General features: G+C 46.2%; 1 protein-coding gene across 1 annotated transcript in view; it reads right to left on the bottom strand.

The window, feature by feature from the left end:
* Positions 1 to 1767, bottom strand: part of LOC137760714 (thimet oligopeptidase-like) — a 3221-nt gene extending 1454 nt beyond the window's left edge. Inside the window, exons 1-2 of the mRNA XM_068537624.1 lie at positions 1572 to 1767; positions 1 to 70 (exon numbers count right to left, since the gene is read on the bottom strand). The exon at positions 1 to 70 is cut by the window's left edge and continues 48 nt beyond it. Of these exons, the coding sequence (XP_068393725.1) occupies positions 1 to 70; positions 1572 to 1767 (266 nt within the window). The remainder of the gene's footprint in view (positions 71 to 1571) is intronic.
* Positions 1768 to 72089: the final 70322 nt, after the last annotated feature.

Below are 72089 nucleotides of genomic sequence, written 5' to 3'. Positions count from 1 at the left end.
AGCAGTGCCAGGGCTTCACAGGGCGCGACGCTCCCGGCCCCAGAGCCTTCCCTCAGGTTCTCATCACCAGCTGTCACCAGAGACACAAGAAACGTGCCTTTCTTTTCGTTTGTCATTTTTCCGGCCCTCAGCCATGCAAAGGTGTGAAGCCCTGACACTCGCTGCCACGTGGATGCAACCTGAGAACACGATGCTCAGCGGGAGAAGTCAGACATAGAAGGACACACAGGATGTGACCCCACTGAAGGGAAACGTCCAGAACAGGTAGATCCACAGAGTCAGAATGGGTTCCTGGTTAACAGGGGAAGGGGGGGGAAGGAATGATAACTAACGGTGTGAGGGACATTATATGGGTGAGGGAAATGTTCCAAAACAGGGCAGTAGTGACAGCTGCACAGCTCAGTAAAGTGTCCCCACAGGCTCTGGTGCAGCCTGTGAGAGCATCGGTCTCAGGACAAAGGGCTGACCGCAGGAAGACTGAACGAGCACTGGGCCCCGGGCCCAGACGCTCAGCTGGGGCCTCCCCCGTGGGGAAGTCACTGGGATTTGCTGAGCCTACACTGAGACAGGCAGCAGCCCCAGGGCCTCACAGGTCGCAGCTCTCCCGTCCCTAGGGCCTAGCCTCTGTTTCTCATCACCGGCTGTAACCACAGTCGCAAGCAACATGCATTTCTTTTCATTTGTCTTTTATCCAGTCCTCAGCCACGCAAAGGTGTGAAGCCCTGACACTCGCAGCCACGTGAATGCACCCTGAGTACACGATGCTTAGCGGGAGAAGTCAAACACAGAAGGACACACAAGATATGAACCCACTGAGAGGAAAAGCCCAGAACAGGTAGATCTACAGAGTCAGACGTGGTTCCGGGTTGTCAGGGGCAGGGGAGGGGAGGGAATGATAACTAAGGGCGTGATGGACATTTTTGGGGTGAGGGAAGTGTTCCAAAACAGGGCAGTAGTGACGGCTGCACACCTCAGTAAAGTGTCCCCACGCGCTCTGGTGCAGCATGTGAGAGCATCGCTCTCAGGACGAAGGTCTGACCGCAGGAAGACTGAATGAGCCCTGGGTCCTGGGCCCAGACGCTCATCTGGGGACACCCTCCCCCCGTGGAGAAGTCACTGGGAATTGCTGAGCCTCCACTGAGACTGGCAGCATCCCTAGGGACTCACAGGGTGCGGCTCTCCCGGCCCCAGAGCCTACCCTCTGGTTCTCATCACAGGCTGTCTACAGATTCGCAGGCAAAGTGCGTTTCTTTTCACTTGACTTTTTTCTGGCCCTCAGCCATGCAAAGGTGTGAAGCCCTGACACTGGCTGCCACGTGGATACACCCTGAGAACACAATGCTCAGTGGGAGAAGTCAGACATAGAAGGACACACAGGTTGTCACCCCACGGAGGGGAAACGTCCAAAACACGTAGATACCAGAGTCAGAGTGGGTTCCTGGTTGTCAGGGGCAGTGGAGGGGAGGGAGTTATAACTAAGGGCGTTAGGGATATTTTGGGGGTGAAGGAAATGTTCTAAAACTGGGCAGTAGTAAGGGCTGCACAGCTCAGTAAAGTGTTCCCTCGCGCACCGGTGCAGCCTGTGAGAGCATCACCCTCAGGACGAAGGGCTGACAGCAGGAAGACTGAACGAGCACTGCGTAACGGGTCCAGACGCTCAGCTGGGGACCCCTCCGTGGGTAAGTCACTGGGACTTGCTGAGCCTCCACTTAGACTGGCAGCAGCCCCAGGACCTCGCAGGGTGCAGCGCTCCCGGCCCCAGAGCATAGCCTCCGGTTCTCATCACCGGCTGTCACCAGAGTCGCAGGCAACGTGCATTTCTTTTCGTTTGTATTTTTTACGGCACTCAGCCACACAAAGGTATGAAGCCCTCACATTCGATGCCACGTGGATGCACCCTGAGAACACGATGCTCAGCGGGAGAAGTCAGACACAGAACTACACAAAGGGTGTGAACCCACTGAGGGGAAACGTCCAGAACAGGTACATCCACAGAGTCAGAGGTGGTTCCTGGTTGTCAGGGTCAGGGGAGGGGAGGGAATGATAACTCAGGGTGTGAGGGACATTTTTGGCGTGAGGGAAATGTTCCAAAACAGGTTAGAAGTGACGGCTGCACAGCTCAGTAAACTGTCCCCACGAGCTCCGGGGTAGCCTGTGAGAGGATCGCTCTCAGAACCAAGGGCTGACCGCAGGAAGACTGTACGAGCACTGGGTCCTGGGCCCAGACTCTCATCTGGGGGCCCCTCCGTGGGTAAGTCACTAGGACGTGTTGAGCCTCCACTGAGACTGGCAGCAGCCCCAGGGCCTCGCAGGGCGCAGCTCTCCCGACCCTAGAGACTAGCCTGTGCTTTTCATCACTGGCTGTCACCAGAGTCGCAGGCAACGTGCCTTTCTTTTCGTTTGTGTTTTTTCCGGTGCTCAGCCACACAAAGGTATGAAGACTTCACATTCGCTGCCACGTGGATGCACCCTGAGAACACGATGATCAGCGGGAGAAGTCAGACACAGAAGCACACACAGGGTGTGAACCCACTGAGCGGAAACGTCCAGAACAGGTAGATCCACAGAGTCAGAGTTGGTTCCTGGTTTTCAGGGCATGGAGGGGAGGGAATGATAACTACGGGCATGAGGGACATTTTTGGGGTGAGGGAAATGTTCCAAAACAGGTTTGTAGTCACGGCTGCACCGCACAGTAAAGTGTCCCCTCGTGCACCGGTGCAGCCTGTGAGACCATCGCTCTCAGGACGAAGGGCTGACTGTAGGAAGACTGAACGAGCACTGGATCCTGGGCCCATTCGCTCAGGTGGGGACCCCTCCGTGGGTAAGTCACTGGGACTTGTTGAGCCTCCACCGAGACTGGCAGCAGCCCCAGGGCCTCACAGGGCACGGCGCTGCCATCCCCAGAGCCTAGCCTCCGCTTCTCATCACCGGCTGTCACCACAGTCGCAGGCAACGTGCCTTTCTTTTCATTTGTCTTTTATCCAGCCCTCAGCCATGCAAAGGTGTGAAGCCCTGACACTCGCTGCCACGTGGATGCACCCTGAGAACATGATATTCAGTGAGAGAATTCAGACACAGAAGGACACAGGGTGTTACCCCACTGAGGGGAAACGTCCAGAACAGGTAGAACCACAGAATCAGAGTGGGTTCTTGGTTTTCAGGGGCAGGGGAAGGGAGGGAATGATAACTAAGGGCGTCAGGGACATTTTTGGGGAGAGGTAAATGTTCCAAAACAGGGCAGTAGTGACGGCTGCACAGCTCAGTAAAGTGTCCAGAAGCCTTCCGGTGCAGCCTGTGAGAGCATCACTCTCAGGACGAAGAGCTGACAGCAGGATGATGGGCAGACCGCAGTAAGACTGAACTAGCACTGGGTACTGGACGCAGACGGTCAGCTGCGGACCCCTGCGTGGGTAAGTCACTTGGACTTCCTGAGCCTCCACTGAGACTGGCAGCAACCCCAAGAACTCACAGGGCACGTCGCTCCCGTCCCCAGAGCCTAGCCTCTGTTTCTCACCACCGGTTGTCACCACAGTCGCAGGCAACGTACCTTTCTTTTCATTTGCCTTTTATCCAGCCCTCAGCCACGCAAAGGTGTGAAGCCCTGACACTCGCTGCCACGTGGATGCAACCTGAGAGCACGATGCTCAGCGAGAGAAATCAGACACAGAAGGACACAAGGTGTTACCCCACTGAGGGGAAACGTCCAGAACAGGTAGATCCACAGAGTAAGAGTGGGTTCCTGGTTGTCAGGGGCAGGGGAGGGGAGGGAATGATAAATAAGGGCATCAGGGACATTTCTGGGGAGAGGGAAATGTTCCAAAACAGAGCAGAAGTGACGGCTGCACAGCTCAGGATAGTGTCCCCACGCTCTCCGGTGCAGCCTGTGAGAGCATCTCGCTCAGGACGAAGGGATGAACGCAGGAAGACTGAAGGAGTACTGCGTCCCCTGCACCAACGCTCAGCTGGGGACCCCCCTGTCGTTAAGTCACTCGGATTGCTGAGCCTCCACCGAGACTGGCAGCAGCCCCAAGGCCTCACAGGGCGCGGATCTCCCGTCCCCAGGACCTAGCCTCTGTTTCTCATCACCAGCTGTCACCAGAGTCGCAGGCAACGTTGCTTTCTTTTCATTGGACTTTTTTCCGGCCTTCAGCCACGCTAAGGTGTGAAGCCCTGACACTCGATGCCACGTGGATGCACCCTGAGAACACGATGCTCAGTGAGAGAAGTCAGACACAGAAGGACACACAGGATGTGACCCCATTGAGGGGAAACGTCGAGAACAGGTAGATCCACAGAGTCAGAGTGGGTTCCTGGTTGTCAGGGACAGGGGAGGGGAGGGAATGATAACTTAGGGCATGAGGGGCTTTTTTGGGTGAGGGAACTGTTCCAAAACAGGTTAGTAGTGACCGCTGCACAGCTCAGTAAATTGTCCCCACGTGTTCCGGGAGTGCCTGTGAGAGGATCGTTCTAGGGACAAAGGGCTGACCACAGGAAGAGTGAACGAGCACTGGGTCCTGGGCCCAGATGCGCAGCTGGGGACCCCCCCCCCGTTGGTAAGTCATGCGGATTGCTGAGCCTCCACCGAGACTGGCAGCAGCCCCAGGGACTCACAGGGTGCGGCGCTCCCGTCCCCATGGCCTAGCCTCTGTTTCTTATCACAGGCTGTCACCAGAGTCGCAGGCAACGTGCCTTTCTTTTCGTTTGTGTTTTTTTTCCGGCGCTCAGCCACACAAAGGTATGAAGCCCTCACATTCGCTGCCACGTGGATGCACCCTGAGAACACGATGCTCAGCGGGTGAAGTCAGAGAGAGAATTACACACATGGTGTGAACCCACTGAGGGGAAACGTCCAGAACAGGTAGATCCACAGAGTCAGAGTTGGTTCCTGGTTTTCAGGGGCAGGGGAGGGGAGGGAATGATAACTAAGGGCGTGAGGGACATTTTTGGGGTGAGGGAAATGTTCCAAAACGGGTTAGTAGTGACGGCTGCACAGCTCAGTAAAGTGTCCCCACGCGCTCTTGGGCAGCCTGTGATAGCATCTTTCTCACGACGAAGGGCTGACCACAGGAATACTGAACGAGTACTGGGACCCGGGACCAGATGTTCAACTGGGGACCCCCCCGTGGGTAAGTCACTCTGAATGCTGAGCCTCCACCGAGATTGGCAGCAGCCCCAGGGCCTCACAGGTCGCGCCTCTCCCGGCCCTAGAGCCTACTCTCTCGTTCTCATCACAGGCTGTCACCAGAGTCGCCAGCAACGTTCCTTTCTTTTCATTTGACTTTTTTCCGGCCCTCAGCCACGCTAAGGTGTGAAGCCCTCACACTCGCTGCCACGTGGATGCACCCTGAGAACACGATGCTCAGCAACAAAAGTCACACACAGAGGGACACACAAGGTGTGACCCCACTGAGGGGAAACGTCCAGAACAGGTACATCCGCAGAGTCAGAGTGGGTTCCTGGTTTCAGGGGCAGTGGAGCGGAGGGAGTGATAACTAAGGGCCTGAGGGACTTTTTTGGGTGACGGAAATGTTCCAAAACAGGTTAGTAGTGACAGCTGCTCTGCTCAGTAAAGTGTCACCACACGCTCCGCTGCAGTCTGTGAGAGCATCGCTCTCAGGACGAATGGCTGACCACAGGAAGACTGAACTAGCACTGGGTCCTGGGCCCAGACACTCAGCAGGGGACCCCTCCGTGGGTAAGTCACTTGGATTGTTGAGCCTCCTCCAAGACTGGCAGCAGCCCCAGGGCTTCATAGGGCGTAGCGCTCCCGTTCCAAGAGCCTAACCTCTGTTTCTCTTCACCGGCTATCACCAGAGTCGCAGGCAATGTTCCTTTCTTTTCATTTGTCTTTTTTCTGGCCCTCAGCCCCGTAAAGGTGTGAAGTCCTGACACTCGCTGCCACGTGGATGCACCCTGAGAACACGATGCTCAGTGAGAGAAGTCAGACACAGAAGGACACACAGGGTGTGAACCCACTGAGCAGAAACGTCCAGAACAGGTAGATCTACAGAGTCAGACGTGGTTCCTGGTTGTCACGGGCAGGGGAGGGGAGGGAATGATAACTTAGGGCATGAGGGACATTTTTGGCGTGAGGGAAATGTTCCATAACAGGTTAGAAGTGACGGCTGCACAGCTCAGTAAAGTGTCCCCACGAGCTCCGGGGTAGCCTGTGAGAGCATCGCTCTCAGAACCAAGGGCTGACCGCAGGAAGAAGGGCTGATCGCAGAAAGACTGAACGAACACTGGGTCCTGGGCCCAGACGCTCAGCTGGGGGCCCCTCCGTGGGTAAGTCACTGGGACTTGCTGAGCCACCACTGAGACTGGCAGCAGCCCCAGGACCTCGCAGGGCGCAGCTCTCCCGACCCCAGAGCCTAGCCTCTGGTTCTCATCACCGGCTGTCACCAGAGTCGCAGGCAACGTGACTTTCTTTTCGTTTGTGCTTTTTCCGGCGCTCAGCCACGTAAAGGTATGAAACCCTCACATTTGCTGCCATGTGGATGCACCCTGAGAACACGATGCTAAGCGGGAGAATTCACACAGAAGGACACACAGGGTGAGAAAGCAATGAGGGGAAACGTCCAGAACAGGTAGAGCCACAGATTCAGAGTTGGTTCCTGGTTGGCCCGGGCAGGGGAGGGGAGGGAATGATAACTAAAGGCGTGAGGGACATTTTTGGGATGAGGGAAATGTTCCAAAACAGGTTAGTAGTGACGGCTGCGCAGCTCAGTAAAGTGTCCACATGCGCTCCGGGGCAGCCTGTGATAGCATCTTTCTCAGGACGAAGGGCTGACCACAGGAAGACTGAACGAGTACCGTGTCCCCTTCACCGACGCTCAGCTGGGGACACCCTGTTGGTAAGTCACTCGGATTGCTGAGCCTCCACCGAGACTGGCAGCAACCCCAGGGCCTCAGAGGCCGTGACGCTCCCGTCCCCAGTGCCTAGCCTCTGTTTCTCATCACCGGCTGTAACCAGAGTCGCAGGCATCGTTCCTTTCTTTTCATTTTTCTTTTATCCAGCCCTCAGCCACGCCAAGGTGTGAAGTCCTGACACTCGCTGCCACGTGGATGCACCCTGTGAAAACGATGCTCAGCAACAGAAGTCAGACACAGACGGACACACAGGGTGTGAGCCCACTGACGGGAAACGTCCAGAAAAGGTACATCCACAGAGTCAGAGTGGGTTCCTGGTTGTCAGGGGCAGTGGAGCGGAGGGAGTGATAAGTAAAGGCCTGAGGGACATTTTTGGGTGAGGGAAATGTTCCAAAACAGGGCAGTAGTAACGGCTGCACTGCTCAGTAAAGTGTCCCCTCGTGCACCGGTGCAGCCTGTGAGAGCATCGCTCTCAGGATGAAGGGCTGACCGCAGGAAGACTGAACGAGCACTGGGTCCCGGGACCAGATGCTCAACTGGGGACCCCCCCGTGGGTAAGTCACTCTGAATGCTGAGCCTCCACCGAGATTGGCAGCAGCCCCAGGGCCTCACAGGGTGCGGCTCTCCTCGGCCAAGAGCCTACCCTCTGGTTCTCATCACAGGCTGTCACCAGAGTCGACAGCAACGTTCGTTTCTTTTCATTTGTCTTTTATCCAGCCCTCAGCCACGCCAAGTTTTGAAGCCCTGACACTCGCTGCCACGTGGATGCAACCTGAGAGCACGATGCTCAGCGAGAGAAATCAGACACAGAAGGACACAGGGTGTTACCCCACTGAGGGGAAACGTCCAGAACAGGTAGATCCACAGAGTAAGAGTGGGTTCCTGGTTGTCAGGGGCAGGGGAGGGGAGGGAATGATAAATAAGGGCATCAGGGACATTTTTGGGGAGAGGGAAATGTTCCAAAACAGGGCAGAAGTGACGGCTGCACAGCTCAAGATAGTGTCCCCATGCTCTCCGGTGCAGCCTGTGAGAGCATCTCGCTCAGGACGAAGGGATGAACGCAGGAAGACTGAACGAGTACTGTGTCCCCTGCACCGACGCTCAGCTGGGGACCCCCCTGTCGTTAAGTCACTCGGATTGCTGAGCCTCCACCGAGACTGGCAGCAGCCCCAAGGCCTCACAGGGCGCGGATCTCCCGTCCCCAGGGCCTAGCCTCTGTTTCTCATCACCAGCTGTCACCAGAGTCGCAGGCAACGTTGCTTTCTTTTCATTGGACTTTTTTCCGGCCTTCAGCCATGCTAAGGTGTGAAGCCCTGACACTCGCTGCCACGTGGATGCACCCTGAGAACACGATGCTCAGTGAGAGAAGTCAGACACAGAAGGACACACAGGATGTGACCCCATTGAGGGGAAACATCGAGGACAGGTAGATCCACAGTATCAGAGTGGGTTCCTGGTTGTCAGAGGCAGCGGAGGGGAGGGAATGATAACTAAGTGCGTGAGGGACATTTTTGGGGTGAGGGAACTGTTCCAAAACAGTTTAGCAGTGTCGGCTGCACAGCTCAGTAACGTGTCCCCACTCGCTCCGGTGCAGCCTTTGAGAGGATCGTTCTAGGGACGAAGGGCTGACCACAGGAAGACTGAATGAGCACTGGGTCCTCGGCACAAATGCTCAGCTGTGGACCCCCCCCCCCCGTTGGTAAGTCACGCAGATTGCTGAGCCTCCACCGAGACTGGCAGCAGCCCCAGGGACTCACAGGGTGCAGCGCTCCCGTCCCCATGGCCTAGCCTCTGTTTCTCATCACAGGCTGTCACCACAGTTGCAGGCAACATTCCTTTCTTTTCATTTGTCTTTTATCCAGCCCTCAGCCATGCAAAGGTGAGAAGTCCTGACACTCGCTGCCACGTGGATGCACCCTGAGAACAGGATGCTCAGTGAGAGAAGTCAGACACAGAAGGACACACAGGGTGTGAACCCACTGAGCAGAAACGTCCAGAACAGGTAGATCTACAGAGTCAGACGTGGTTCCTGGTTGTCAGAGGCAGGGGAGGGGAGGGAATGATAACTTAGGGCATGAGGGACATTTTTGGGTGACAGAAATGTTCCCAAACATGGCAGTAGTGACGGCTGCACAGCTCAGTAAAGTGTCCCCACGTGCTCCGGGAGTGCCTGTGAGAGGATCGCTCTAAGAACGAAGGGCTGACCGCAGGAAGAAGGGCTGACCACAGGAAGAATGAACTAGCACTGGGTCCTGGGTCCAGACGCTCAGCTGGGGACCACTCCATGGGTAAGTCACTGGGACTTGCTGAGCCTCTACTGAGACTGGCAGCAGCCCCAGGGCCTCGCAGGGCGCAGCTCTCCCGACCTCAGAGCCTAGCCTCTGTTTCTCATCACAGGCTGTCACCAGAGTCGCAGGCAACGTGCCTTTCTTTTCGTTTGTGTTTTTTTTCCGGCGCTCAGCCACACAAAGGTATGAAGCCCTCACATTCGCTGCCACGTGGATGCACCCTGAGAACACGATGCTCAGCAGGAGGAGTCAGACAGAGAACTACACACATGGTGTGAACCCACTGAGGGGTAACGTCCAGAACAGGTAGATCCACAGATTCAGATTTGGTTCCTGGTTTTCAGGGGCAGGGGATGGGAGGGAATGATAACTAAGGGTGTGAGCGACATATTTGGGGTGAGTGAAATGTTCCAAAACGGGTTAGTAATGACGGCTGCACAGCTCAGTAAAGTATCCCCACGCGCTCCGGGGCAGCCTGTGATAGCATCTTTCTCAGGACGAAGGGCTGACCACAGGAATACTGAACGAGTACTGGGTCCCGGGACCAGATGTTCAACTGGGGACCCCCCCCGCCGTGGGTAAGTCACTCGGATTGTTGAGCCTCCTCCAAGACTGGCAGCAGCCCCAGGGCTTCATAGGGCGTAGCGCTCCCGTTCCAAGAGCCTAACCTCTGTTTCTCTTCACCGGCTATCACCAGAGTCGCAGGCAACGTTCCTTTCTTTTCATTTGTCTTTTTTCTGGCCCTCAGCCCCGTAATGGTGTGAAGTCCTGACACTCGCTGCCACGTGGATGCACCCTGAGAACACGATGCTCAGTGAGAGAAGTCAGACACAGAAGGACACACAGGGTGTGAACCCACTGAGCAGAAACGTCCAGAACAGGTAGATCTACAGAGTCAGACGTGGTTCCTGGTTGTCACGGGCAGGGGAGGGGAGGGAATGATAACTTAGGGCATGAGGGACAATTTTGGCGTGAGGGAAATGTTCCATAACAGGTTAGAAGTGATGGCTGCACAGCTCAGTAACGTGTCCCCACGCGCTCCGGTGCAGCCTGTGAGAGCATCGCTCTCAGGATGAAGGGCTGACCGCAGGAAGACTGAACGAGCACTGGGTCCCGGGACCAGATGCTCAACTGGGGACCCCCCCGTGGGTAAGTCACTCTGAATGCTGAGCCTCCACCGAGATTGGCAGCAGCCCCAGGGCCTCACAGGGTGCGGCTCTCCCGGGCCAAGAACCTACCCTCTGGTTCTCATCACAGGCTGTCACCACAGTCACAGGGAACGTGCCTTTCTTTTCATTTGTCTTTTATCCAGCCCTCAGCCACGCCAAGTTTTGACGCCCTGACTCTCGCTGCCACGTGGATGCAACCTGAGAGCACGATGCTCAGCGAGAGAAATCAGACACAGAAGGACACAGGGTGTTACCCCACTGAGGGGAAACGTCCAGAACAGGTAGATCCACAGAGTAAGAGTGGGTTCCTGGTTGTCAGGGGCAGGGGAGGGGAGGGAATGATAAATAAGGGCATCAGGGACATTTTTGGGGAGAGGGAAATGTTCCAAAACAGGGCAGAAGTGACGGCTGCACAGCTCAAGATAGTGTCCCCATGCTCTCCGGTGCAGCCTGTGAGAGCATCTCGCTGAGGACGAAGGGATGAACGCAGGAAGACTGAACGAGTACTGGGTCCCCTGCACCGAAGCTCAGCTGGGGACCCCCCTGTCGGTACGTCACTCGGATTGCTGAGCCTCCACCGAGACTGGCAGCAGCCCCAAGGCCTCACAGGGCGCGGATCTCCCGTCCCCAGGGCCTAGCCTCTGTTTCTCATCACCAGCTGTCACCAGAGTCGCAGGCAACGTTGCTTTCTTTTCATTGGACTTTTTTCCGGCCTTCAGCCATGCTAAGGTGTGAAGCCCTGACACTCGCTGCCACGTGGATGCACCCTGAGAACAGGATGCTCAGTGAGAGAAGTCAGACACAGAAGGACACACAGGATGTGACCCCATTGAGGGGAAACGTCGAGAACAGGTAGATCCACAGAGTCAGAGTGGGTTCCTGGTTGTCAGGGGCAGGGGAGGGGAGGGAATGATAACTAAGTGCGTGAGGGACATTTTTGGGGTGAGGGAACTGTTCCAAAACAGGTTAGTAGTGTCGGCTGCACAGCTCAGTAACGTGTCCCCACGCGCTCCGGTGCAGCCTTTGAGAGGATCGTTCTAGGGACGAAGGGCTGACCACAGGAAGACTGAACGAGTACTGGGTCCTCGGCACAAATGCTCAGCTGGGGACTGTCCCCCCCGTTGGTAAGTCACGCGGATTGCTGAGCCTCTACCGAGACTGGCAGCAGCCCCAGGGACTCACAGGGTGCGGCGCTCCCGTCCCCATGGCCTAGCCTCTGTTTCTCATCACCGGCTGTCACCACAGTTGCAGGCAACATTCCTTTCTTTTCATTTGTCTTTTATCCAGCCCTCAGCCATGCAAAGGTGAGAAGTCCTGACACTCGCTGCCACGTGGATGCACCCTGAGAACACGATGCTCAGTGAGAGAAGTCAGACACAGAAGGACACACAGGGTGTGAACCCACTGAGCAGAAACGTCCAGAACAGGTAGATCTACAGAGTCAGACGTGGTTCCTGGTTGTCACGGGCAGGGGAGGGGAGGGAATGATAACTTAGGGCATGAGGGACATTTTTGGGTGACAGAAATGTTCCCAAACATGGCAGTAGTGACGGCTGCACACCTCAGTAAAGTGTCCCCACGTGCTCCGGGAGTGTCTGTGAGAGGATCGCTCTAAGAACGAAGGGCTGACCGCAGGAAGAAGGGCTGACCACAGGAAGAATGAACTAGCACTGGGTCCTGGGCCCAGACGCTCAGCTGGGGACCCCTCCGTGGATAAGTCACTGGGACTTGCTGAGCCTCTACTGAGACTGGCAGCAGCCCCAGGGCCTCGCAGGGCGCAGCTCTCCCGACCTCAGAGCCTAGCCTCTAGTTCTCATCACAGGCTGTCACCAGAGTCGCAGGCAACGTGCCTTTCTTTTCGTTTGTGTTTTTTTTCCGGCGCTCAGCCACACAAAGGTATGAAGCCCTCACATTCGCTGCCATGTGGATGCACCCTGAGAACACGATGCTCAGCAGGAGGAGTCAGACAGCGAACTACACACATGGTGTGAACCCACTGAGGGGAAACGTCCAGAACAGGTAGATCCACAGAGTAAGAGTGGGTTCCTGGTTGACAGGGGCAGGGGAGGGGAGGGAATGATAAATAAGGGCATCAGGGATTTTTTGGGGGAGAGGGAAATGTTCCAAAACAGGGCAGAAGTGATGGCTGCACAGCTCAGGATAGTGTCTCCACGCTCTCCGGTGCAGCCTGTGAGAGCATCTCGCTCAGGACGACAGGATGAACGCAGGAAAACTGAACGAGTACTGTGTTCCCTGCACCGACACTCAGCTGGGGACCCCCCTGTCGGTAAGTCACTCGGATTGCTGAGCCTCCACCGAGACTGGCAGCAGCCCCAAGGCCTCACAGGGTGCGGATCTCCCGTCCCCAGGGCCTAGCCTCTGTTTCTCCTCACCAGCTGTCACCAGAGTCGCAGGCAACGTTGCTTTCTTTTCATTGGACTTTTTTCCAGCCTTCAGCCATGCTAAGGTGTGAAGCCCTGACACTCACTGCCACGTGGATGCACCCTGAGAACACGATGCTCAGCGAGAGAAGTCAGACACAGAAGGACACACAGGGTGTGACCCCATTGAAGGGAGACGTCGAGGACAGATAGATCCACAGAGTCAGAGTGGGTTCCTGCTTGTGAGGGGCAGGGGAGTGGAGGGAATGATAACTAAGTGCGTGAGGGACATTTTTGGGATGAGGGAACTGTTCCAAAACAGGTTAGTAGTGACGGCTGCACAGCTCAGTAACGTGTCCCCACTCGCTCCGGTGCAGCCTTTGAGAGGATCGTTCTAGGGACGAAGGGCTGACCACAGGAAGACTGAACGAGCACTGGGTCCTCGGCACAAATGCTCAGCAGGGGACCTCCCCCCCCCCGTTGGTAAGTCACGCGGATTGCTGAGCCTCCACCAAGACTGGCAGCAGCCCCAGGGACTCACAGGGCATGGCGCTCCCGTTCCTAGAGCCTAGCCTCTCTTTCTCATCACCGGCTGTCACCAGAGTTGCAGGCAACGTGCCTTCTTTTCGTTTGCGTTTTTTCCGGCGCTCAGCCACACAAAGTTATGAAGCCCTCACATTCGCTGTCACGTGGATGCACCCTTAGAACACGATGCTCAGCGGGAGAAGTCAGACACAGAACTACTCACATGGTGTGAACCCACTGAGGGGAAACGTCCAGAACATGTAGATCCACAGATTCAGAGTTGGTTCCTGGTTTTCAGGGGCAGGGGAGGAGAGGGAATGATAACTAAGGGCGTGAGGGACATTTTTGGGGTGAGGGAAATGTTCCAAAACGTGTTAGTAGTGACGGCTGCACAGCTCAGTAAAGTGTCCCCACGCGCTCCGGGGCAGCCTGTGATAGCATCTTTCTCAGCACGAAGGGCTGACCACAGGAAGACTGAACGAGTACTGGGTCCCGGGACCAGATGTTCAACTGGGGACCCCCCCGTGGGTAAGTCACTCTGAATGCTGAGCCTCCACTGAGTTTGGCAGCAGCCCCAGGGCCTCACAGGTCGCGCCTCTCCCGGCCCCGGAGCCTACTCTCTCGTTCTCATCACAGGCTGTCACCAGAGTCGCCAGCAACGTTCGTTTCTTTTCATTTGACTTTTTTCCGGCCCTCAGCCATGCTAAGGTGTGAAGCCCTCACACTCGCTGCCACGTGGATGCACCCTGAGAACACGACGCTCAGCGACAGAAGTCACACAAAGAGGGACACCCAGGTTTTGACCCCACTGAGGGGAAACGTCCAGAACAGGTAGATCCGCAGAGTCAGAGTGGGTTCCTGGTTGTCAGGGGCAGGGGAGGGGTGGGAATGATAACTTAGTGCCTGAGGGACATTTTTTGGGTGAGGGAAATGTTCCAAAACAGGTTAGTAGTGACGGCTGCACAGCTCAGTAACGTATCCCCACGCGCTCCGGTGCAACCTTTGAGAGGATCGTTCTAGGGACGAAGAGCTGACCGCAGGAAGACTGAACGAGCACTGGGTCCTGGGCCCAGATGCTCAGCTGGGGACCACCCCGGTGGGTAAGTCACTCGGATTGCTGAGCCTCCACCGAGACTGGCCGCAGCCCCAGGGCCTCACAGGGCGTGGCGCTCCCATCCCCAGGGCCTAGCCTCTGTTTCTCATCACCGGCTGTCACCAGAGTCGCAGGCCACGGTCCTTTCTTTTCATTTCTCTTTTATCCAGCCCTCAGCCACGCCAAGGTGTGAAGTCCTGACACTCGCTGCCACGTGGATGCACCCTGAGAACACGATGCTCAGCGACAGAAGTCAGACACAGAGGGACACACAGGGTGTGAGCCCCCTGACGGGAAACGTCCAGAACAGGTAGATCCACAGAGTCAGAGTGGGTTCCTGGTTGTCAGGGGCAGTGGAGTGGAGGGAGTGATAACTAAGGGCCTGAGGAACATTTTTGGGTGACGGTAATGTTCCAAAACAGGGCAGTAGTGACGGCTGCACAGCTTAGTAAAGTGTCCCCTCGTGCACAGGTGCAGCCTGTGAGAGCATCGCTCTCAGGATGAAGGGCTGACCGCAGGAAGACTGAACGAGCACTGGGTCCTGGGCCCAGACACTCAGCTGGGGATCTCTCCATGTGTAAGTCACTCAGATTGTTGAGCCTCCACCGAGACTGGCAGCAGCCCCAGGGCCTCACAGGGCATGGCGCTCCCGTTCCGAGAGCCTAGCCTCTGTTTCTCATCACCGGCTATCACCACAGTCTCAGGCAACGTTCCTTTCTTTTCATTTGACTTTTTTCCGACCCTCAGCCACGCAAAGGTGTGAAGTCCTGACACTCGCTGCCACGTGGATGCACCCTGAGAACACGATGCTCAGCGAGAGAAGTCAGACACTGAAGGACACACTGAAGGGACACACTGAAGGACACACTGAAGGGTGTGAACCAACTGAGCGGAAACATCCAGAACTGGTAAATCTACAGAGTCAGAGGTGGTTCCTGGTTGTCAGGGGCAGGGGAGGGGAGGGAATGATAACTAAGGGCGTGAGGGACACTTTTGGCATGAGGTAAATGTTCCAAAACAGGTTAGAAGTGATGGCTGCACAGCTCAGTAAAGTGTCCCCAAGTGCTCCGGGGCAGCCTGTGAGAGGATCGCTCTCAGAACGATGGGCTGACCGCAGGAAGAAGGGCTGACCGCAGAAAGACTGATCTAACACTGGATCCTGGGCCCAGATGCTCAGATGGGGACCCCTCCGTGGGTAAGTCACTGGGACTTGCTGAGCCTCCACTGAGACTGGCAGCAGCCCCAGGGCCTCGCAGGGCGCAGCTCTCCCGACCTCAGAGCCTAGCCTCTGGTTCTCATCACCGGCTGTCACCAGAGTCGCAGGCAACGTGCCTTTCTTTTCGTTTGTGTTTTTTCCGGTGCTCAGCCACACAAAGGTATGAAGCCCTCACATTCGCTGCCACGTGGATGCACCCTGAGAACACGATGCTCAGCGGCAGAAGTCAGACACAGAACTACACACATGGTGTGAACCCACTGAGGGGAAACGTCCAGAACAGATAGATTCACAGATTCAGAGTTTGTTCCTGGTTTTCAGGGGCAGGGAATGATAACTAAGGGCGTGAGGGACATTTTTGGGGTGAGGGAAATGTTCCAAAACAGGTTAGTAGTGACGGCTGCACAGCTCAGTAAACTGTCCCCTCGCGCACCGGAGCTGCCTGTGATAGCATCTTTTTCAGGACGAAGGGCTGACCACAAGAAGACTGAACGAGTACTGCGTCCCGGGACCAGATGCTCGACTGGGGACCCCCCCGTGGGTAAGTCACTCTGAATGCTGAGCCTCCACCGAGATTGGCAGCAGCCCCAGGGCCTCACAGGGTGTGGCTCTCCCGGCCCAAGAGCCTACCCTCTGGTTCCCATCACAGGCTGTCACCAGAGTCGCAGGCAACGTTCCTTTCTTTTCATTTGTCCTTTATCCAGCCCTCAGCCACGCCAAGTTGTGAAGCCCTGACACTCGCTGCCACGTGGATTCACCCGGAGAATACGATGCTCAGCGACAGAAATCAGACACAGAAGGACACAGGGTGTTACCCCACTGAGGGGAATCGTCCAGAACAGGTAGATCCACAGAGTCAGAGTGGGTTCCTGGTTGTCAGGGGCAGGGGAGGGGAGGGAATGATAAATAAGGGCATCAGGGACATTTTTGGGGAGAGGGAAATGTTCCAAAACAGAGCAGAAGTGACGGCTGCACAGCTCAGGATAGTGTCCCCACGCTCTCCGGTGCAGCCTGTGAGAGCATCTCGCTCAGGACGAAGCAATGAACGCAGGAAGAATGGCTGACTGCATTAAGACTGAACTACCACTGGGTCCTGGGCTCAGACGCTCAGCTGGTGACCCCTCCGTGGGTAAGTCAGTGGGACTTGCTGAGCTTCCACTGAGAGTGCCAGCAGCCCCAGGGCCTCGCAGGGCGCAGCGCTCCGGGCCCCGGACCCTAGCCTCTGTTTCGTATCACCAGATGTCAACAGAGTCACAGGCAACGTGCCTTTCTTTTCGTTTGTGCTTTTTCTGGTGCTCAGCCACGCAAAGGTATGAAGCCCTCACATTTGATGCCATGTGGATGCAACCTAAGTACACGATGCTAAGTGGGAGAATTCACACACAGAAAGACACACAGGGTGTGAACCCACTGAGGGAAAACGTCCAGAACAGGTACATCCACAGAGTCCGAGTGGGTTCCCGGTTGTCAGTGGCAGGGGAGGGGAGGGAATGATAACTAAGGGCGTGAGGGAGATTTTTGGGCTGTGGGAAATGTTCCAAAACAGGTTAGTAGTGACGGCTGCACAGCTCAGTAAAGTGTCCCCAGGCGCTCCGGTGCAGCCTGTGAGTGCATCGCTCTCAGGACGAACGGCTGACCGCAGAATAACGGAACGAGCACTGGGTCCTGGCCCGAGAAGCTCAGTTGGGTAACCCCCCATGGGGAAGTCACTGGGACTTGCTGAGCCTCCACCGTGACTGGCAGCAGCCCCAGGACCTCACAGGGCGCGGCGCTCCCGGCCCCATAACCTAGCCTCTGGTTCTCATCACCGGCTGTCACCAGAGTCCCAGGCAACGTGCCTTTCTTTTCTTTTGTCTTTTATAAAGGCAACTCTTGAATACATGTATTTAACATGCAGGGACTCAGTCGTGACTGCTTCATCTGGGGCTTCCTGCCTCCACGGTCTCGAGGATATCCACTTCCGTTGTTTACACGCCCAGTGCATGGGGTTTGATGATGGAAACTGACAACGAGGGCGTTGCCACGTGAGGGTTGACATCAGCGGAAGAATTCCTTGTCGATGGCCTGCCTGAGGGCCACGGGAGAGGCCGGGCCCTCCCCGCCCCTTGCCTGCAGCCCTGCGCCCGCACACTCCTGGGAGCGGAGCTGGTGCATCGCTTGCCAGAACTCATGGAGGTAGGTCTCCATCTCAAGTGATGGAAGGTGTCATGGAGCATTGTGATGAAAGTGGTCATGGAGCATTGTGATGAAAGGGCTCATTGAGCATTGTGATGACAAGAGCCATGGAGCATTGTGATGACAAGGGTCATGTAAGCATTATGATGACAAGTGTCATGGAGCATTGTGATGACAAAGGCCATGGAGTACTGTGATGACAAAGTCATTGAGCATTGTGATGCCACGGGCATGGAACATTGTGATGACAAGAGTCATGGAGAATGGTGATGTCAGGGGTCATGAGGCTTTTTGATGACAGGCGTCATGGAGCATTGTGATGACAAGGACCATGGAGCATTGTTGAGACAGGGGTCATGGAGCATTGGTACAAAACACATCATGGAGCATTGTGATTAAAGTGATCATGGAGCATTTTCATGAAAGGGGTCATGTAGCATTGTGATGACAAGAGCCATGGAGCATTGTGATGACAATGGCATGGAGAATTGGGATGCCAGGGGCCATGATGCATTTTGATGTCAGGGGTTATGGAGCATTGTGATGAAAGGTGTACTGGAGCATTGTGGTGACAGAGGGTATTGAGCATTGTGATGACAGGGGTCATGGAACATTGTGATGACAAGGGCCATGGAGCATTGTGATGACACGGGCCATGGAACATTGTGATGAAACGGTTCATTGAGCATTGTGATGAAAGTGTTCATGGAGCGTTGTGTTGAAAGGGATCATGGAGGATTGTGATGATAAGTGTCATGGAGCATTGTGATGACAGGGGTCATGGAGAATTGGGATGACAATGGCCATGGAGCATTGTGATGACAGGTGTCATGGGGCATTGTGATGACAGGGGTCATGGAACATTTTGATGACAAGGGCCATGGAGCATTGTGATGACAGGGGTCATGACGGGGCCTTGTGATGTCAGGGGTTATGGAGCATTGTGGTGACATAGGGCATGGAGCATTGTGATGAAATGGGAAATGGAGCATTCTGATGCTGAGGGCCATGGAGCATTGCGATGCCAAGTGTCATGGAGCATTGTGATAACAGGTGTCATGGAGCATTGTGACGACACTGGCCATGGAACATTGTGATGAAAGGGTTCATGGAGCATTGTAATGAAAGGGATCATGGTGGATTGTGATGAAAGTGGTCATGGAGCTTTGTGAGAGAATGGGTAATGGAGCATTGTGATGATAGGGGTCATGGAGCACTGTGATGACAGGTGTTGTGGAGCATTGTGATGACAGGGGGCATGGAGTATTGTGATGAAAGGTGTAATGGAGCATTGTGATGAAACGGGTCATGGATTATTGTGATGAAAGGGATCATGGAGCATTGTGATGAAAGGGGTAATGGAGCGTTGTGATGTCAGGGGTCATGGAGAATTGTGATGACAAGGGCCATGGAGCATTGTGATGTCAGGGGTAATGGAGCATTGTGATCACAAGCGCAATAGAGCATTGTGATGACAGGTGTCATGGACCATTGTGAAGAAAGTGGTCATGGAGCATTGTGATGACAAACGCCATGGAGCATTTTGATGACAAGCGCCTTTAACATTGTAATGAAATGGGTCATGGAGCATTGTGATGAATGTGGTCATGGAGCAATGTGATGACAGCGGGCCTGGGGCATTGTGATTACAAGCGCCATGGAGCATTTTGATGACAAGTGTCATGGAGCATTGTGATGACAAGGGCCATGGACCATTTTGATGACAGGAGCCATGGAGCATTGTGATGAAAGTGGAACAGGAGAATTGTGATGAAAGGGGTCATGGATCATTGTGATGACAGCAGTCATGGAGCATTGTGATAAAGGGATGATGGGGCATTGTGATGAAATGGGTCATGGAGTATTGTGATGAAAGGGGTCATGGAACATTGTGATGACAAGTGTCATGGATCATTGTGATGACAGCGGTCATGGAGCATTGTGATGACAACGGTCATGGATCATTGTGATGACAACGTTCATGGAGCATTGTGATGACATTGGCCAAGGAGCATTCTGATGAAATGGGCCATGGAGCATTGTGATGAGAAGGGTCTTGGAGCACTGTGATGACAAGGCCCATGGAGCATTGTAATGACAGCGGTCATGGGGCATTGTCATGACAGGGAGCATTGAGCATTGTGACAAAAGGAGTACTGGATTATTGTGATGAAATGGGTCATTGATTATTGTGATGAAAGGGATCATGAGCATTGTGATAACAGGAGTTATGGAGCATTGTGATGAAAGTGGTCAGGGCGCATTGTGATGAAAGGGGTAATGGAGCAATTTAATAAAAGGTGTCATGGGGCATTGTGATGACAGTGTGCATGGAGCATTGTGATGACAAGCGCCATGGAGCATTGTGATGACAAGTGCAATTTAGCATTGTGATGAAACGGGTCATGTAGCCTAGTGATGAATGTGGTTATGGAGCGTTGTGATGACATTGGGCATGGATCCTTTTGCTGACAAGGGCCATGGAGCATTGTTATGACAAGTGTCATGGAGCATTGTGATTACAAGAGTCATGTAGCATTATGATGACAAGGGCCATGGAGTATTGTGATGACAAGGCTCATTGAGCATTGTGATGACATTGGAATGGAGCATTGTGATGACAAGAGCCATGGAGAATTGTGAGGTCAGAAGCCATGGGGCATTGTGATGTCAGGGGTCATGAGGCATTGTGGTGACAGAGGGCTTGGAGCATTGTGATGAAATGGGTACTGGAGTATTGTGATGAAAGGCGTCATGGAGCATTGTGATGACATGTGTCATGGAGCATTGTGATCAAAAGCGTCATGGAGTATTGCGATGACAAGGGTCATGGAGCATTTTGATGACAGTGGGCATGGAGCATTGTGATGACAAGCGCCATGGAGCATTGTAATTACAAGTGTCATGGAGCATTGTGATGACAAGGGCCATGGAGCATTTTGATGATGGGGCCATGGATCATTGTGATGATAGCGATCATGGAGCATTGTGATGATAGCGGTCATGGAGCATTGTGATGAAATGGTTCAGGGAGCATTGTGATGAAAGGAGTCATGGAGCATTGTTATGACAGTGGTCATGGAGCATTGTGATGACAAGGGTCATGGAGCATTCTGATGACAGGTGTCATGGATCATTGTGATGATGGGGTCATGGAGCATTGTGATGAATGTAGTTATGCAGCATTGTGCTGACTAGGGCCATAGAGCATTGTGATGACACGGGCCAAGGAGCATTGTGACTAAAAGTGTTCATGAAGCATTGTGATTACATGGGCCATGGAGCATTCTGATGATAAGGGCCATGGAGCATTGTGATTACAATGGTCATGGAGCATTGTGATAACCGGTGTCATGGAGCATTGTGATGACAAGGGCCATGGGGCATTGTGATGAATGAGGGCATGGAGCGTTGTGATGACAGTAGGCATGGAGCATTGTGATGACAGGGGTCATGGAGCATTGTGATGACAAGTGCCATGGAGCATTGTGATGACACGTGTCAGGGAGCATTGTGATGACTAGCGCATGGAACATGGTGATGAAACGGGTCATGGTGCATTGTGATGAATGTGGTCATGGAGCATTGTGATGACAGTGGGCATGGAGAATTGTGATGACAAGCGCCATGGAGCATTGTAATGACAAGTGTCATGGAGCGTTGTGATGACAAGGGCCATGGAGCATTTTGATGACAGGGGCCATGGATCATTGTGATGATAGCGGTCATGGAGCATTGTGATGAAATGTGTCATGCAGCACTGTGATGTAAGGGGTCATGGAGCATTGTTATGACAGTGGTCATGGAGTATCGTGATGACAAGGGTCATGGAGCATTGTGATGACAGGTGTCATGTATCATTGTGATGACAGGGGTCATGGAGCATTGTGATGAATGGAGTTATGCAGCATTGTGCTGACTAGGGCCATAGAGCATTGTGATGACAATGGTCATGGAGCATTGTGATGACATGGGCCAAGGAGCATTGTGATTAAAGTGGTCATGAAGCATTGTGATTACATGGGCCATGGAGCATTGTGATGACAAGGACCATGGAGCATTGTGATTAAAATGGTCATGGAGCATTGTGATGATCGGTGTCATGGAGCATTGTGATGATAAGGGCCATGGGGCATTATGATGACAGGGGTCACGGGGCATTGTGATGACAGGGGGCATGGAGCAGTGTGATGAATGTGGTCATGGAGCATTGTGATGACAGTGGGCATGGAGCATTGTGATGACAAGTGTCATCGAGCTTTGTGATGACAGGGGTCATGGAACATTGTGATGACAGGGGGCATGGAGCATTGTGATGAAAGGAGTCATAGAGCATTGTGATGTATGTGGTCATGGAGCATTTTGATGACAAGATCCATGGAGCATTGTGATAAAAGTGGTCATGGGGCATTGTGATGACAGGGGGCATGGAGCCTTGTGATGACAAGCGCCATGGAGCATTGTGATGACAACGGTTATTTAGCATTGTGATGAAACGGGTCATGGAGCACTGTGATGAGTGTGGTCATGGAGCATTGTGATGACAAGTTACATGGAGCATTGTGATGTCAGGGGTCATCGAGCATTGTGGTGTCAAGGCCCATGGAGCTTTGTGATGACAGGGGTCATGGATCATTGTGATGAAAGGGGTCATGGAGCACTGTGATGACAGGTTTTATGGAACTTTGTTGTGACAGGACGCATGGAGCATTGTGATGAAATGTGTACTGGAACATTGTGGTGAAAGGGGTCATGGATCATTATGATTACAAGGATCTAGGAACATTGTGATGACAGTGGTCATGGGGCATTTTGATGTCAGGGCGCATGGGGCATTGTGATGAAATGGGTCATGGAGCATTGTGATGACAATGATCATGGAGCATTGTGATGAGAAGGATCATGGAGTGTTGTGATGACAATGACATGGAGCATTTTGATGACAAATGTCATGGAACATTGTGATGACATGGTCATGGAGCATTGTGATGACAATGGCATGGAGATTTTTGATGACAAGGGCATGGAGCATTGTGATGAAAGTAGTCATGGAGCTTTGTGATGACAGGGGGCATGGAGCTTTATGATGACAAGGGTCATGGAGCGTTGTGATGACAAGGGTAATGTAGCATTGTAATGACAATGGTCATGGAGCATTGTGATGAAACGGGTCATGGGGCATTGTGATGTCAGGGGTTATGGAGCATTGTGATGACAAAGGCTATGAAGCATTGTGATGACAGGGTTCATGGGGCATTTTGATGACAGGGGGCATGGAGCATTGTGATTAAAAGGGACATGGAGCATTGTGATGATAAGGTAATGGAGCATTGTTATGACAAGTGTCATGGAGCATTTTGATGACAAGGGCATGGAGCATTGTGATGACAAAGGTCATGGAACATTGTGATGACAAGTTCATGGAGCATTGTGATGACAAGGGCATGGAGCCTTGTGATGACAAGGACATGGAGAATTGTGATGACAAGGGCATGGAACATTGTGATGAAAAGTGTCATGTAGCATTGTGGTGACATCTGTCATGCAGCATTGTGATGACAAGGGCATGGAGCATTGTGCTTACAAGGTTCATGGGGCATTGTGGTGACAAGGGCATGGAGCATTTTGGTGACTAGGGTTATGGAGCATTTTAATGAGTAAGGCTTGGAGCAGTGGCAGTGGAAAGCAGAGTGATCTGATTTACATGTGCCAAACTGCCATCACAGAATCACTGGTTGTTCCTTCCTGCCTTGTCCAAGATTCTGTGGCCGAAGAAGACTGTCTCTTGCAGTGGAACTCTCTGAGGCAATGGTCCAAGGTGAGGAGTGTGTGTGAATTTTGTGGGTCTACACATACATGCATGCCATCCCATGAAGACCCCTTCTCAATGTGTCTCTTTTCAGGTTTTCCCTTTTCTAGACTTTTATTTCCTCTTCTTCCCAGTTTCTTTTTATCTGGAAGACAGCCTCTCCATTAAGCTGATATTGTGGTTGATAGTGTGTAGCTATCCATGGAGTCCCTTTTACCAGAATAGGGTATGACAGATCCTAGGTCAATAAATCTGAACTTTTGGCTAGAAAATTTTATCCAGATTGTTATGTTCCATCAACCTCGGTTCTTAGAAATCATAGGCCTGGACTTTTAAAACTTGTCTCTGAGTTCTAAGAGCCAATGTAAAGTATGATCACTGACGGTTTCTTTTTCACTGTCCTTGTGTTCTACAGTCATGATTTGAGATCACAAGGAGACCTCTTTGTCCTGGAGGAGAAATAATTTGAGTTTGGGTTATTAGATTTTATTTCTACTTCTCTGAGTATTTGGATGAATTGCCCATGAATTGAGAACAAATCAGAGCCTTACACTCATGACTTCTTTATGTAATTTTTCAGTCTTCTCCTTGAAGACAACAACAAAGTAACCCCCAACCTCACAGATGGTGTTAGTCATCCTGATAATGCACCTCAGATAATATCTCAAGTCGGGATCCAGTTGCACTTGCTTTGTGCGACAGGTATTCGAACGACAAGCTGCAGATACATTGACATTTGCTAAATCAAATTAGTTTTAAAATGCACTGGAGTGGCTTGCCATTTGAAAGTAATTGATGTTAAGCCCCTAAAATTAAAAAAATGATTTGCAAAGAAAACAATCACCCCAAATGTATCACTCACTTTGTAGAGGCTGACTTTGCAGTCTCAGGGAAGGCACTGTAGTAAGAGCAAGAAGACTTCCAGTTCTAGGCTCACATCTCCCACGAGCTAAACTGGTGACTTTAAGTAAGTTAATTGAATTTCTCTGTGTCCCCAAACTTCTCAGCTAAAAACTTGGATTTGCTCATTCAACAAATGAATTAGGACCTCCCATGATAGATAGGTGAAAATAAGGACTAGCTCTCAAAGAGCTCACAGATGAGATGGGAGACCAAGTGACCAAGTGTATTCTAAGATAGCTGTTGGTCCAGGAGCTAGTGACGTGCTGCAGAGGCCCCTGATGCTGCCTACCAGGGAAGGAGGTGATTGGAAGTTTCTGGAGGAGGTAAATTTATGGATAAAAAGACCATGGACCGGATAGGTTAGTCAATTTTCCTAAATCCCCTTAATTAAAGTTTTGGTTTCCAGGCTGATGGTCTTTTCCTTTGAATATGAGAGCATAATTTAAAATGTAAAGCTTTTTTACTATTATGTTGACAGTGTGTTTGTAGTAATAAAAACATCAATAATAATAACTAAGATTTTGTGCTAGGCATTGTTACCAGAGTTTACATGTGTTTAGTCATTAAATTCTCTTAACATACAATGAAGTAGGTATTTTGAAGAAATTAAGCACAGAGTTCAAGTAACTTGAATAGCATTGCACAACTAATGATGGAGCTGGGAAAGCATTGTGCTTGGTGCTTCACATACGTTGTCTTCTTTAATCCTTAAAATAACTCAAACAGGTAGCTTTATTAGCCTCACTTCACAGATGAGAAAATGAAGGCACAGAGAGTTTAATTAACTTTCCCAAGATCACACAGTAATTAGGGGAGCTGGGATTTGAACCTAAGCAGTCTGGCCCCAGAACCTAGACACTTACCTTCTGTTCACTTAGTTTAAAGTGGTTGAATCTGTTCTGCAAACGCGAGTAAGACCACTGAAATTATTTCCAGTTTGACACTGCCATCTCAGCTAAGGTGAATCTCTGCTCCTCTGTTTCCCATCTGTAACTGAGGAATATTACTCATTATCTTAAGTGTTTATGCATATGTCTATTTTTTCCATTAGACTTGTGACTTCTCAGGGACAGGGGTGGTACAACATACTCATCTTTATATTTCCAGCACCTTGTACAGTGTCTTATGCCTAATAAGGACTCAGTATTCAAAACAGACCTGAATGAATAATTTCCCATCATGAGAATTTGAAAACTGTTTGCAAGAAAATATCCACAAATTATTTCTGGCCTAGAGATTGCCAAGTGGGGTCCTCCTATGGTTTGATCCATCTCTGCATCTTTAGAATTTGAGACAAGTCTTGGTATATAGAAAACATTAAAAAAAAAAATCCATGAATGAATGAGTGGCTTAGTAAGGGAGGCAAGAGGTGCAAATAAGAATCATTGCAGCTTTTGGGAAACTGTCCATGGGAGAGGTGATAGCAGTCTCTGGGAGAGGGAGCCCAGGTTCCTTGCAGAGACCCCCAGCAGGCAGCCTTCGAGGCAGCTGATGGAAGGGAGGTGTCCGCTTGAGGTCAAGGCAAGTGATATTTTGCACTGACAGCTACTCATTTGACCCTCAGGGGTGCTTATTTCTGACAGAAGCATTTCTTGGTTTTAGAAGATACTTCACCCCTTTACAACCTGTGTAATTGCTATTGGAATGCTTTGCCCTGGTAGTGTCTTAATTAGGTCAAATTTTATACCAAGGGCTTTAACTTAACGCTGCATTTGCAATTCTAAGACCCCCTAATCTTGGCACTGCCAGGAAACACATTTCCTAGATGTGGGACACCCTGACCCAGAGCTTGTTTTTGCATTCTTCCACGAGGAGGGGTGGGGTGGGGACAGGATCTGGGGAGCCAGGCAAAAGGAGACGTGTGTCAGGAGAATAATCTCAATGCTTCTAGAAAGAAAAGCCCATCTCTAAGTTACCCCGCTCCAAACGCTGTTTGGATGGAGATTGCTTGGATAATTGCAGGATCTAAGGCTGTTCGCGTTTAGTTAAATTATATAGTTTTGCTCTCTGTGGGTTTTACAAAAAAGCCACCTTTTTATTATCTGCCTTTCATCAAGCAGAACATGCCCCTAGAGTCACCTTTCCTCTACCCACCATGCCACCCCAATAACGAGAAGGAAGCCATCTGCCAAGAAAACAAACACAATATAAAAATTACACAAATACATAATCCCCAACCCAGAAGGGAAGGAGAAGCTGCCACCTGGTACCAAGCAGAGAACAGTTTAATATTTATCCAGAATAGAAGGTCCCCCAACAGGCCATAATTCCTCTATGGGATGGGGCGGCTGAGGGGATGTCAGGGATGGGAATCACCTCCAAGGTCTGGGTCTAAATAGGGACATAATGGGAATCAGTTCAGCGGGCTCAGTGTTGCTGTCCCCTGTCACGGGGTGCATTCAGGAGGCATCTGAGGAGGCCATCAATCTGTCACCGGAAAGGGGAGAGGAGCGGGGAGATAGGAGGCAATTGGAAATGAGCATCACTGGGGACTTTTCCTCCAGCTGGAAGTGTCACCAGAGAAATATGGAGCAGAGCCATCCCCAAGGTAAGGTAAATGGGGGCTCTTGCCCCTGGCCTTGGGGAGTGGTGCCTGGGAGAGATGAAAATCTGCTCTATCGCATTTCAGACAAGCCTCTTTTCTTACTCCTGATCTGGTCTTGGAATGGGATAAAATTTTACTCCCCTTGCCTGAGAAATGCACTTTCCAATGCTTCAGTAGACTCAAGGCTTGCACTGATTTATATATAACTTGTATCTAATTCCTTAATCAAATGCTCTCCGACTGAATAGGAATGCAGTTATTAGAAATTGTGCAGTGCATGAGAGCGAGTCAATCTTCCGTTTTATTGATAAATCAGCATGTTAAAACAACGATGCCAGCCGACATGACAGTTCTTTCTAAGGAAGAGGCAGTTTACAGAGATGTGTAAATCAGAAGTGTCCTTACGCTGTGGTTGGGGAGACATGATATGGCAAAATGTCTACCAATAAAGTGGAGTATTACAGCAAATTACCCAGTTTATACATGCAGGCAAAGCTTCGTTTCTCTTGCCATGTTTGAGAGCTGATAAAGCTTGCAAATGTGATGGGAGCCACTATTTCTGCTTCTGTGCAGCTGTTTATCAGCAGCTTTTAAACACATTTTCACATATTAATGAGGTGGCATAGCAATTCCAGAATTAGAACAGTGGGATGTATCATTGTCTGCCTTATCTGAAGATATGCTTGCTGTCAGCATCATTACCAGGGTGTGTACCACGGAAGATGGAAATTTTGGTGGATGAATCATGTGCACGTGAGCTCTCCTTCCCTGTGCCCTCAACCCCCTCATCTCTGATCATACCTGCATTGTCCCTGGCACTATTATTTGCAGGTCTTGCTGCATTTTGCAACTTGGTCTTTTTGTTTCATTTTTTCTTTTATTTTAATCAAAGTATAATGGTCTTATTATATTAGTTTCAGGTGTAAAATAGTGATTCAATATTTTTATACTTTATAAAATGATCACCATAAGCCTAGTTACCACGTGTCACCATACAAAGTTATTCCAATATTATTGACTATATTCCCTATGCTGTACATTACATCTCAATTATTTATTTTATAACTGGAAGTCTGTACCTCTTAATCTCCTTCACCTATTTTCACTCATCCCCCCTCCCCCTCCCCCTGGCAATCACTGGTTTGTTCTCTGTATCTGTGAGTATGTTTCTGTTTTGCTTTGTTTTCTTTTTTAGATTCCACATAAAGTGAAATCAGATGGTATCAATATTTGTCTTTCTCTGTGTGACTTATCTCACTTAGCAAAATGCCCTCTAGGTCCATCCAGGTTGCTGCAAATGGCAAGACTTCATTCTTTTTTATGGTGAGTAATATACCATTACATATCTATATCTATAGCACACCTTCTTTATCCATTCATCTATTGATGGATACTTAAGTTGCTTTCATGTCTTGGCTATTGTAAATAATGCTGCAATGAATATTGTGTCATGATTTATGTGTCAATAGGTCTTGAAAATTCTTCTTTCCTTCTCCATTTTCTAAAATAGTCCCTGGCATTTAATAGGTACTCCATAAATATTTAATGAATGAATGAATGAGTGGGTAGGTGGATAGATGAAAGTGTTTGTTTCCTCAGAGATGAACCTCTGCAGGCACAGTCTACCTGTCATTGTGGCTTCAAGGAACAAAATAGGTATGAGACATGGTTTTCCTTGAATTTGCATACAAATGGTAAAATGGCAAATGAGATGTCTGAATTAAGAGCCATCAGAGAACTTACAGAGCATTTAACCTGGAGATTTCCAAACACAGGTCTGCAGCTGGGGCCAGAACAATGCAAAGTTTTCATCAGTTTGCAGTGAGATGAGAAAATTAAAAATGTAGTGAGTGTTCATGGATCTACATGAATTCTCTGCTAGAATCCTTAGATTAGGTCTTTCTACTTTATTTGGCATTAAAACATCCTTTCTTTTATAAAATGATGGTAATAGTGGATGCTAGCCTTTACTTGGCAAAACGAAAAGATCCTAAGTCCCCCACATTTTGGGAGGTTGGGGAGGGGAAGTTTAATTTGTCTGTGAAATCCCAAAATCTGGAGCCATGGTTTAACTCATCTCTGTCTTTTGAAAAATATTCACTGAAATCACCCTTTTAGTCTTAAGTGAGACACTGGGCTGCTTAAAAGAATTAGCTCATTTCAGCAAATGATAAGACACCTCAAGCCCTGCAGGCACCTCTCTGTCTTGTCTCTTCAGAGCAGGGATCCAGGCTGGGCCACATGAGTCTTGCAGTAATGCCATGACTAGGCTATAGGAGATTTCCTAAATCTAGGTCAGTCCCTGTAACAGGAGCACAGAAGCCAATGCATTGATGTCTAATACATTTTCTTCTGCTGCAGACGTAGTTGCTACTTTGTCTTTAGGTGGAACATATATATGCTCTGACTGTGTAAATACAGAGCCCCTCTCTGAGCTATGAGAATTCTGGTTGGTGTGGAAATAAAAGACTCTGTGTAGACACATCTGCACAATCACGTCTCCTTTCTCTGAATCCCCGCAGCTCTTACTATTTATGCCACACCACATAGCCCTTGGTTTTTACATTGTCTTCTGTGCTCTGTTTATTACTGACAAGTCTTATCTCCCCTAAAGAATGGGAACACTCTATTTGAATCCTGTTATTAATTGATAATTTTTTTTTTTTGTCAACACAATCTTTTTTGGAGGTTGTTGGCCGCTCATGGTTCTACATATGTCGGGGAGATCAGAGATTCTGTCGACCTGGCTTCCAGCCCTGGCTCTGTGACTGATGGATGACCAGTGTACGAGTGAGCACTGACTCTCGCAGCACCTGGATCCTTGTCACTAAGAGGGAGTAACAGCACTGACCTGCCTCACGGAGCGAAGTGTCATATGCATTAACTGCCTAATGATGCTAGAGCTCTTTGAGAATATAAACGTGAAACATTATCATTATGGTTAATACTAGTCTTTGGTTTTCAAGTTTTTTTTTCCTCGAAGAGGAGAGGCAGAAAGATTATTTAAAGAAACAGTGAATAGAAGGCTACAGTTTGTTCTTAATTCATGACTGACTTTGATCAGAATGGCATAAGCAGTGGGAATGCAGTCTTGAAGTCCTGAAGGTAACTATTTCTACTTCAGGGCATGAAGACTTTTCTTTCTCCTCCTCCCATCAAGGAAAGAAGAAAGAAAGAAAAAGCTAGGAAAGCAAATGTTCTTAAAAAATAAGATGATTTCCATATGTCAGGTATGGAAATAGTGTTTCCTAAAAGCTCCTGCTACAAAAGAGGCCAAGCTGAGTAGACAGAGCTGGCCTTAGTCTTGAACATCTTGCCATGGAAGGACCCAGAAGCAGGAGAGACTGCAATGATTTTTTAAAGTCCCTACAGTTTTTTAGAATTTCAAGAGTGAAAGGATTCTTGGAGATCCAAAAATCCTTACTCAGTGTCCTTTCCACTTGTGACAGGCATCGGTGGATCCCCAGTGGTATGTCTCCTATTGCTTCTGTAACAAATTACCACAATCTTAGTGGCTTAAAGCAACACAAATTTATTATCTTGCAGTTCTGGAGCCCACAAGTCTGAAAAGAGTCTTAAGGGACTAAAATGAAGGTGTTAGCAGGGCTGGTTCCTTCTGGAGGATCCGGGGGAGACTCTGTTCCTTGCCTCTTTCAGCTCTGGTGGCTGCCCACATTCCTCGGCTTGTTGCCACATCACTGCAATCTCTGCTCCCATCATCACATGGCCTTCTCTTCTCTATCAAATCTCCCTCTTCCTCCCTTTTGTAAGGAGCCTTTTGATTACATTGGACCCACCTGGATAATCCAGGATAATCTCCCCATCTCAAAATCCAGGCCAAGGGAAGAGTAACAGCCATGAGGTCAGCACGCTGTGGGGGATGCAGGGGGAGGGGGCAGTAGGAGAAGAGCTCGCTGAAGGGTGCGGCAGTGGGGTGGGGTGGGTTGGGGGGTGATGGGCAAGGTCATATAGGATTATGGGCCAAGGTCAAGACTTTGGCCTTTACTCTAAGTGAGAGGGAAACTACAGTTGGATTTTGAGCAGAGGAATGACTGACATGATCTGGCTTGCATTTTTCCAGGACCACTCTGGCTTCTGGGTGGAGACAGGAGGCTCTTGCAATAATCTAGGCAATAGGTCATGGTGGTTGGATCAAGGTGGTGGGAAGTGGTGGATTTCTGGATATATTTTAAAGGTTGAGCTGTTAGAATTTGCTGATGAATTGGCTGTGGGGTGTGAGAGAAAGACAGGAGTAAAAGTTGACTCCTAGGTTTTTGGTTTTAGCAAATGGGGAAAAAACTGCAGGAAGAGAGAGATGTGGGAAGAAGATGGAGAGTGTAGTATGGACATATTAGGATTTGAGATTTACAAGTGGAGATGTGTCAAGCTATGCAGCTGGATTTGCTAGTTTATAGTTCAAAGGAGAGGTAGGGAAAGTCTTCAGAAAATAAATACTCAAAATCTATAAAGCCTGCTTACTTGTTAAAGGACAAAGGAGAAGCCCTTTAATACGACATCTAGGATTTTCTATGGGTTGGTTTTAGCCTCATCTCTCATTGAGCTCCTACACCCAAGGTTTCAATCACTGATATTTTTCAAAACCCCTTGCCCTTTCATGCTTCATTTTCTCTACTTGTGCTGTTCCCTCCACCTGGAATATGCATCCCTCCCTTGCCACCAAAATCCTGTTCATCCTTCAAGGCCTGTGAGCCTCTTCTGATTGCTTTAGTTGAAATCCATCATGCCCTCCTCTGTGCTCCCAGGTAGACAGATGGTGTGTTCTCCATCTACCTTATATCTGACTACTTGTGTTTGTCTATATCCCTACTAGCTTGTGAGTTCCTTGAGAGTAGGGAAGGACCATGGTTCATTGGTCCTTATATCTCTAAGATGTCTCCAAGATGGAGACAGACAGGGGTGTGATCCTGAAAATCAGAATCCTCAATCTGTCAGTTTACCACTACTGGTTTTGAGGTAGAAATGCATGAAGACATGGCCAGACAAGAGTACACTATTGATGACTACACGTTGTTGGCCAAAACCCGCATGTGGAACCCATAGCCCAGGGAGCTCGCTTCACCAGGTGTGAGTCACAGTTTCTTCTTTGCCTCCTGAAGAGTTCAAGGATTAGACTAAAAACTGGCTTCCTTGGTCCCTTTCTCACATCCAAGCCTTGACCACTGTGTGTGAATGCAAGAGGGCAAGGACAATTGAATCTAACAGGGAGGTAGTCCATGGAAATACAGCCTAGAGCACAGCTGGTCTAAGTTAGCCCCTGAGGCGTTGAGAGATGGGGGTGGTAGGAAGTTGAAGGCTTAACTTATCACACTAACCAAATAGAGGGACACAGTCTGGAAACTGAGGGACTAGATAGGAGGGGAGAGAGCAGAGCAGGGATGCAAGAGCATTTGACCTGTTGCTTACTGCACAGAATCTCCTACACTGCATCATGGTCCAGTAGTGCTCTAAGCAGTGTCCCACACCAGTGCACCTCCTCCTTGGCAATGAGGAGAGCCTGATTCCACCACGAGATGGAGCCTGCCCCTGCATCTGGCCCTGATTTTCACCTAGCAGGTGCTGAATAAGTTTTCATTGGATTTGCCAAATTGGATAAATCCTCAGGAATGCACATGTATTCCCAATGGAAAGACTTAGGGGTTTCTCTGTGTCAATGACAGCAAGTGTGATAGAAATCTAAGGTTTTCCTGCAATCCTAATATAAGACATAGTATAGTGTAGTGGGTAAGAGTGAGGGCTCTGGAGCTGTGTGATCTTGGACAAGTTAACCTTCCAGGACCTCAGTTTCCTCATCCATAAAATGGGAGTAATGATATTTCTCACCTCAGAATATTTTTGAATTAACTAAATGAGTTAATACTTGTAAATACTTATAACAGTGCTGGGCACATAGTGAATGTTGGGTATGCTCTAGCTCTTTTATAAGTGTGGGTTAGCTATAGAATGTCAGAGAGTCATATGTCAGAGGATGTCTCTAGGTCTTTGTTCTAAAAAGGTTTAAAATTTCTGAGGAAGAAAGATTTAGATTTTTATCACGCTGTCAGTCTCTTTTACCTGAATATTTTACCTGAATATGCAGCCCATATCCTGGCAGCAAACATGACTCTTCTTATCCAGAGGGATGATCATATTGGAGCTGGCTACGGGGCTGATATTTAGGCAGCTGCTTTTTGGCATGATCCCAAGTGAAATGTTTGAGCTGGCTCTTCCCTCAGACTCAGAAGTCACCTGCTAATGTGAACTTCAGTGGTCCTGGGATGCTCAGCTGGAATCTCTGGCTTGTGTCACACCAAGCAGGTGGTCCGGGACCAAAGGGACAGTAATTAGCAACAATGGTTGTTTGAAGGTTACCAAGGCCCAGGAACATTCTCATTGGTTGTGTGTGTGTGTGTGTGTGTGTGTGTGTGTGTGGTCTCTCCAGATGGGTAAAAAGGGTCTTACTAGGAATCCCTGAAGCAGTATTTTCTTCTCAACTTTCCTGGCTTTCATTGTTCAGAATTTCATTTTTGTCTTGGTAGTTTGAGGATCTTTTCAGTACGTCCTTCTACTCTTTTCTCCCTCCTATTAATATTTGTCTGACCAGTTAGAACTGTGACCTGGGAATCTTACTTGCCTTTCTGATGGTATCCTTTTAACTTTTTAATTTACCTTTTTAAACTACATTTCCCCCCATTTCTCTGAGGATCATCCTTGAGCAGTGAAAACTCTTGATGGTAAGAGGTGTCTGGCAGAGGCAGAGGGACTCTTAGGTAAATGAAGACTTTTGTTTTGCTGCTTGATTAATTAAACCTCCCCTCTCCCCATATTCCAGTGTCAATAACTCCTGTCACTTTCTGAATTCCAAGAAGAGAATTTACTTTTGAAATCGGATAAAAAATCAATGCTCAAAGGCCTCTCTTTTTTGAACCCTATTTAGTTGGATCAGTTATAATCTTTTATTTCCTGTGATAGATTTTACACACAAATATTCATTCAACAAATATTTACTAAGTGTCTGCTGGGGCAAGACCCAGTTCTAGCATTGAAGGGGAATATAAAATATATAATACATTTCTATCTATCTACACATATGATGTACATTATACTCTAATTGGGGGGGACACAACGTATGCAAAAGTGGGAGACCATACTGAAGAAAAAGTTGAGAAACAGTGCTTAGGACCTCATGACTTCTGCTCAGTTTGTTATAAAGAAACGTTTTTTTCTTCTTACAGGGAGGAAATAATTTTGATATCACTGAAATGTGTGAAGATTCATCCCTCCCCCGAGGGTATGTGTTCAAAGGGGGTGGTCCACACTTAAGTTCTACCCAGAGCATTGTTGCTCATGGTCCATGAGCCCTTTGGGATGTACTTTGTGGCTGCCTGTGGGGTCCTATGCCCTCTTCTGAGAGGAGGCAGCTTAGTGCGAGGCAGATCCAGGTTCCACTCCCTGCTCCTCCACCTGCTGTGTGCCTTTGGGTGAGTTACTCAACTTCTCTGAACCTCAATTTGATCATCTGCAAAACAGAGATAGTAGCACCTACCTCATGATGTAAAAATTAAAGTGAGATCATATATGTACCATACATGGTTCATAGAAAATGAGCAGTTCACGTAAATTCCCTCTATTCTTATACCAAGATTTACATTTTCTTTTCCATTTTTTCTTCTCCTTTTAATTTCCTTTTCTCTTGTAGTAGGGGCGAATGTCCGAATCACTTCAATTAGTCCATCTGGGTTCCAGGCACATCTGAGATTAATATCAGCCAGAACTTGAGCATCATTGCCAAAATGTGAGCTCCTTCGGCTGACACATGGACCACATGAACGGACTTTTTTCTAGTGCTAGGTGATGCTGATTGCCATCTGATCTGAAGCCAGAGCTGCTTTCCTTTGTTTAATAATTTATATCTTCTCTGAGAACACCGAGCTAAAGTTTAAAACTACAGAAAGGAATGATTTATCTAAATGCCAACAAAGCTAAATGCAGCAAAATCACCCAAACTCTCTTTGTGGGCTGCTACTCACTCACCACCCCAAATACCAGGTGGCATTTGAGGGAGTGTACATGTGGGACAGCAAGAGAGTAAAGCTCCTGAGGTTTTAGGTCTTGGTCCAGCCTCACTCTGTAGCTGTTGCCAGCTCAGGCTGGCTGAGAAGCAGGCAGGACTCATGGAAATGAGCATATCACAGTCCCAGGGCCCACCTCCTGGGGCTGCACTGTATTTCAATTTATTTTTTCATCAAGCAGTTATGAATACCTACTATGTGGCAGGTTGTCTGCTGGGCATTGTGCAAAGTTACAAAGCTGGAGATTGCTACTCTCAGTCAGCTCACAGTCTGGTGCAGAAAAAAATCCATTAATAGTTATCCTGTTCCTCCCCTGCCCCATCCATGGTTCCAGAGTAACAACAGAGCAACAACCTCCTCCAGTATTTTTCCTCCTTTGTGGCAATTGGGGAGGATGAGGGAATACGACGGGAATAACAGGAATAATCATTTAAAACTGGAATAACAGGAATAACAATTTAAAGCAATTGCAGTGTGCCAGGTATAGAACTAGGCATTTTATATCTCATATCTCATTTAACTGGTATATTCAGAATGAAACAGTTTCTGACATGTAGATAGAAACAGATCTGGAATTGTCAGGAGTGTCCCTTCCTGATCAGATTGAGAGATCCAGTTTCACTCTACAAACACACATTAGTTAACAAAGGGCTGTTACTATTTGATTGTGCTTTGAAGCTGACCTTGTCTGCTCAGGTGCCAAAGGAAACCCTCTCCATTTTAGGAAGGCTGTAACAGCTGTCACTGAGGTGTCCCTGGTCAGAGCACAGTAAACATAAACCGATCTTTGCACCTTTGGTTTCCTCTAACTGAAAGGTTCTTCCCCTCCATCCTCCTGGCCAGCGCCCCAACCTCCTCAGCTTCCTGCAGGACCCCCTTCTCCAGCAAGTCTCCCTCAGCACTGTAGTTACACGGAGCACCCCTGCTCCCTGGCATTCTTGTCGTTGAACTTTTCTCTGTAGCAATGATTGTCATCAAACAGAACGCATTTTGCATCTTTTTTCTTTGTCTCCTCCTTCCTGCCACAAAAGGTGAGCTCCACGAGGCCTGGGAGTCTTGCCGTTTATGTTTCTCAGCACCCAGAACAGTACCTGGCCCAGAGCAGGTGATCAATAAATATTTGTTGAATGAATCAATGACATGATGCTATTAGGAAGAAATGACTCTGTGTAGCCTACGGGTGGAGTGAGACCTTTCCTACAATGGCAGGATCAGGGAATGTACCATTCATTGATTGATTCATCCGTTCACTAGGTATTTACTGTGCAATTAAATTGTGCCTGGCACAGTGCTAGGCTTTGGGGTAACAAATGTAATGAGACACGGTTTCTGCTTCTAGAGAACTCAGTCTGTTGAGGGAAATGGGCCCAAAAATAATATTAATGGTGATACTGATGATGGCTTGCATTTAATGGAACATACTACAGGCCAGGTGCTGTTCTAAGCATGTTTATGCATTATTAACTCTTCTAATTCTTACAAAAAATGAGGTAGGTATGACTCTTATGCCCAATTTGCAGATGAGGAAACAGAGGTACAAAGAGGCCACACATGCTGAGGTGTGAATGGGGTGTGTGAAAACAACTTACATTGTAACTGGTCACTTCCTTAGAGTGGAGAGGGCCAGGTGGGCAGCTCTGAGAGACTTGTGGATAATAATCACTCTCCTGCCCCATCCCCATTGACCGGTTCTTATAGTTGCTGGACACTTCTACCTCCCTCACTTCAATCCTTGCTGCTCTGGACCTGGTCTCCCCTGAGCTCTCAGCAAATGCTCTCCTTCTGACCCTCATGACTCCCTGTTCTTATGCTCCTGAGTCTGCAGGCCCCTCCCGTGCTCTAAAGCAGGCAGAATGGCTCAGCCCGGATGTCCCAATTCCCCACTCTCTGCTCTCAAAGCTGTGACTTCAGACACTCCACATTGGGTCCCACTGTCCTCTGCAGGAGGGGAGAGACTGTGACCGGCCCAGATTCCACCACTGCTCATGCTGGGGGGGTCCACGAAGGTCTGCCCTCACCAAAAGGGTCTTTTGGGAGTCTCCAAAAGGAGAGTTTAACACTGTCACCCCTCTCACCTTGTCTGTTCTCCCTGTAGTCCCTTCTGAGTCTTGGGTGACCACACTTTGTAAATCAAAACCCTAGGCGGTCACTTGTCTTCCTCACCTAATGATGTGTTACAGAAAACAAGCTTCCATTACTTGCAAAAGTGTGATGGGAACATGAATATTAATAACTCCCATGGGTTTCCTGCAAACATCCATCACCACGGCTTAGAAACCTTGTTCTGGTTTGCTTGGCATGGGGGTAGCTGCTCAGTAGAACAAAAATAAAGCATTCATGAACCCAGCTTAGGCGGAGTACTTCCTGGGGCTTTGAACTGCAGTGCTTCTGCAGCACTGAGGTGGGGAATGTGCTCCCTTCCACCTGGGTTTTGGCAGGAAGGTGTTTGACTTTGGTCAGGGACAAGACTTGGCAGCTGCATCAGGACCCAGTGGAGCTGCATCAGGGATTTCTTTTGATCCAAAAGAAAGTTCTCCATGGTGACAGCATCTTGGGGAGCAGGTGCATTAGATCTAAGCCAAGTCAAGTTGGAATGATGCTAGAATCCAGAGCTTGTCCAGCACCGATTCGTAGAACTTCAGGGCTCACCGATCATCATTTGGGGTACACTGAGGCCACAAAAGGCAGGAGAAAAATCAGCAGGAGGGCCAAGAGTAGAGAATCTGGAGATGACCATTCCTTTGCAGAACCCTAGAGCAAGGATAATGTTGCCCTTGTTCTACAATCAGGGTTTCCACTAAAGTCTGCTGACATAGTTTTTTCAGAAAAAGTCCTTTTCTCCAGGGAATCTTCAAGTATATGCCACTTTCTGCTCCCTGGGTCTCTAGATGTCTGTTCAGGATCTCATAGGGTTGACTCAGGCTGTGGTAGAGCTCATAGGTTTCTCATCTCAGGCAATGCAGTTCTAGTAACTAGTGCCCCCAGGATCTGAAGGGAATTCCTGGCTGAGATGGAGATTGGATAGATTACAAGGAGACTGGGGTTGAGGAAAATAACTGCCCTGTTTCTTGGGTTCTGCTGCCCCAGGAACCCCATGTGATCTTTAGGGTTTGAGCCCCTGGTTTGATGGCTGTTCAAGAACACTAAAGCCTTCATCCCATAGTTGAAAAGTACTGTTGAAATTTATGTTAATGTGTATTGTGTGTGCATTTTTAAAATTTGGGATTCAAAAATCATCCATATTTCTAGCTCACAAAAATAAAATAAAAAATCTTTTGGATTTTCTAGAGAAAAATATCTTCTTAGGTAATTTCAATGTGATCAAGGTAGCATCTCTTTTGCTGAACTTTAGGTCAATCATTAAATCTATGGTTTTAATGAAAATGCTCATTTTCTCGGGCAGCAGCATGCAGAATCTTTCTGCTGTACAATTAACAGTGGTGGAGAAATCTCTGCCAGTTCTTCTAGCTGTCAGATTTTCTTGTAGTTGGCATGCCAATGTCTCACTCAGAGCAGGCCATGCAGGTGAAAGTCATGGAAATAGTCATAGCTTTCTTCCTAATATACTTCATTGCAGGAGGCCAATCCCCCACAGAGTTCTGACATAGGATGCGTAGATCACAGTGGCCTCTGCCCAGCAATGTTTACCTGGTAAGCAGCCTGGTATCATCACGGAAGGAGTGAAAGAGTTGAAGCTGGAAGATCTACAGAGTGAGTCCTGGCTCTAAAATTTGCTAGCTGTGTGATTCTGCCCTTTCTGAGCTTCAGTTTTCCCTTCTGTAAAATGAAAATAAAAATAACAACTGCTCTTTCTACTTTATAAAATTATCCTGAGGATAATATGAAACCTTTTATGGGAAATAGTTTTAAAGACTGCATTGCTAAAGGGTTGTTGTTTTTGTTGGCTATTGCATAGAAATAGAGTTAGTTAAACTTTTTTAAAGAACATCCAAAAACATTACTTGAACTATTGTAAAGTGATTGCCGGGCATGTGCAATAAAAGCGTATAATATAGGAAGGTTACTTTTCCAGTCAAAAAGGAAAAAAACCTGACATGATGATTATAACAGATAATGTTGGCTATCTATTCAACATCTATTCTTATATCACTCCTTTCTCCTTTGTATTGGGTTGGCCAAAAAGTTTGTGCTGGCCAACCCAATAAAAGAACCCTGATTTTGTTACGTATCTACTGTTATCATGACCACATGTTTCAAGGGCTTTAACCCAGAAGCAGGCCTATATTGGTCTAAGCCAATGGTTCTTAAACTTTCATATGCATCAGAATCACCTGGATGGCTTGTTAAAACTCCAGTTGCTGGGCTCCCGCCCTAATTTAGTTGGTCTGGGTGGTGTCAGAGAATATGTATCAGGTGATGCTGATACTGTTGGTCTGAAGACCATGCTTTGACAGCCACTGTCTGAGCCAATCCTGGTGGTCCCATCCTCCTTGCCAGTTACTGGTTAGCTACAGATACATGAAGCAGCTCTGCCCAATGAGATGTGATAAGTGCTGGGGGTTTATGGGAAAGGTTTCTCACTCTTCAATAGAGACACAGGAAAGAGGTGGCTCCTTTTCTACCTCTGGACAATGTCTCTGGGTAGAGCCCCTGGGACTGCTGCAGATATTCTGGTACTGTGAAGGGAGCAACGCTGAGGACAAAGTAGACACTCTGAGAATGACTAAGCAAAAATGATGTAAGGTACCTGGGTCCCTAATGATGTCCTTGGGTCACAAAATTAACTGTGGAGTTGCCTACCTTTTATTTGTTAAGCCATTTTGAGTTGGAGTTCTCTGTTACTTTCAGTCAAAGTTAACTTAGTGGATAAAGTGATAATGTTAAAATTTCTTTTCTGTCATGGGGACATGGGGGTAGGTTATGGGACAGGATCTCTGAGCCTTACTGGGGGCAATGGGAGATGCCTGGCATTAGAGATTGCACTCAGCAATGAACCATGAACCTTCATCAAGGTCTAACTATCAGGAGAAGATTCAGGAAGGACCAATTTAGGAAGGGCTGGAGATGGTGAGCAAGTCAGGGTGTGAGTAAAGAGTTCCCAACCTGGTAGATGTGACCATATTAGAATAGGCTGGGAGCATGTGATGGGTGGAAAGTTATGCTGGGTGCCTTAAGAGCAGCAAACTTTTGAGGATTTTGTGGTCTGATGAGTGGAAAGGTGAGCCCAGGATTGGAAAGTACAGCTGAGGAAAGGCAGGCTAAGGGGATTGGAACTGGAAGTAGAAAATAAACAAATGTCAAAGGGACTTGGGAGCTTGTGTGCTGATTGAGACATTGTGTCCCCAAATGATATTTATTTGCTACTGTTTTGACACCAGTAAAGCTATTCTCAGTTAAAAGGCAACATGGGTTCCTGAAGTGGCCTTTATCCAGTGGTTTGTATGCCATCGGGGGCAGCCAGTGATTTCACAATAATTACTAAGAACTCTCTTTTCCTCAGACTCTAGGACTGTTGCAACTGTGTTCTTCTAGCACCTGTGGGCCTGACCTGTGACCTTTTGGTGTTTGTCCCATTTTCTTCCTATTAGTCTCCCAAATGTCTTCAGCGGGCTGGTACCTACCAACCTTACTTGCAAACGTTACCTGCTGTGGTTCTGCCCCTGCTCTTCTGCTCATTGCCAGGCCCAGGGGTCCCTGTTCTCAGCATTGGTGATGCAACAATGAAGAGGCAGAGCCTTGATATCAGGATGCTCTGTCTAGGGCAGCGCTGTCCAGCAGAAATACAATGCAAGCCACATGTGTAGTTTTAAGTTCTCTAGTGACCACATTAAAAAAAGTAAAATGAAACAGTGCTATTAATTTTAATAATATATTTTATTCATCCCAATGGTTCTCAACCAGGGGAGATTTTGCCCCCTGGGGGCATTTGACAATGTCTAACAATGTTACTTGGCAATGTCATTAGGCAATTTTTGGTTGTTATAACTGGGAGTGTGCTAGTGGTATTTAATGGGTGGAAGACAGAGATGCAGCTAAATGTCCTACAGTGCACAGGGGACAGCTCCCCACAACAAAAAACTATGTAGCCCCAAATGTCTATGGTACTGAGGTTGAAAAATCCTGATTTAACTCAGTATATCCTGAATATTTCATTTCAATATGTAATCAAATATAAAAAAATTATTAATTTGATATTTTACATTTTTAAAATTTCTAAGTTTTAAAGTCTGGTGTGTATTTTACACTTGCAATACATCTCAATTCAGGCCAGCCATGTTTCAACCGCTCGATTGCCACGTGTGCCTGGCAGCTGCAGCGCAGGCATAGGGAGTGTATAGTCAGAATCCAGGAAGCTCTCTGTGACCCCAATTTCCTGGACACAGCAAATATGGTGAGATGCAAAGTCCTGCTACCTTTGTGAGACCGACATGATAAGGAATTGTGATAAAAGGGTTGCACAAGGTCTCTCTGATCATTAAACTAGGTAAGAATGCAGATACATTCAAAACAACATCTATCCAGCCTCTTTCATTATTCCCCTGCAAAATGTCGTCAAGAGGTTGTAATTTCTTATTCCCTCAAGGCAAAAGTCACCATACCCCATTGGGAAGATTACAGAGAGAGAGGTAACTTCAATGCGGTTCTGAGGATTTAGATATTGATCACTACGGCTTTCATGTAGTTAAAACAAACAACCAAGCAACACCTTTCGCCTCTTCCAAAACACGCTATAGCTTTTCCCTTTTGAAAAATGAGAAATAAAGCGTTTCAGGTTAAAAAGAAGGTGATCGTGTAGTAATCAGAGATTTAGAACAATCCAAACTGACCTTGGTGTAACATGCTGTACTTTGTAATCCCCAATTTGAAGGCTTTGCAGCATCTCATTAGTCTGGAGTTGCAGTACAGGTAACTCTGTATTGAGTGAGTAATTAAACGTGACACAGAAGCAGGCGCATGGATTAGTGACACACCCAGGGTTCTCTCTGAGGTGGCCTTTCCTGTCTCTTCCCGTAAGGGAAGGTGTAGAGAGGGTTAGCAGAGCTCCTGCAAGAGGGATCCTGGTGCAAAGGCAGAGCAAGATTTCTTGCATTATCCGTGGGCCAGGGCAATGTGCCAGTAAGTGTGGGGCTAGGACCTTCTGGAAGCCAGGCCTCATCTATGATGTGACAAGGTCACCTCTGTGGTGCTGCTGATCCTTTCTGGGCTAATGCTGGGAATCCATCCTCAGCTTTCCTGAGCAAATTGCTCATTCTGTCTTTAGTAGGACAAGGGCCTGCAGTGTTACTTGAAGTCAGAGTGAAGAATGCTTCCCATTCTTCCAGAGCCCTCTGAAACCAGAGCGTATCTGACACAGTCAGGCTTTGTCTAAAATGAAGGAAGACAAAAAGAGCATTTTCTCATTTTTACAGTGTCAACATGACACTTATTTTCATAGAATCGAAGATTAGGAGAGAGACTCACGTAGTTTACTTTTCTGTTTCCAGAAAAGCTTTCATTCAGCTTTCCCACACACCTGAAAATCTACCCTATTTTTCAAAGTCTGCCAGGGAAGGAGTTTAAAAAATCTTTTTGGAAACAAATTCAGGTTCTCATGAGCCTTCAATGAACCTATATAGAGCACGGATCCTGTGCAAGGAATTATTTAGAAGCAAAGAGATTAAAGGAAAGAGAAGACAGCTTCTCTTTTTAAGGAACTCATGAGAGAGACATAAAAAGACAAAGGAATGGCACAGCCATGAAGGCCTGTAGGAGTTGAGAAGAAGAAACTGATGTGGGGCTGGGTGAGAGGAAAGATTTCCTGGAATAGGTGAAATTCAAGGTGGTCTTCCGGGGTTGGAGAGTGGGGAAGGGCCTGGTGTGGGGAAATCCCATCTCATGCTCGCCTGTCCCCTGTCCTCTTTTTAAAGTTCAGTCCCTGCAATGTTTCAGCAGCAATGCAAGGTACCACAGCTGCAAGACGAATCAGGCCTGGTCCCAGCCTCTAGGAACTCACAATGGACTAATGCAAACGTCCAGAAATTTGATCTTCCATAGAGATGTGACTCTTGCTCACTCATTTAACAAATATTTACTGAGCATCTGTTGTGTGCCTGGTCCTGTTCTTGATGCTAATGATACAGTGGGAAACAAGACAGATTCCAGCCTTGCTTTATAAAGTTCATGGTCTAGAGGTGTGGGAAATAACAAACAAATAATTACAAGTGTGATAAGAATTATAAAAAGGGGGCAACAGGTGCTAGGGGAGTATGAAGGTATTCATCTGATCTGGGAGAGAGGGCTTTCCTTGGGTAGTACTGTTTAAGCTGTAAGAGGGAGGAACAAATCTGACTCCATATTGGATGTTTCTTTTACTTTAACCTTTGTATTCTCTTGCTTGCTACATGTTAAGAACTGTTGCCTGTAGCCTGAAATATACAGGACAGCCCATTCTCAAGGCTCTGACCTTTAAAGGTATAACACTTTCCAATTCATATAGAGAAAAAAAGTTGCAGAACAGAGAATAACATTTGTCTTTTCAGAGGTTTACAGGGGCATCATGACCTGACCTATGTGGACAGCTGTAGGAACAAAGGATTCTGACACTAAGACGTTTACAACAATCAACCTCATCCCCTCCCCTTTTACTATAAAAGGAGCCTGAATTCTAACTTGGGGAAGATGGTTCTTTGGGAAACTAGTCCACCATCTTCTTGGTCTGCTGGCTTTCCAAATGAAGTCACTATTCCTTGCCTCAATAGCTCGTCTCTTGATATATTGACCTGTCGTGCAGTGAGCAATATGAGCTTGGACTCGGTAACAAAGCCAATAGGTGAGTGCCGAATTGAGTAAACTAGGTGAAGGGGGAGAGGAGAACAAGGAGAGAAGAATGTGCCTGTCAGAAGGAGAAGACTCCAAAATATCCAAAGCGAAGAGAATGTGGTGCTTTTGAGCAACAGAAAAATGTCCAAGATGGTGGCAGCAAGGACGGAGATGAAGTCCAAGAGTTAGGTCAGGCCCTTCCTGGGCTGGAACATGACCACATGTGTCCCTGGCACAATGGCCAAAACAAATAAAAACTAAAACAAACATCCTGTCTTGTCTCCCAACGACAGGTGTGGAGAGGAACCTGCCACATTGCAGTTTCAGAGAGCTGGGGAAGACCCTGTGCATCTTGTCTAGGAGGGTCTCTGCCCAGACCCCTGCACCTGTCCCCTCCCCTCTACCCCCACCAGCCTCTGGACTGAGGACTCATGTATGCCCTCCACCTCCAAGCTCTGATCCACTGGTCCCTGGGTTACTCCTGACTGTGAAGGAACTGCTGTGAGACTGAGTTCTCGAGTGCCTGGCAGCCAGTCTGCTCAATGAGTGTGTGTTTCTGCTGTGCTGGGAAGGATGTCTGGTATTCAGTTTTTTCTTCTGGTGGATTGAGCCCTGAACACCTGAGAAGGCTTCAGGCAGCAGTCTCTAAATACCACTGAGTTAGTTCATAATTGGGCTTCTGCCTCAGTTTCCCCGCTTAATATTCCAGTTACCTGCTGAGGCTGGAGTTCTGCCCAGAAACTCCAGTACCCGATGTTTACTGAGTGCCTGAGACAGTGTCAGAGTGCTGAGGATGGTGTAAAAAATAAAAAATAAACACACCAGAAGAACTGGCCCATGATCACATACATTTGAGTGTTTGTAGTAATTTAATGTGTTGAATTATCATTAGTATTTTGAAAATGTGAAAATCGTCTTTTTCATTACTTCAAAGGAGAAGATGATGCTTATTATAAATATGACACTTAAGTAATTTCATCCTTTGTTAAAAATTTTGATCTTGTAGGTGTCAACAATCGCTTCTTTCTTTTTCCAGTTGACAGCAGTTTTAATATTCATTACATTTTTATGTTACAAAATCCACATGAGGTAAAAACTGGCACTGGTTCCAGAGATGGAACAGAGTCCAATGTTCTTAATTTGACACTCAAAACCTCTCACCATCCAGCTCCAACCTCCTGCCACTGCTCCTTTCCACGTTCTCACCCTTAGGCTTTCTCCTCTATGTTTGTGCTCAAACCGTCCCCTTTGCCTGTAATGTCCTCCCCCTTCGTCTTTATATGCCATCATCCTCTTCCATGAAGACCTCTTCTCTTCTGTTTCCATTGGCTTGCCCCTTTTCTCCTCTGGCTTTGAATTCTTCCTCTACCCCTGGTTCCTCATTTTCTATCTTCTTCTTTAGTATCTTTCACTTGGACCCCTGCTCAGACTCATGTTCTCATAAAACAGCTGTGTATAGCTAACATTGATTTTTGAGGTCTAGCCTAGAAAACTAATCTAATGAAAAAATGTCTTCCTGATTGTACAGTTAAAATTGTTTCTTTTTAAATTGGGGAAATATGGAAAGTATGAAGAGCACAAGGGTTTCCACCAGCTGTGGAGGAATGGTCAAGAGCGCAGGCAAGTTACTTAGCCTCTCTGAGCCTTAGTATTCTCATCTGTGAAATGGAAGTGATAAACCCTGTCTCACTGACTTACTGTGAGTATTGCATGACGGTTATGTGTAAAACGCTCAGGAGAGTTTCTGATGAGCAATAAGCACTACTCCTTACTTGGTAACTATTGTTATTATAACAACCATGGTAACATTTTCAAACTCTTATTTATACTGTTATTAAAAATACTTTGCAAATTCCAACCAGCAATCCTTCAGGCAAAATTCAGATCCTTTTTGTTTTCAAGCTGTAGGCTGCTTCTTCTCCCAGGGTAGAGAAGTGACCTGCCTTCTAGCCCAGAAGCATTCACAGGTGTCACCAGGAAGTGGAACAAACATACTTGACTCTCTTGTCTATGCCTTCAGATCATGTGAAGCAACTGAACAGTCACTTGGGTGTGAAACCAACAGAAGGTGCAGGTTCAGTCACTTGACTCAGTAACAGGTGCTGTTTATAGCACCCAAGTTCTTTCCTGGAATCTTTTCATGTTTGTGACATGCACCATGTGTTGAGTGCACGCACGCCATGCTTATTCACAATGCGACAACCAATGGTAGGCATGACCTTTCATTTAGACAACCAGGTGCAACCCTCTGGGTTGAGTGTGGGCTCCTCCTTATCTCACCCAACCTTCCTTCCTGCACCACTAAGGCTGTCAGGATGACTGGCTCACATCCTGTTAGGAAGAATTACCATGATCACTAATGGGTAGTTAGGGACAGTGCTCCAGTTTAAAGGCTTCCATGGGCCGTGAAAACTAGAGAGTAAATAATCGTTTATTAGCCAGTCACTTAGAGGATGCCACATGGAATGATGTTCCAGCACTTCGAAATGCACAGAAGCCATATATCATAATGGAGCATAAAAGTTACGTGCAAACAGGCTGTAAAACTGAACAACTGTTTACCTCGGTGAAGGTTTTATTTACATGCCCTCTGGCAAACACTTAAATGTACTTCATATGGGGCTGCCGATCACAGCTTCAAGCAGAGCCTGCATTAAGTGGAGATGCATTGGGTAGACACCAATTGCAATATGATTTCAGGGGCCTGGGGACGGCCTCTCAGGCTCCCTCCAAAACGCATTTTGCCTGCTTGATGCTTAAAATTTCTTGAAATCAAAGCTTATTTCTATAATTACAGAAAATTCAATTTGACAAGTGCAACATTGGATTCAACATAAAGTATCATGGAATGCACAAATAGCCAACATTTATAGTGCTATGTTCTTTACCGAGCACTTCCACACGTGGAATCTTCTTTGTCCTCCAACACTCCAGTAAGATGAATCATTTCCTCCGATTATGGGGAAGGACCTATGACTTGGAGAAGTTCAGTGACTTGTCCAAGGGCACATGTGGGTCATGGCAGAGCCTGGACTGGAATCTGGTGCTTCTGAGGATGCCTCCTTAGTGCACTTTCAACAAGAGCAGGCTCTTTCATTAAACACCCTATAGAGGAAGTTCTTGACCTAAATTCATACCATCCTGAGAGCCAGTTTTGAAAGGTGGAGATGCGGTTGAGAGAGTTGGGTCAGCAGTCTTCCTGGGCCCTGCTCAGCTGGGGTAGGCTCAGAGATCTCCTCCTCTGCAGTGGCCCCTGCCTGCTCCAGGGATGTTCCTGCCCAAGCTGACTGGTGAGTGTGCACACACTTCCTTTAAGCTTTGCTGAGTTGATCCCATTCCACACTTGTGTTCCCTGCTGGGATTGGAGCCCTGTTCTGATCCCCAGTCTCCTTTGCTAAAGTTCTGGACACTTGCTACTTCCTTGCTGGTTCTATGTCCCAGGAGGCTATTCTCTGTCCCTTTTGCTCCTACCCTCAGCTGTTTTTTTTTCCTTTTTTAAAAATTTTTATTGGAGTATAGTTGATTGATAATGTTGTGTTAGTTTCAGGTGTACAGCAAAGTGATTCAGTTATACATATACATATACCCACACTTTTTAAGATTCTTTTCCCATATAGGTCATTATAGAGTATTGAGTAGAGTTCCCTATGCTAAATGGTAGGTCATTATTAGTTATCTATTTTATATATAGTAGCGTGTATATGTCAACCCCAATCTCCCAATTTATCCCTCCCCTCTTTCCCCACTGGTAACCATAAGTTTGTTTTCTACATCTGTAACTCTACTTCTGTTTTGTAAATAAATTCATTTGTACCATTTTTTTAGGTTCTACATTTAAGTGATATCATATGGTATTTGTCTTTCTCTGTCTGACTTACTTCACTCAGTATGACAATCTGTAGGTCCATCCATGTTGCTGCAAAAGGCATTATTTCATTCTTTTTATGTCTGAGTAATATTCCACTGTATATATATGTACCACATCTTTATTCATTCCTCCATTGATGGACATTTAGGTTGCTTCCATGTCTTGGCTATTGTAAATAGTGCTGCAATGAACATTGGGGTGCATGTATTTTTTTTTAATTAATTTATTTATTAATTTATTTTGGCTGTGTTGGGTCTTTGTTGCTGTGTGCGGGCTTTCTCTAGTTGCTGTGAGCAGGGACTACTCTTCGTTGCAGTGCGCGGGCTTCTCATTCTCATGGCTTCTCTTGTTGCAGAGCACAGGCTCTAGGCATGCAGGCTTCAGTAGTTGTGGCTGTGGTCTCCAGAGCTCAGGCTCAGCTGTTGTGGCTCACGGGCCTAGCCGCTCCATGGCATGTGGGATCCTCCCAGGCCAGGGCTCAAACCCATATCCCTTGCATTGGCAGGCAGATTCCTAGCCACTGTACCACCAGGGAAGCCCAGCATGTATCTTTTTGATTTATGGTTTTCTCCGGACATATACCCAGGAGTGGGATTGCTGGATCATATGGTTCAGCTGGGGTTTTGTTCCTCTGCACAGACCTGCCAGAATTGGATGCTGATTGTTGGGTTTTATTTCTCTGTTTCAGGAACTGCCAGTTGTTCATTATTCCTTCATTCATTGAACACATTTTTATAGAGCACCTACAACAGACAGGAAGACACAGTCCAGAGTCCGTTCCCCTCAGCTCTCAAGGTAACCCTAATGAAAGGTGAGTTTGCCACGTACCTTTAGAGACTATGTAAGTGCTACTGTTGGCTAGCTCACCAGATGCCTTAAAGCTGGGTCTTTTTTTTCTAAATCTCTGAGCATCCATTGTCAACCACAAGAACTGATGGCTTAATATGGGCACTGAAGAGGCCGGAGGTGAGGCTGGGTCATGGTTGGGGTCAGAACATGGGAAATGGGTTCTAGGAGAGCTTTAAGACAGTATGGGAATTTCTTAATATCAATAAGACCTGGCTGGCCCTGGATCCAGGTGAGTCTGGGAACCAGTGGCTCTGCTGAGTGACAGCCAATGATCCAAACTAGGGTAATTTATAGAAAAGGGTGACAAGGAATGACCTTCAGCATTTTTGTTTAATAACATTACCTTCACAAGCTGCAATCCTTTAGTTTCACAGATACCAGTGGCAAGACTTGAATGAATTTTACCTGAATTTCTGCTTTATTTATTTCCCTGCTAGCTTTATTTATTTCCCTGCTAGCTTCATTTCTAAAATCACCTTTGCTGAATGACAACTCAATCAATTCAATAACATGCACACACACAGTAGGAACCTATTCCCATATCCCCCTTCATACTTGTAATTGTCGGCTACTTCCTTGAATAGCCTTTGTGTTTCAAAGCCAAGTTATTTTCATCTCCAGACCCCCGAGGTGGAATGACACTGTGAGATGGACACAGTCCTGACTCGAGGCTGAAGATGCTCTCCTCTTCCCGTTCTTTATTCACATGCAACTCTCGTTCATCACAGCCTGAGCTGCCAGCTCATGTTCAATTTCCCATCAGTTCAGTTGTGTTAAGGAATCATCGGCTTGATCGGCTTCATTTTAGAAGCTTTCTGAGATGCTGGATTTTTTACTTTGTTTCCCATGCTTTTGGAATCTTGCCAAAGTAAATGAAGGTAAAATGAACATGTATAATTTGGCTTTATTTTCCAGGACCGGGTAAAGTGATGGACAGGTTTGTATTACTAGAGGAATTAAGGAGGAGGTGGGCTGCACACATATTCTGTTGATCCACAGAATCTCTGGGTAATGAACTGGGGAAAAAAATCTGCTGATTGAAAATTTGAATCATTAAAAGCTTTGAAATCTACAGCTTCTTTTAGATTTCAATCTTCTGTGATTTGCTTAGAGTCCATGCTGCAGTGGTCTGAGCCACAGGTCAAATTGTCAGTCACAATGAGCAGGGTTTGCTCATGGCCTCTGTTGTTTCAGAGATTATATTAAATGCTTAAAAAAGCTGCAGTAACTCTTCCAGGGCTCTGGAGTAGTCATCATGGTATAGTACTCCCTGGATTTTCATTGATATAGAATTTGCATTTTCCATTATTTGCCAATGACCCTCCAGGTTCTAAATATATTATAATTTGTATTCTTATTGAAACATGAATTAGAATTGCACTAGCTGGCTGGGATGCTGGGGTATAGCCGTGGATTACATTGCTGGCCTAACACTCTGCCCTCTGCCACTCAAAGAGAAAATGTTTTTCACTCATTGTATATACATATTATGAGGAAAATGATGTGATATAGTGGTTCTTTGTGAATTGGGGGGATTCACAAAGATATTGTAAAGAATTACTCATGAGTGTCAGGCTGTACTGTTGGTATATCTTATTGTCTTATTGTAATGAAACCGAGTATGGTAATGCTTTTCTCATCTGTGGATGCCTTATCTGGACTTTAAGAAATAATTTATTTTGTAATCAGTAAGTAAAGAAAAAGGGCTGCTGAGAAGACAATATAGATGTTGCCACATCTATCCACACTAAAACTCATACTCTTAGCTCAAAAGTGATCTCCTCAAGCCCTCATCCAGAACTACCCTCTGCCCTTTTTGATTTAGATTCGACCTCAGGTGCAAAGAGTTGAAGTCATCATCCTAAGATGCTCATGGCATCTACCTGTTCATTGTGGCTCACATTGATAAGTTTATTTTGGTATTTTCTGCCTTCATGCCCATCTCTATGCCTATTATCTCCTTCATATCTAGTAAACATGCAACATGCATACTCATGTGTTTAGAATATGTTACTGAAATGTATGACATTTAAATTTATATAATGGTATTTTGGTATACATCTTTTTTTTTCTTTTTTACTGTTTTCACTCAGCATAATTTTTCAGGATTTATCCATGTTGGTGAATGTGCATGTGGTTAATTCTTCCACTGCATTGTCTTACAGAGCGTATGTCCACCATGGTTTGCTTACAGTCCCAGTTACAGACGCCACTGTTGGCTCAATGCTTTGCTGCCACATACAATGCTATGAAGACCATCTTTTTTTGTGCCCCCGTATGGTCCTGGGTGAGTGTTCCTGGGGTGATAGCCCTAGAGTCAGATTATAGGTTATAGGGTAATTGCACGTTTCATCTCACATATTACTGCCAACTTACTCTCCGGATGACTGTTCCATTTTCCTTTTCTGTAGGAGTGAACTAGACTTCCTATATCCCCACATTCTCATCCATGTAAATTAGCATATTTCTGGGTATTAATGGTGAAGAACATCTCTTCATATATTTATTAGTCATTTGGATTTCCCCTTCTGGGAATTGTCTAGTCATACCCTTGTCCATTTTACTATTGGGTTTCTTGTCTTTCTCATTAATTTGTTGGAATTCCATATATACTTTAGACATTAATTTTTGTCAGTTTTAGTTGATGCAATTTTCTTCTGATATCTTTTGTTGAAGAGAAATTATTTTTTATATGACAAATATTTTATTTTGGAAGAATTTGAGATTACAGAAAAGTTGTAAAGATACTACAGACTGTTCCCATATCACTTTCTCCCCAGTGTTAACATCTTACATAATTTGGCACATTTGTCAAAACCAAAAAAATTAACATTGGCTTAATAATATTACCTAAATCACAGATTTATTCAGATTTCACCATTTTTTTCCCACTGATGTCCTTTTACTGTTCCAGGATCCTGCACTGCATTTAGTTGCCATGTCCTTAGTCTCTTTTGATCCATGCTAGTTTCTTAGTCTTTCCTTGTTTTCATGACCTTCTCAGTATTGAAGAGTACTGGTCAAGTATTTTGTAGAATGTCTCCCAATTTGGGTTTGACTGCTGTTTTCTTATGATTAGACTGTGCTTTATACATTTTTTGTAAGAAGACCACAGAGGTAAAGTACGTTTCCTATCATATCAAGTCAAGGGATACATAATATCAACATGACTTATCACTGGTGATGTTAACTTAATCTTGAACACTTGATTAAGGTGATATCAGCCACTTTTCTCCACTGTCAAGTTAAATTAGTTTCCTCTCCATACTCTATTCTTGGAAATGAGTCACTAGGTTCAGCCCACAGGGGAGAGGAATCAAACTTCACCTTCTGGACAACGGAGTATCTATATATACTATTTAGAATTCTATAAGGAAGAATAAATCCTTAATTTTAATGTGATCAAAATTGCCAAATTTTCACCATATGGCTTGTGCTTTTGAGGTCTTGTTTCCTATCCCAAAGGCCACAAAGATATTCTTTTATACTTTCTTCACACACACACACACACACACACCAATATAATATTCATCTTTAATTTTTAGGTTTTTAATCCATCCAGATTTTACCTTTATATAAGGTGTGAAGTAGGGTCTAAATTAAAATTTTCTCCTTATATTCTTTTTTTTTTAAACTCCCTTTCTTGAACTGATCCTTCCCCCACTGATTTATTATGTCAGCTGGCCATATATCCAATTTCCAACTGGGAACTCTTTCTGGACTCTATTTTGTTCCATTGGTCTATTAGTCTGTTATTGTGCCAGTACATAATATACTATGTCATTATAGTATGCATTCATATCTGGTAGAGTAAGTGTTGTGGGTTGAATGGTGGCCTTCACAAAGATTTGTCCACATCCAAATCCCTAGAACCTGTGAATGTCACTTTATTTGGAAAAAAAGTCATTACATATGTAATTAAATTTGAAATGCAATTAGCCTGATTACCTGGCTAGGTCCGAAATCCAATGGCAAGAGACAGAAGAAGGAAAGACACAGACATACAGAAAAGAAGGTTGATGTGAAGACAAAGGCAGATTGCACTGATACAGCCATAGGTCAAGAAAGCCAAAGACTGCCAGCAACCAGCAGAAGCTAGAAGAGGCAAGGAATATATTCTACCTTAGAGTTCCCAGAGGGAATGTGGCTCTGAAAACACATTGATTTTGGATTTCCAGCTTCCAAAACTGTGAGAGAATATATTTCTGTTGTTTTAAGCCATCCAGTTTGTGCTAATTTGTTACTGCAGTCCTAGGAAACTAATGCAGTAACTGCTTCTGTTCCTTATTTTTTTTAATTGTCTTTTATTCATGGACATTTATTCTTCCATCCTCATTTTAGACAGTTTTATGAGATGTTAAAAAGTCCTACTGAAGTTTTTTTGGTAATATCATTAAATTTATAAATTAATTTGGGGGGAGAATTTACATCTTTACAGTGTTAAATAATCTCATCCATGAGCATTGAGTTTTTCTCCATTAATCAGAACTTATATGATTTAGTGGGCTTTAAGATTTTCTCTGTAAAATTCTTGTGTATTCTTTGTTATTTGCAAACCATGACAGTTTTGCTCTTCCCTTGCAATCTTCATGTCTTATTGCGTTGGCCAAGACATTGAGGGCTATATAAAGCAGTTGCAGTAATAGTGAGCATCTTTGTCTTATTATGGTGTAAAAGAGGATGCATTTAAAATGCACTGACTACATGTGAGGTTTCCTGGGGGTCTTTTATTTAATTAATTAATTTATTTATTTACTTTTGGCTGTGTTGTATCTTTGTTGCTGCGTGTGTGCTTTCTCTAGTTGCAGTGAGTGGGGGTTACTCTTTGTTGTGGTACGCGGGCGTCTCATTGCGGTGGCTTCTCTTGTTGCAGAGCATGGGCTCTAGGCCTGCGGGCTTGGGCTTCAGTAGTTGTGACACGTGGGCTCAGTAGTTGTGGCTCACAGGCTCTAGAGTGCAGGCTCAGTAGGTGTGGTGCCCGGGCTTAGCTGCTCCGAGGCATGTGGGGTCTTCCTGGACCAGGGCTCAAACCCGTGTCCCCTGCATTGGCAGATGGATTCCCAACCACTGCACCACCAGGGAAGTCCCTCCTGTGGGTCTTTTAGTAGATCTTCTTCCTCCTTTATCAACTTAAGAAATTTCTTTTTCTATTCCTGATTCAAGGGGATGGGAAAATAGACCGCACATCTTGACAGGAGTAGAGGCAAAGTTACATTGCAAAGGTCATGGACATAGTGATGAGTGGAAAATTGTGACCATTTTTGTCCAGTGTGACTATTGTGATGATATATCCACTATACTTCCATTGGATAAGTTATAAGCTGTATTTAACATAGTAAAATTCTGGTTGGAAGACAGGTGGGGAGTCAGGGACTACTTAGTCATGAGAAAAATATCCATGACTTAGAGATGGGTGTGGTGAAATGAAACTTTTAATTTTTTTAAATTGCAACAGGGACAACATAGGGGCAGACTACTGAAAAATATGGTAATGCTTTGTGAAGATTTTTTTCAAAGAGTAAATTCCCAATAGGTACAACCATCAACTTGAGAACCAATTCATCAGCAAATATTTTTTAAGTCATTACCATAGGCCAAGCACTGTCATAGTGGCTGGAGGAGTACAAAGAATAAGACAGTTTGCCCTCAAAACACTTTCAGTTTATTAGGAAGATATAGCAGTCCCCCAAAGAGGGCCAATAATACACGGTAAAATGTAAGATACATCAAAAGAGAGGTCCAAAGAGATGGCAATAAAACATTCAGCTCTTTAAAGAGATTAAAAAAACCGGAATATATCTTCAATAATATAATAAAAACCAGTGAAGAGGGAGATTCACACTTTTCATAACTAGGCCACCAGAGTATTTAAATTCCAAAAACAAGGGATGTTTATATTAAGATTTCTTCACAAATGACACCCTACTATGTGAATTTTCTAGAGGTCTGAAAGAATTATTGTGACTTTGAAAATAGCTTCCCACAATCTGATTCTGTGAATTAAATGGAAGAGACGTGAACAGGTTTCCACATCTGTATTGGAGTCTCTCCACTTACAAACCACTAATAACAAAACTAGCTCAAAGCTTGTGTTGATATGAGAATTAGCTAGTAGAAACCATTGCAAAGCACTGTGGAAATCTTAAGTGCTGTGGAACTAGGTCAATATAGACGTTGGCTTGCCTCCAGTTGCTCCTGAAAAAGAGAAGGAGTTCGATGACAGTTGAGTGACCATTTAACCAGCTATTCAGGTGACTGGCGGGATGCCTGGTGATACACGGAAGAAGAAAATTTACAGAAGACAAAAGTAGGAGCAGCAAAAGAGATCAGGGACCATGCTTCTCATCTGGGGCACTGCAGGCATTTTGAACAGGTCAAGTCTTTGTTGTACAGGACTTCTGGTGTGTTGAGGATATTTGGCATCTCCTCTGGTTGAACATCACAGAGGCAGAGAGCTAGGAACCCTTAGGAAATGATATTGCCAGGGGGTTTGGAGGGAGCAGAGTTTGAAGATGGAATTAATGAAGAAATGGAAAGATTTAATAAGAATGGCAGCAATATTTTAGTATTTGAGTGGATTTCAGTCAAGTTAATCCATTTTGCACAGGGCTTCCAGACTATTCTTACTTTTTCTTTTTCTTTTTCTTTTTTTTTGGGCCGTGCTGTGCGGCTTGTGGGATCTCAAATCCCTGACCAGGGATTGAACCCAGGGCCATGGCAGTGAAAGCCCGAAATCATAACCGCTAGGCCACCAGGGAACTCCCCCAGACTATTCTTAAAAATTTGCTTTCACTCTGTATGACAGACTCTAGGTCCATCCACCTCACTACAAATAACTCAATTTCATTTCTTTTTATGGCTGAGTAATACTCCATTGTATATATGTGCCACATCTTCTTTATCCATTCATGTGAGTCAGAAAGAGAAAAACAAATACCATATGCTAACACATATATATGGAATCTATTAAAAAAAAATGGTTCTGATGAACCTAGGGTTAAAACAGGAATAAAGACACAGATGTAGAGAATGGACTTGAGGACACAGGGAGGGGGAAGGGTAAGCTGGGATGAAGTAAGAGAGTAGCCTTGATATATATACACTACCAAATGTAAAATAGATAGCTAGTAGGAAGCAGCTGCATAGCACAGGGAGATCAGCTTGGTGCTTTGTGACCACCTAGAGAGGTGGGATAAGGAGGGTAGAAGGGAGACACAAGAGGAAGGGGATATGGGGATATACGTATGCATATAGCTGATTCACTTTGTTATACAGCCGAAACTAACACAACACTGTAAAGCAATTATACTCCAATAAAGATGTTAAAAAAAAAATTGCTTTCCTTGCATTATGGCTCTGCTCTGAAGCCTTCAATGACTCCCTATGGCTTATAAATGTAGACCACATTCCCAGGCTTGACATTTGCCTTCCCTTCAAAACCCAATTCCAACCCCCATCTTCCATTTTCTTATGTGGACTTTTCCAGTTCTAGTTAATAGAGCCCAACAAAAGAAACTTGAATGATCCAGAATGATCGAGATAGGAAATGTATAAATGTTGAAGTCTTTTGTGGCTGAAGATTTTAATGAAGGGTTTCCAGTGGGGTTGACACCAAGGCTTATTCTTGTTGCTCTGATGTTGGTATTTGTTAACAATAGCATCCTCAGGTTGCAGGAGTTATCTTTCCCTTTGCAGTTTCCTAACTTAAAATCACCTTTCCAGTGTTGTTCTGATCACAATCCTTCTATCAGAACCACAGACATTTGTCCTGTACCTGCGTCCTTGCTTCTGTATGTTTCCCTACCTCTTCCATCTGGTCTTCTTTGTACGGGCTATCATTTCCAGGGAACTGAACCTCAGTAGTAGATGCTTCATTTAGATACAAGATCTATTGCTACCTGAAAAAATTGTCCATTTGAGGCTTCAGGATCAGAAATTAAGTATTTTCTTTGTAATATAGTTGGTATGATTAAACTTCTATTTAGCATTAAGATATCTGTAATGTTGCACAGAAAAAGTGTTGTATGAATCCAAATACTCTTAGGATTTCTAATTCATAAATCGAAACTTGACATTTCGTTTATGATAGAAATCTGGGACTCATTCCTCTCTGTCTCCTCTCCCTTCTCTTCCTAACCAGTCCCATATCCTGATGACCTAACCTCCTAAATAGTTCTGAAATGAAATTGAAACTCCTTTCAATCCTACTGACAGGTCCTTAGTTCAGATTCTTACCATCTCTCACTTGGCTTATTACAAATAATCACTAAATGGTCTCTGCTTCTAGACACCTCCTTCCCCCTACCCATCCCCACCCCACCCTGGGGAAAACCCTCTCACTTTTACCCAAATTCAACTTTTACCCTGTTACTGCCCTGCTAGGACCTTTCAATATTTCCTCTTTTGTTCCAGGATAGTATTTAAAAGACTTTAGTCCTTTCATGGTCTAGTACCTGCTCATTTTCCCTGTCTCATTTCCTACCCCTCCTCCTCACCCTGTGCCCTCTAGTGGTGCCAAATGACCATAGTTACAAGAAGCATACTGCATTTTTTCATGCCTATATGCTTTTTTTTTTTTTTTAATGCTGTTCTTTTGTTAATGACTACTCATCCTTCATGATGCATCTTTGGGGACTTCCCTGGTGGTCCAGTGGTTAAGACTCCGCACTTCCACTGCAGGGGGCTTGGGTTCAATCCCTGGTTGGGGAACTAAGATCTCGCATGCTGCATGGTGTGTGTGGAAAAAAAAAAAGGCATCTCTGGAGTCACCCTCTCCTGGCAGCCTTTCCTGATCTACCTGTCTGTGTTTCATGCCTCTTCTGTGTTCTCTGTAAGCTCCCTGTGCATTTCTCTCCCTTAGCACATATCACACTGCATTGAAGTGATCTGTCCAGCTGCCTGTCTTCCTCTCTTGACTGGAGCCTGGAACCTAAAGTCTGTCTCTGATTCATCCCTACATCTGCAGCCCCCAGCACAGTGTGGCATAAAATTGATGTTCAGTAAATGTTTTCTGAAAGGTTGAATTCAAATTTGTAAACTTTCTGAGTAAGGCCAAAGAAAAGTGTGAAGTTGAGAAATATCTGGTAAGTTGAGGTGATACTGACCATTCAGACATTTCAGGCCAAAAGACACCAAATTTTATGATCTCTAAACAAAGGATTAGACCAGATGATTCCATTTGACCTCTGACCTCTCCCCTGCTAACCTGGTAGAATTAAAGGCAGGCCACTGAATGAAACAGATCTAGGATACTGCTGAGGGCTGACTTAGCTTTGTCAGAAGAGGGTGGAGAGCAGTGCTTGTTATTGAAGGCTCCAGGGAATCAGTATTCTCTTGCCTTGGGGGTAGGTACTGCTGAGGGCTCTGTGTGTGTGTGTGTGTGTGTGTGTGTGTGTATGTGTGTACCACACGTGGGCACATGGTGGTCATGACAACAAGCAGGATGTTTTGAAGAAGCCCCAGGGCGAACAGGAAGCCTTCTCAATCATCCTGACTGTAAGGCACTTGAGACCTTGATGATGGAGGACTTTATTATTTCTAACAGCTAATATTTTATCGATCACCCACTGTATGCCAGGCAATATTCTAAGTGCTTTGTGTGCATTAACTCATTTAATCTTCACAACAAGCCCAGGAAGCAGGTACTCTCATTGTCTTCATTTTAGAGATGAGGAAACCAAGGTTCACAGAATTGAAGTGATATGTTCAAGATCAATCAGCTAAGAAATGTCAAGGGCAGGAGCAATCCCAGGCAGCATGACTCAGGAGCCCAGGTCCAGGCTAACCTGCCTCAACTATTTTATCCTGCCTTTCATGTGCTGTCATGGGCCAGAGCCAGTGCTGCTCACTTTTGGGAGACCAGGTCTGCAGATAGTTGCTAGGAATGACAAGGGGGTATTGATCTTTGAGGAGATGCAGGGAGCCCCACCTGGTGGGCTTTTGGAGACCAAGGCAGCTGAGCTGCAGCCTGAGGGGAAGTCTCAACGGGAGCATATGCAGAGCTGTGATCTGTGGAGGAAGAGCTGTAATCACTGGCCAGATGATAGCCTCCCACTGCACCCTCTAGTCCTGGTTAGAAGTCTGCAGGGGGCTGATAGAGTGAACCCACCCTGTGAGCACCCTTGCAGGGGAACCTGCTGGGGCTGGAGATGGTAGTGGAGTAATTAATCCATAACTGGGGGGGCTAAGTGCCAAGATCTGGGCTGGGAATCTACATACATTGACTCTAATTCTCAAACTGACCCTGCAAGGTGGATAAAACAGTCTCAGGAAGGTTAAATAATGTACCCAAGTTGCAGCATTAGTCTCTGAGCTGAGATTTGAATCCAGTTCTACTTGATTCCAAAGCCCATCTTTTTGACCCATACTCACTGCCTTTCTTATATAATGCCTGCATTCTTTTCTTTCATACTCTTTTTCTATTCTTTTCTTTTCCTCTTCCTTTCTTTCTTCCTTCCTTCCTTCCTTCCCTCCCTCCCTCCCTCCTTCCTTCCTTCCTTCTTTTCTTTCTTTCTTTCTCTCTCTCTCTCTTTCTTTCCTTCCTTCCTTCTTTCTTTCTCTCCCCCCCACCCCACACACACACACTCTTTCATTCCAGAAATTCCTCCTGGATCATGGAAGGAGAGCTGTGTCCTGTCTTTGCAGTTGGAATATTTTCCCTGGATCTGGGACAGTATCAGAACTGGGAGGATCATGACATGCCCCATAAAAAGCACTGTCAAATTCTTTTTTAATCCCTAGGTGTCTACAGTCAGAATTCACCTCAGTTTTTGTCTTTGTCCTTTTTCGACTCTTTCACGTGCCTGGGAAGTCGGTGTATAAGCAAAAGCTGAGCATGCAGAGCCCAACACTCCCTGTGAGACTAGATTCGTGGGGCAGCAGTGGGATGCACAGCCAACTGGCTGGGGGCTGTGAGGCTTGACTGCATGGAATACTGAAGGCAAAGGGCACTCATAGCATATTGTTGAGTTGGAGAGTGATGAAATCAATATTTTATGTGGATTATTCTGGAGTCAGGTGCATGGTGTGTTGGGTGGGGGAGAGACTGAGAAATAGGAGGTCCTGTAGGAATGGAGATGGTGAGATATGGGGCTGAAATTAGACAATGGAGTGGGAATGGGAAGTCAGGGACAGATGGGAGAGGCATTACGATGCTGCAAAGAAGGAGTAACAGCACTTGCTTGACTGTGGGGAGTGGTAGTGCCATGAGATGAGAATAGTAAAGCACCCTAACAGAACTGGGGAAATCAGAGATGGGATATCATTTGGGAGAAAAAGATTAATTTTAAACAGTTTTAGCATTTTGGAGTTTTAGGAGTATTTTGAAAAGGTTCTGGTTGGAAATGCTTCCATTGCAGAGTCCATCCTTGACTTTCAGAGCCATTGTAATTTGGGAAATATGAATCTTTTACCCATCTCTTCAGGACTCCTGAAGACAGAGGTAAGACTTCTGTTTCTAGTGATCATGGCTGGATGAAGGCAGCCTCAGGATAATAAACCAGGTAATTATCTCCATCCTTCCTATGACAATAATGGTGTTGAGGCAGGCAAAAATTCATCAGAGGCAGCTTTGCAAGCCCCAGGGGCTGATTGTCAGAATCCGCCTCTGCAGCATTACACCAGGGTGGTGTAATGATGGCCGAGGGCCACATTATGCCTCCAGAGTAAAGAATTGTGGAGATGAAAAGGACAAAGACACCTACATCCTAGCATGGTACCCCACCAAGTCTGAGTGGATGGTCCGGATCAGTAATTAGAAACACAGCACAATAAATATTGAAAGAAACTTCTGTAAACATTCTAGAGGACAATGAAATTAGAAATAATAAGTAGATGGGCTTTTATTCAAGGCAAATCATGCCAGATGGATGCAGTACCTTTTTTTTTTATGGATAAAAGTACAAAGTTGGTGGATGAAAGGAAAATAGCATGTTTGATGTCATTTGTTTGAAGATGGTTAAAGCATTTGAGTCTTCCAAGAAGTCTGATTTGCAGAATTGGCTCAGAATGCCTGGAATAGAAGCACATACCTAACAAAAAAGTTGGATAAATGCTGCTAATTGGGCAATAGAAAGTGCTGGAACACTGGGCTGGCAGGACTGCCTCAGGAGGGGTCTTCCAAGGGACCATTGAACTTTGGAGACTGAAGGGACCTTAAAGATTGTCAGTTCCAACCCTCTCATTTAAGGATAAGGAAACTCAATCAAAAGGAGACCATGACTTCACAAAACCAGGGCTAGAACAAGGGTTACTTGACAATTAGTTCTGCAGTGTGAGTGCCAGGTCTCCTCTCTACCCAGCATCTCTCTTATCTAGGAAAGGCAATAAATGTGTTCAAGTACAAATTCTGAAAGGATTCTAAATACAGAGATGAAATAATGGGACCATAAGCAAACAAAGTCTGAGATATAGATCATGTCCCCTGAAGAGGGTGGGGTCTCAGATAAAGTAGAGATGGTGGTTGAGAGAAAACTGGGAAGCTTCATGCCAGGCCATGCTCCCAAGGTCCCTGCATGGTGTTCAAGCCACTTTCAGTGATATTAACTCATCATTGCTATGAAGAAAATATTACCCATTTTGCAGGTGAGAAGATGACAGAACTCTAGGAGGTTTGGTGACTTGTCCAACTAAGGTCCAACAGCAAGCATGGAGTCGAGCTAGGATGAAAGCTCATGTCCTCTGATTCTGGTCAGGCTCTTTCTCACCCACATTTTGCCTTTGGTAAAATTCTGATGGAGGCCCAGACCTGCCTGCCCTATTATCTCTCCAGAAAACTCCCTTCTTCCTTTTCTGGGCCCTTTCTCAACTCGTCTTCCTGCCCTTATAGAGCTCCCCAGATGCCTGGCCTTCCTGACTTCACTGCATTCTCCCCATTCTTCATCAAAACATATCAGTCTCCTTTCCCATTTCTGCTGAGCTTTGCGCTAAGCCTTCTGTCACCCTAAAAACTAATTTCCCCCACTGCCTTTACAGGTGGTGTTTTCACCCCCCCAAGCATGCTTCCTCATTTAAAAAACAAAACACAGCAATGACGCCTAGAATATTGTGACCTACAGGGAAGGAGCACCATCGAGCCAATGCCTAAGAAGAAGTAGGCACTCTGTATTTATGAAGAGGATCGTGGGCTGGGAACTTTCCTCAAGACCCCTCTCAATAGTTCTTCCTTTCTTATGCAGAGTAATTTATTCCCCCCAAACCCATATCTGAGCACCCCAGCTCTATCCATTCAACAGAGGACCCTGTGGTTATCAGGATCAGTCTTTTGAATGGGTGGCAGGTTGAACAGGGAGGGAATGTTAATAAGTAATTTTGTTCCTTTCACACATAATTTTTTCCCTGTCAGAGTGTGGAAGAGTTTTTGCAACAGGTAGTTTTTTTTTTTTTTTTTTTTCAAGAAGAGTCATTGCGATAAAGGAAATAAAAATGGAAGCCTATCTGCATTTCCTTCTACTGCTGAAAAAGAGCTCCTTGGCCTTCATTGGTCCAGACTTTCAGCTCTGGGTGACCCATGGAGCAACACGGTTAAATACAATTCTTGAACTTATTTTTTATCTATTTTTGGTAAAAATGCTCAATACATGCTTACTAGGAAGCACCCTATGTACCATCTGCTGTGAATTGAATATTTTTGTCTCCTCAATATCCATAGGTTGAAATCCTAACCCCCAAGGTGATGGTATTTGGAGGTGGGGCCTTAGGGGGGTGATTAGGTCATGAAGGTGGAGCCCTCATCAATGGTTTAATGCTCCTTTACAAGAGATCCCAGAGTGATCCCTCATCTCTCTGCCACATGGGGACACAGCCAAAAGACAGCCATCTATGAACCAGAAAGTGGGCCCTCACCAGATACTGAATCTGTTGGCAACTTGATCTTGGACTGCCCAGCTTTCAGAACTGTGAGAAATAAATTTCTGTTGTTTACAAGCTGCCCAGTCTATGGTATTTTGTTATGGCAGCCTGAACGGACTTAAGCACCATCTGATGACTATAGCATTATTTTTTCGTTTACTTACCTTCCATGTGGGGTGGCACAGCAGTAAAGAAATGTGCTTTTCCCCCTCTTCATGGAATGTGAGCTATTGGAAAGAGCTGGGTATTACTAGACCTGTATTTTTGTCCCACTTCTGCCACATGGGAGCCTTGGGCATGTGTCTTAACCTCTCTGTGCTGCAGCCAGTCCTGGGTCTGTTGAATTCAGAGCACTGTGACCTCCCTGAAGGTAGGAAATATAGCTTGTGTATCTTTATAGTGCTTGACATAACATGGACAAATTTAGTAAACATTTGGGAATCATACCTTTAAATGTTGCTGAAACACATTGTCACACACATCCATCACTAGCAAATATCACTCAATACAGTGCCAAATACGTGCCTTTCATTACTTAATCTAATCATCACAATTCTGCAACATAGCTATTATCACTATTTTGCAGATAAGAAACCTGAAGCATAGAGAGATTAAGTGATTTACCTCTTTGCTAGTTGGTAGCAAAGTCAGGATTTGAACTCAGGTCCATCTACCTTTGTTCTACTAATCTGTATTCAGGACTTATGCTCCTCATTTAATAACAATAAAATTGCAAAGGGCTTTTGAGGTTTTAAATGTAACAGTCAAGATGCTTCTTTGCTCTAAGACACAGTAAGAAGAAGCCACAGATTCTGAAAAGGAAGATCCAATGGGCACTAATTGGCAAGGGGAAAAAATCTTGTCCTTGAATGTTTTTCTCCAGGACTATCCCTCTGGGGCCCCTCTCTCCCCCAGTACTCGACTTGATTTACCTTGGCTGGTGGGCTGTTTGCCTCACTCCTAGGTTCAGATGCTCCCTTTCTTCCACTTAGCTAGAGACTTCAGTGAAATTATTGAGCCCTTTTACGCGCCACATGTTGTATTGGCCCTGAGTATACCCTGTGAACAAGATGTGGCTTTTCTGTTTCTTCTAGGAGCTTACAGTATAGCTGGGGTGATGGAGAAGTAAACAGGCCGTTTCTATAAGGAGGTAATTATAGGGAGCTGCACAAGTACACGGGGTCACATAACTTAGCCTTGGGAGCTGGGGAACGCAGGCTGCAGGAAGCCTCCTCTGTGTAAGGACCACAGGATAAGTAGTAGGCTAGCCTGGGGTAGGGCAGAGGGAACAACCTAAACAAAGCCCTGGAGGCTACAGAGAGCATTTTACATTCAGAGACTAAATTTTGCATTATTTTCTTTTGATCCATAGCTGCAATATTTTAGTAAAAAATTCATCCCCCTCCCTCCACCATACCCCAGTTTCATTCAGTAAGCCCACTGTACTTACTCTCTGGCTCCAAGATCAGACAAGCCACCTCCTCCCCCCAACCCCCCTGTGGTGGTGGTTGCTGGGCTCCAGGCCTGTCAGGATTCCTATATGAGGTCATTTTAGTAACTGAAGGACTCTGTGCCACACCTGCTTCATACAAAATTCAGCCTCAAAACAAGTAATATTACATTTGAGAGCTGTCAGTGTATTTATCTGGCATATATTTTTACTCAGTGACAAGTATGTGCTTAGAAGTAGGCTATGATACTTAGTTTACATGGTTTTTTCGGTGTATCAAATGCATAAGGAACATCCCAAGTGGCTTTTACTCAGTTATCATGTTTCCTCTTAGTCTTCCCATGGCTAATAGTAAGCAAATCCTGTATAATTTTTTCTCTTAAATCTTTCATTACAATCCCTAGTTGAAAGTTTGTCTTTCCTTCTTTCTTTTTTTTAGTACTTCTTTGATAGATTTGATTAATGTCTTTAGAAAAAGAAAAGATTAGTTTTTCTTAACCCATAATTAGTATTACTGCAGAGGGAGCCAGAAGCCGGAGCCAGTGGAAGAAAGCCTGGGATGGTGGCTTCATCCTGTGTGTGACCCTCACCACCACCAGGACCCGGCGACAATGCAGCAGCCTCGCTTGTGTTCAATCTTCAAGTCTGTGCTCTTACTATCTTTGCAGCTAAAGATAGAAATCCTTCTATTTTCTCATATGCTGGGAAAGGTCTCTCCAAACAGCCTGCCTATTGTCCCCAAAGCAAATCTACTTACAGTGGGAAATACTGCATGCACAACTTTTTCTGGTTTCCTTTTTCTTTTTTCTCCCCCCAGGTTTTGCAAAGTAACAACTCTGAAACCAACTTCTGCAGTGGAGTGAATCTGCCCAGGGGATATTTTTTACCCTGAATGACAATAACTCTCCTAAGAGCGGAAGTTTCTTTTTGCAGAGCTATATTATTGTTATTTGGGACTGATGGACTGTCAGTCTTCTCTGCCGGAAACAGAAATGCTAATCAAGCCTTCAGCATGATGGGACCGAGGACTCAAACTGCTCCACTTCACTCAGACCCACGTGGACAATGGTTTTGCTGAATCTTGTTTTTGTAGGTCCTTCTGGAGATGTGGCCTGTAAGAAACTCTAGCAATCTAGCGAATGTTGTTCTAACTGAGCTCACTGTAGTACATTTTTCACCAAATTACATTAGCATATAAAACTTGGATTATTGATTTCTTCTTTGCTTGTTGTGGTTTCTGGGCAAAAGTCCAGTTTATAGAAGCAAAGAGAACATACACACATTTGAATTGAGAGTTGTCTGTTTATTTGTTCTTTGTTTTAGAGAACTGGGACATGATCCAGAGAGGTGGTATGACTTTGTACTCTGATTTTCTCTACCTAACAGCTTCATTAGGCTGCCTTCAAACCTTCCACGGCACAAGCTTTACATTTTGAATCCAAACTGTAGAGGGAGGAACAGTCAGGGAACCATTTGCCAGGGACAACAGAGTACTTGCCCTTTGCTAAGCACCTACTGGGTATCAAGCAATGATGGCCCCATACTTACAATATCTCCTCCAGGAGATACTGTAATATCCTCATTTTACAGATAAGCAAATTCAAGCTTAGTGAGGTTAAGTGACTTATTTCAGGTCACCTAGAAGCAAGTGCCAGATTAGTGGCTATTTACTATAGAAAACAGTCTGGCAGTTCCTCAAAAGGTTAAACATAAAGTTACCATATGACTCAGCAATTCCATTCTTAAGTATGCACCTAAGAGAAGTGAAAACATATGTCCACACAAGAACTTGTATAACAATGTTCATAGCAGCATTATTCATAATAGCCAAAAGGTAGAAACAACCCAAATATCCATCAACTAATGAATGGATAAATAAAATGTGGTCCATCCGTATAATGGAATCTATTTGGCCGTAAAGAGAAATGAAGTATTGATACATGCTGAGCCTGGATGAACCTTGAAAACATTATGTTAAGTAAAATAAGTCAGTCACAAAGGAACACATATTGCATAATTCTGTTTATACAAAATGTCCCAAACGTAGAGAAAATAGATCAGTGGTTGCCAGGGGCTGTGGGGAGAGAGATTGGGGGAAATGGAGAGTGACTGATAATGGTCCCAGAGTTTCATTTTTGGGTGATGAAAAAATCCCCTGGAATTGATTCTGCTTGTTTCTAAATTCTAAACTGGTTTTAAAATTGATTGTGATGATGGTGATACAACTCTGTGAATATACTAAAAACCATTGAATTTTACAGTTTAAATGGGTGAATGGATGTGAATAATATCTAAGTAAAGTTTAAAAAATTAGTGACTACTGCCCACTGTGCTTATAGGGAGAGGCAATACCACTCAGATTGGGGAGTAACCCGAGATGTTTCTAATGACAGAGACCCAGGTACAAAATAACAAGCAGCAGCAGCATCTAGCTTTTAAAGTATTTACTAAATGCCTGGCACTGTGCTAAGCACCTTACATATGTTATCTAATTTCATCCTCACACGAACCCCATGAGCTTTGTGTTGCTTTTATTCTCATTATGTAGGAGGAAATTGAGGCTTAGAGAGGCTTAGTCATTTTCTCAAGGTCACATATCTATTAAGTACTACGGATGTCTCTACTGAATAAGACCTTGGAAACAACTGTGTTGATTGGTCTAAGTCCCAGCATTGTATAGCAGTGGCCAAGAGAAGAGGATCAGCAGCTAGATGGCCTGGCTATGACTCAGCATCTGCTTCCTGGGTCCTGTGTACATGTGAGCAAGGTGTTTAAACTCTGTATTCCAGTTTTTCCTCTGTATAACGGGATAGTAAAAGTACTAAACACATAAGGTTGGAGGATAAATGATATAATATGTAGGAGGCATCTAGGACAGTGCCTGGCACATATAAGTGCTCAATACAGGTGAACTATTATTATATATAGTCTCCATTGGGGGATGGGAGGACAGGAATGAACAAGTCACAGCTTGTGGCTCAGCTACAGGCTAGTGGGGAAGGCAGATGTAGACATAACTGAAGTCGGGAAGAGTGGTGAGAGCAGGCAGGAGGCACAGAGGTGGAATGACTAATGATGCACGAGGGCCACTCTCGCCTGTGGTCCTAGACCTTTCGTCTTCCAGGCTCTGGTATGAGTGTTAACAGCAGCACGATTTTCCTCCCTTTCCCTCAAGGTTCCAGGCACATGTAAGAATTATGAAATCTGGTTGGGGAGTTTCATGATTGCGTTTTTCCTGACAGCTTGGTAAAAAAAAAGGGTAGAGCAGAGAGAGTAGAAAAGGTCTTTTATTTGGGCTTCCTGAATATTTACCATCAGTTAGATCCTTAGGTTAATATAATAGAACCTTGATCAGGAGAGGAAGAGTCACAAAAGGAGAGTGCGTGAGGTGTGTTCATCCTCGATGTGGGTGTTTCCTCATATTCCAATTACATGAACCTTAGGAATATGTTGGAGGTTAGCTATTTATTGATGAGCATGAACTGTAAGATTTATAAGTAAATGAGTCTATGTATATGTTATGTATAAAAGTTGAGAGGGAGGGAATGAGAGAGAGGGAGAATGAATTCAAAACAGGAAACTAGGTTTCCAAGTATGAAGGGGTAGAAGGGAGAACCAGGTAAACGGAGAAACTGTTTGATGCACGTGCTCCTGTTTTAGTTCCCAGCAGTGCACCCATCCGGTGCATAGTAGGCATCCAAAAAATATTTGTTCAATCTGAATAAATAGATAGTTTATAGTCTAGTTCATACATTGAGGACTTCTATGACCTTCAGATTCCAAATTTAAGTTTACTCTCTGAGAAGTTATTCAGAAAATCAAGTGATAAGTGAGATCACCTTTGTCAGGCATTCCCTCGGAGCAGTCACACATCCTTGTGAAGATCGCCCCAGAGGACTTGCAGGGTGATCTGCTAGCGCACCCTGGCTGTAACTTAGAATCACCTGGGGAGATTTTGAAACATGTGCCTGCCAGGCTGGGCCTCAGCCCAGACCAATTAAATCAGAATCCCTGGGGGCGGAGCCTGGGCGCTGTCAATTATCTTTTCAAATCCTCCCCAGATGATTTTTATAGGATTCAGGGGTGAGAAGCACCGGACAAAGGTGTCTGTAGATAGGAGGGCTGGTGGTATCTGCCCAAAATCTTGGCATGTAGTAGGCCAGAGGTAAACCACAAGTCTTGCCTGAAGGAGTGTGGAAGTGTCAGTCACCCTTTATGTTTCCAGGGTCATTTTCCAGGAGACCTCTCTGAACTTGGAATGAAGATATCCCAGCCCAGGGGCAGGGAGAGCACTGGAAGGATGGCTGCAGAAAGGAGGTAAGCTGTAGGAATAGGAACAGGCACTGAACTTTCAACTGCTGTAATTTTGAGATTTCCCACAGCCTGAGGCTAGGTACCAAAGGGAGGATGTGAGGGAGGGGAAGCGCAGCCCTAGACCTGGTCTTACTGAAGGTGCTGGGCTGGGTCAGTGGAAGGCTCCATGGCCTGCTGCGAGGGCTGCAGAGTTCTCTGGAGACCCGGCTCCCACAGCAGTGCTGGCTGCATGGCACCCCAGAACTTGCAGATGATCCGAGTCACTGGAGAGTTCTGGGGGCCGCTGGAGAGCTCGTGGAGTGTGTCTGTGACCATGGGAGCATATGCATCTTGCCCTGAATGAAACTGCTGAGGGCGAAAATACAACCAATCCACTTGTATTTTCAACAGGACCAGGGTGTCAGTCAGGCAAATAGCTCTGAGCGCTCCTTTAGTTAGCAAACGGCGTCCCAGAAAAGATACCTGGTTTTTAGAGGCAGTGTATCTCCTTTGAGATCTAAACTTTCCCTCAGCAAAGAATGTTGTTGGGTCCCCTGCTGAGTTTGGGGAGACCAGGCAAAATGTAGGCTCAGAGAAGGAAAATTTTCACTGTACTTGAATCAGGAGAATTAGATTATCAACATCAGCCCTTCTCCAAAATGCGTTTGTGCTCACATTGCTGTCTGCATCCTGCCGCCTTCTCCAGAATCTCTCTGCAACCCGCCCCCAACAATTCCATCTCAGCTGTACCCACTTGATAGACTCTCGCACAAAGGCACATTTATTACTGACCAGCTTCTTTATCTTGGATAATATGTCACAAGTAGTCAAGACTATAGCTCTTGAAGGTAGTTTCACAGATTTAAGATGAAGAAACAGTATCCATATAGTTCCGGAGTCAAGGAATGTGGTAGCCAGACGGTAGAAAAAAAACATAAGACTGTTGGAGTGGCATTTTACTCACTAGAGCCGGTTTGGACTTCAGATATGATACGTTTGATTTATAGTTTCTATGTCACTCTGATAGAAAACTCTGCTTACCCTTATTGGAAGGTCGAATGTGTTGGGCTCTTTAGCTAAGGTAGCTGTTAAAATTTATTTCACATTCAAGGAAAGGGGTGCTTGTTATTCACCATGTTCCTATTTTAATTATGATTTTTCCTGGCATCATTTTTAGCAAGAATAACCTAAGGCCTTCAAGGAGTGATTTCCCCTAATCAGTTCTTAAACCCGCCTTCCCCCCACTCCAAGGAACTGCTCCAGCTCCAGCTCCAGCTCCAGCTCCACAGGTGAAACACAGAGGAGGACTGAGTGATTACCTGGTGGATCTGAACAGCGTAGAGTCAGCAGTCAATTAGAATAGTTCTTACAAAAATCCTTTTTTCTCCCATCTTCTTTGCTCTATAGAATATCACCTTGAATCTTGCTGCTCCACCTGCCCTGCCTTGCAGTTCCTTCTCATCCTCCTCTCTAGTTAGGGTCTTGGCTCCCACGCCAGCCTAGCCCTCATCTCCAAGCCTCTCGGGAGAGGCTTACCTTCATCCTCCCCCAATTGAGTGGGCTCAGAATTGAGCGCCCCCTGAATTCTTACATTTCCTAGGTGCGAACCCACATCCCCTTTGGCCTCTGAGATTGTGGGCACAGGTCTCTAGAACTTCCCTCGTCTGAGACTCTTTGCACACCCTGTCGGCTCCTTGGACTCTTTCATTGATGCGGCTGCTGCCTGTTCTTTCCAGCTTCCCTCACGAGGGACTGAGGCCTACCCCTAGCCCAGCGTGAGGAGGGGGCCTGCTCCCAGGCACACACCTCACAGATCTGGGCATGTGGCCCTGCAGGCTTTCTGAGAACAGCTGGGTCCCCTGCCAACTGGCACCTCCAGGGACTTCCTTTTCACCATAGTGTCAAGCACTTGTTAGTGTCTTGGTTAGAGACAGCCAATCCCATATTTGGCTGATCCCCCCGCTGTCAGCCACATCTTCACCCTAGCAGTCATCTGGTTATAGGCCTTAAACATCTCTCTTCTGGCATGTCTTGCTGGGAATATGAGCCACCATACTAGATAGATATTTATTCATTTATTCATTCACTTAATGCATGTTTATTGAGCACCTAGTATGTGCCAGGCCCTCTGCTGGATTCTGGGCATGCAGAGTTAGACACTATATACATCTTACCCTTAAGGAATATGTATTAGTTTGCCAGGGCTGCTGTAACCAAGTACCACAAACTGGGTGGCTTAACAATAGAAATTTATCATCTCACAGTTCTGGAAGCTGAAACTTTGAGATCAAGGTGCTGGCAGGATTCAGATCAAGGTACTGGCAGGATTGATTCCTTCTGAGGGTTGTGAGGAAGAGTCTGTTCCAGACCCCTTTCCTGGGCTTTCTGAAGGTCATCTTCTCTCAGTGTCTTCACACTGTCTTCCCTCTATGCATGTCTATGGCTGTGTCTGAATTTCCTCTTTTTATAAATACATCAGTCATGTTGGATTTGGGACCCACCCTGCTCCAGTGTGACCTCATCTTAGCTAATTACATCTGCAATGACTCTATTTCCAAATAAAGTCAAATTCTGAGATATTGAGGGGGCGGCGTTTAGGACTTCAACATATTGTTTTTCGAGGACACAATTTCGCCCATAAAGTAGGCACCATTTTATGGGGGCAATAATGATAATAAGAGGTGTATATATATGTTTACTGTGGACCCAGTGAGTGGGGGAATAGTTCTCTTTTCTTCACTTCACTTTTTAGGACAGACACACCCTTAAGACAGCTAATATTTATCAAGTGATAGCTATGTTACAAGGCCCTGTTTGTATTTCTTGAGCACTTACTATGGGCTCAAGTGATTTACATGCATTGATACAATCTTATGAATAAACTGAGGCCCAGAGAGGTTAAGTAAACAGCCCAGCTTCACACGGTAAGGAGTGAGAAGCAGATCAGGTATATTTTGTAGGAACTGAATCACTTACACCTCTATCCCCCACCTCCATGCAGCACTGGGCTCTAATATTGGGGATCTCTCTATTGTTTTAGACCCTGCCCCTCACAAGGCATAGCTCACAGAGATTAACATGTAAGGAAGCTCTCTGAGTCAAGCATGCAGAAACCCTATTGCTCCAGGCTTTTCTTCCCCATGGTCAGAACCTCTGTTCCATGTGTCCTTAAAATAGGCATCTCCCATCCATCTCATGTTCTATTGATTACCTTTGCTGTATCTTTCAAATATAGTTCTCTTACTCATTTGCTCACTGTTTGTCTTGCTGATAGAATGTAAGCCCCATGAGGGCAGGGACCAGTGTTGCTGCTGCCTAGCACCCTGCCTGGACTACAGAGGCATTCCAGAAAGACCTTTGGGTGAATGGAATCTGCTACAGATAAAGCAGATTTCTTTGGGGCCTTCTCAAATATGAGATTTTTTTTTTTTAACTGCAGGGCACAAAATGACTCTAGGAACTCATATCTTAGATAATTGAGTAAAAATGAGACACTTAGAGCATCATTGCTGGTCCCCAGCACAGCTGTGGAGGACACTGAAGATGTGACTCCCTGCACTGAAATCTTATTACAGCGATTATTGATAATTATCATCCTAAGTGGAGCAAAGAACCCTACTATAGCTCTCACAGTGTAGCTACAGGCTTCAATTTCACTTAAAGTATTGATTTCCCACCCAGGGCCCATCAGCATTTTCTCTCCTAAGAGCAGCCCTCTCCCACTCCTTTGTGAGAACAGGCTGCATATTCGAGGCAAATTTGACTAGGGTGAGTTCATGTGAAGGGGAGTAATGCATGGATTCTGCACCCCTGAGGAGGTGGAGCAGGGAGCGGGGGTTGGGGGAAGGGGGGTGCTGGAGTTGAAAGGCCTTTGTTGTTACCCCGGGACATATGTAGCTCACAATTTATTGTGAGATTGGGTGTCCTCATTTGGAAAAATGGGTAAATAATTTGTACCCTGCCTGCTTCACAGACTGA

Source organism: Eschrichtius robustus, chromosome 3, assembly GCF_028021215.1.
Source record: "Eschrichtius robustus isolate mEscRob2 chromosome 3, mEscRob2.pri, whole genome shotgun sequence".
In the NCBI taxonomy this organism is placed as follows: Eukaryota; Metazoa; Chordata; class Mammalia; order Artiodactyla; family Eschrichtiidae; genus Eschrichtius; species Eschrichtius robustus.
The sequence above is the reverse complement of the archived record's forward strand: the minus strand, read 5'-3'. Positions and strand labels throughout refer to the sequence as shown.